Consider the following 51,503-nt stretch of genomic DNA (forward strand, 5'->3'; position numbering starts at 1 on the left):
ACCCCTCCCAGAGACCATTTGTCATGGGCTTTGGGATACTGCTGGACCCACGCTGCACTCAGAGTGACCTCCTCACCCAGTGCCAGCTGGAGAAAAGAAAAGGGTCCAGCCAACTCTCCTGTTACCAGCTGGGAACCACTGATCCCCCAAACAGGGGGAGGCCTCTGGGTTTGATGGGTATTAAATACATTTAGAGAGGAAAGTGGAAAATCAGAGGGATTTTATCTCAGTTGTTGATAGGAGGTAAAATCTGAGTGTTTCCCATCAGTATCTGATAACTGAATAGAGAGAAAATGGGCAACATTTGCCAACATTTTATATCCATGTTCAGGAATCTGAGAAAAGGTGTAAATCTGAGATTTTCTTAGTATTTTATAATTAAAGAGACAGGGAAAAATCTCAGGCCATAGTCATTTAGAAATAGACAATTAGAGAAAAAGTGGGGCTTAGGATAATTTTTAGATTTGCAGAGAATACATATCAGAAACTACGCAAGTGATAACATGAGAGGGGGGGAGGGATAGCTCAGTGGTTGGAGCACTGCCCTGCTAAACCCGGGGTTGTGAGTTCAATCCTTGAGGGGGCCATTTAGGGAACTGGGGTAAAAATCTGTTGGAGGATTTAGTGGGGGATGGTTCTTGCTTTGCGCAGGGGGTTGGACTAGATACCTCCTGAGGTCCCTTCCAACCCTGATAGTCTATGAACACCGCCGAGATCTGAGGGGATTTTATGTTGCTGTTAAATAACTAGAGGGAAAAGGGGGGCTGTTGGACTGGATTTTATATTACCGTCCAATACATATACAGAAAGTGATGGCTCCCCCCACCATTCCCATGGGCAGCAGGGAGCCCTGTGAGGAGCTGCTTTAAGAGGGCAAAGGGGGGGGGGGGAGCTGGCAGGTCTCTGGATGAGGGAAGGGGGCAGCAGTGGGGGATGGGCAGGTGGTAGTTGGGAGCAGTAACTGGGAAACCGGGGTCCGGGCAGCCCCCACGGGGGCACGTGCCCCTCCCGTCCCCGCCCTGGCAGAGAACCGGCATCACCCCCGCCAGGGGCAGCCACGTGCTGGGGACTGACCCAGGGCAGCAATTTCCCACCGAGACAAGGACAAATCGCTGCAGGTAAAACGAGGGGGAGACCGGGGGACAGGGGAGCCGAGAGAGCGGATCATGGGGAGGGCGCTGGGGCAGTGGGGAGGGGCAGGCTGGCAGCACAGGGCGGGGGCAGGGTGCATCCAGCAATGTTGGGTTTGTAACCAGTGCCCCTGTGCTGGGCTGAGCGGGGCCGCTCACTGCCCTGCGCGTCCTCGCCCCCAGCCGACCCCGCGCTCTGCAAACCGACCCCCCGCACAGGCTCCATTGCCCCAGGGGGGGCCCACAAATATGCCAGGGACACAAAAAGTTAATCTGCCCCCGGGGGGGGGGGGTCGAATCTCCCCGGATGTTACAGCCCGAGCGAGACCCCGAGAGAGAAACGGGGCAGAACCGGAGAGACTCTGTGCCGGGGGGGGCGAGAGGCGCCAACAGGGACAGGAGCCAATTCACTCCCCCCTCGCCCCCCCCGGGCTCCGCCCCCCCCATCCCAGCGGGGGAGGGGCGGATCCTGCAGCGGCTCCCGGGGCCGGGGCGGCTCCGAGGCTTCTCCCAGGTTCCCCGGGGCAGAGTCACGTGCCCGCCCCCGGGTCTCTCACTCACCGGCTCACACGGAGGCGGCAGCAGCAACTTTGTTCTCCCGCCCCCAGCGGGGCTCGCACGGAGCATGCGCAGTTCCAGCTGCTGACCCCTCCCTCACCCGGGCTGGGGAGGGCGGAAGCGCCCCCGGGGCAGGCTGGGAGATGTAGTTCCGGGCTCTCAGTGGAGCGGAAGTGACGTCGGAGAGGGAGCCGGAACGGGTTCGCGGACGCGCTGCGGGTCCGTCTGGCTCGTGTGGGGCTGTTGGAGCCTCTCCCGGGCCGGAGAAGGTTTGTGCCGCTGGGGCTCTGGGCATGCGCAGATCGCGGCGGGAGAGACCTTCATTAACCCCCCCGTGCCCGGCCCCTCCGTGGGAAAGGGGCGGGGGGGGGGAGCCGGTGACCCCCGAGGAGCGGGGAGAGAAAGGGGGGGGCTGAGACCCCCTCGGATTTACCGCTGCCCCCCCCGTGGGGACCCCTGCCCTCCCCTTTCTCCCTAGAGCCACGAGCAGCCCCCAGGGTGACCCCCCTCCCCCCACCCCGGAGACGTTCCCGGCCCCCCCCCGATTGTGCCCCATTTTCTCTCCCCTTCGCCAGTGTCCAGCTCTCCCTGGGGCTGGGGGGGCTCTGGGGGTGTCTGGGGCCCTGGCCAGGGGCTCTGGGGACTGGGGGCCAGGGAAGATCTGGCAGGACCCTGGCTGGGGCTGTGGGGGTGTCTGGGGCCCCGGCTGTGGGGTCTGGGCTCTGGGGGGTGTTGAAGGGCCTTAATGGAGAGAAAAGATTGGGTATTAAAGCAGAGAAAGGCCTAACAAGCCCCAATGGCTGGAAGGTGAAAAGAGACAAATTCATATTACAACTAAGGCACAAATATTCAACAGCGAAGATGATTCACCACAGGAACAAGCTACCAAGGAAAGTGGTGGATTCTCCATCTCCTGATGTCATTTAATGAAGACTAGATGCCTTTCTGGAATGTGTTTGCCCCAAAAGTAGCTATTGTGTCATACAGGAGGCCTGTGATATGCAGGGGGTCAGATTAGATGCTCTAATGATCTCTTCTGGCCATAAAGTCAACTAATTTCTGAAAAACTGAGTGTAGCATTGGGAGCAGCGTCTGATGTTTTCCTGTCTAGCCGGCTTGCTGCCTAGAACGAACGCTCCTTGAGTGGGGTGATCCCCAGGGAGTAGCTCAAACCTCCAAAGTGCCTGGGCAGGGGCAGGACATTAGCACAGCAAGGGAGGGGTGTGGCAGTGACATCACAAAGGCCTTTTGCAGGACCTCAGACTATTGGTCAAAGGTGGTGGGGAGGTGGTGACCTCACAGAGAGATGCTGACATCAGCCAGGCAGGACAGGAGCGAGGGGCCAGGGAAACCTCAGAGACCCTGTGGCTTTGCTTCAGCAAGTCTCCTTCTCCAGGTCTCTCTTTGAGGACTGAGAGAGTATTCGGGTTCACGGACGTGAGCGCCAGGAGGAACCTCTTTCGAGTTTTCTCCTTCCCTTTTAGGGAGTTTACTAGAGACCAGCCGTCCCTGTTTAGAAGGTAAGAGCCTCCTTGAGGTTTGAAACCTGTTCAGTCTGATCCATCTGGTGATGAAATCTAAGCCTGGAAAACACGAGCTTAAGGAGGCAGAATTTTATTCCGCACCAGGGATTTTGTCCCCTAGAATTACTGGAGACATTAGGGTTTATCCTTTGTGTTTCACCTTTTCCTCCATCCCTTCCTCCTTTCTCTTCTCTTGCTTCTTTTGTCCTTTCACCTGTTTCCCTCCCAACACCAAGAGCGGGGTGTGTGTATGTGTTATGGGAGTGTTTGGCAGCTCCCACTGTGGGAGCTCCACCCAAAAATGTGGGGCTGAAATAGTGCTTGGGCAGTGATCCCCACCAGTGACCTGAACCATCCTTTAGGCTCCCTGCTGAGAACCGTCAGCTTCCCGTCCTCAGTCTCTACCCTGATTGGCTCAGCAGGGGGTTATTGACAGGGAGGAGACTCAGGTCCTTGTTCTCTTTTAAGACCAAGGAAATAAGTCAGAACCAGTCATATGTTTGAATTTTGCTGCTTCTCTGCATTAATGGTCTCTGAGCAGGTCATGATTCTCTCTAACATTGCAGTTCTCCTCAAATACTTGCTGAATAATTACTGTGCACTGTTGTTGGTCTGGAGCTCATCTGAGAGCACTTTATTCAGGTCATTCAATGGATGAAATTCAAGATCCGATGGTTAGTTTGAAAATCAGGGCTCTTGGGTCCTATTCCCAGTTCTGCCACTGGCTGGCCGTGTGACCTAAGACAAGTCAATTCTCCTGTCTCAGCCTTAGCTTCTCGCTCTTTCAAGGAGGGATAATAATGATCCGCTCCTACCTACCTTACGGTATGTGGAGGCAGGGCTGGCTCTAGGTTTTTTGCCTCCCCAAGCAAAAAAAAAAATTGTCTGCCCTCCCATCCCCCTGCTGCCCGAGCCCTGGGTTCTCCCCTCCCTACACCTGCACCCACTGCCTCCCCAGCTCTGGGCCTCCCACCACTTTCACTCCCCTGCCAACCCAGCCCTGGGCTCTCCCCCACACACACCCTGTGCTGCCCCAGCTCTCGACTCTCCCCTTCCCCCCTACCAGTGCTCCCCCACCCACACACCCCCTGCTGCCCCAGCCCTGGGTTCCTCCCCACACTTGCACCTTCTTCCACCCCAGCCCTGGGTCACTGGTAACTTGCTCCCAGGTTAATAAAATAGAAAAAAGAGAGGATTGAATGTGTAACAGGGAGTTTGGTAAATCTTGGTTATTTTATTTTTTCAACAGGCTCCTGTCCACCTCCAGTAGAATTTTCAGTCCCAATGGCAACTTACTTACCAAATGTAATACAGACTAGTCCATGCTTCCCAAGTGGATGTGGTTCTTGTCCTTCTGCACATTGTAGCCCGTGGAGGCCAAGGACCTGCAAATGTGTCTTCATGTGCCTTTGTTTCATTGATGAAAACATAAACTAGACTCTTAGAGGATTGGAACTGATTTCAGCTGGGGGACATATTTGCTAGATTTTTATGCATTTGCACAGGAAAATGTTGAGTGTTTCCATTCATCCCTAGTCAGTGGAGCTCCTGAACATAATGGAAATGGATATGCAATTACTTTTTGTTGAAGGACCAGGCTTTTAAGGGGGCACTTGGATTTGAACCAAGGCCCGTTTGATCTGCAGTCAAACACTCTACCACTGAGCTATACCCCCTGACAATTACATTGGCAAGTCAGTGATCTTAAGTATCTTGAAACCTGAGAGTGGAGTTTGTTTCTTCCACACCAGTGTTGCTGTCTGTGCATTCCAGAGCTATGGGGTGAGTGGGAAATGCCCACAACTAGCTTGTCAGTATCAAGAAAGGAGCAGCCGACATCAGGACCAACGAGACGTGTTGGTGGCGCATCAGGAAGAACCCACACTCCCAGAGACTTCTCGGCGAGGGCACGGTACACAATGGGGGCTACCTACCCGCCACGTCCCATCAAGGGTCTTTCTAGTCCCACTTCAGTGTTACCCAATTTCTAATCAGGCTTTGGCCCAGATTCCCTCCCTGAGTGGCACCAGCACATACCTGAGCCCCCTGCTAGTGTTAAATCTGCCTTGAGCTGGGACCCAGCTTGGCAAAGAGCCTGCAGCCCCCTCTATGCTGGAGGAGTGAGAGCAGCCCTGGCACTGGGCAGGGCAGCCCTGAGGGAATGAACCCAATGTGCCCGTGAGGCCCTGATCCAGAACCTCTGCCAGGCAGCTTGTGCTGCTCGGGCGTCTCTAGTCTCCAGTGAGGATTCAAAGCTTCTCTGCTCCAGGGGAACCCCTGGGGGAGGGAGGCAGGGCTCCTGCAGGATAAATCTTCCTGCCGGCAGAGCCCCGGTCCCCTCCTCATGGGCACAGGGCATTGCACACGGCACCCACCACGTGCACACACCCCTTTGTGAGGAGAATCAGCTCTGGGATATTGGGGTCAAACCCTTCCCACCTCGTCCTGCAAACCTTCTCCTGGCTTCAGTGAGGGAATGGGGGCGGGAGGGGCTAGTGCGGTAACAGCAGCAGCGTGGTCGTGGGGCTTGGCCGGTGGCTGGGGCCAGTCGCCTGAGCATGAACCCAGCCGACCCCAGGAGATGAACCCGGGTCACCAGCCCAACCCACCACGCGGCTGCTGCCGCTGCCCCGTTAGTGCGCGAGCTCCCACAGACCACGCTGGGGAGAGCCCCCAGCTGCAGGGGAGACGCCCCTGAGTGCCTGGCAGGGCCCAGCTCCTGGCTGACCTGCACTGCTGGGGGTCAGGGGGCTGGGTGACAGGGAGGCGTTGGCTCTGGGGTGGGACTGTCACTTCCCCCCTGCCAAGCCAACAGGATCACAGCAAACGAAACCAGCTTGGCCGGCAGGGGAAGAGATCAGTCCAGGGCCTGGTGCATTCTGGGAGCAGGGGCGGTGCAGAGAAAGGGCAGATACGGGGCAGCTCTGAACACTCCGCGCAGAACTGCCTGTCCTGTCCCGCAGCCCCTGGTACAGGGGGCTTTTAGCCATAGTTATAATCAGGCCAATAAATTGAAACAAATCCCTGTTAAATCATTGCTCAGCCCGAGTCCTTCACCCACATTCCTTAGGGCATTGGGTGTTTCATTTCCTGCCTCCATTTCACACAGAGACACAATTTCCTTTGCACAGATCCATGAACAGCAAAACCTCCCTGTGTCTCTGGTCTGAGCCAGGGCGTTCGATTCCAGTGAAATCTTCTCTCCTGCAATGCGATGGTCAGACAGAGGACGTGGCACCTGCATCCCTGCCAGGGAGATATTGGCTCGGCTCTTTCTTTCTGCTGCTGTTGTTAGTCCATGAAACATCAAGGGTGGAATGCAAGGCTCAGTTCATGCACCAGCCCCCTGAAAACTTTCAGTGCCCCAGAGAAATCCTGCCCCCTGCTATTGGAACGATGTGCTGGAGATTTGACTAGGAAAGGGACTGTCTGAATTGTCAGAGTGGGGAATGAACAACAATCTACAGCAATGTCATTAACACAAACACACTCTCATCCTGCTCCAGCCGGAAGGGAAATGGGCAGGAATTCTCGCTGTTCACCCAAGGACACACTTACACTGATGCACAGCCATGAATGTGCTGGGGAAGCTGGTCTGAGCAAACAATTTGAAGAGACATTTCAGTGAGAACTGAATTATCGTGTAGTAAAACAATTATACATCAAGTAGTTGTGGCCGAGTGGTTAAGGCGATGGACTAGAAATCCATTGGGGTTGCCCCGCAGGTTCAAATCCTGCCAACTACGCAAGCACTGCACTGTTATTATGATTACTCTAGTTTTAGTGCCTGAGCATTCACAGTGCAAACTGGAGCTAAATCTAGTTTCACTCTATCTACACTAAAAATGCTGCTGTGGCACCTGCTATAGCACTCTGGAGTAGACAGTCAGTGGAGAGGTTTTCTCATCCCTGTAATAGCTGCATTGACAGAACAATTCTTCCTTTTCTTTAGCACTATCTAACCAGGGCTTAGGTCACTGTAACTATATGGGTGGACGGGGGGTTTCATACCCTGAGAGACGTCGCTCTGCCAGTGAAGTGCCCAACGTACACCAGCCCTTAGATCCCTTTTGGTATTTCAATGCAGGCACTGACCTGTGAGAGGAAAACATCAGCTCACAAACACAGAGACTGAATTCCCCACATTTAATCTCGCTGCACTTTCCAGAAAGTCACGAAATTCAATTCATTCTTGCTAGGACAGAGAAAAAATAAGTGACACTAAGTTTTTGTCTTGGTTAAATAAAATTAAGTGTTTAATTAATATAGTAAAAATCTGTCCTGATTCCTCTAACTAACACCACAGCGTGAAATAGGAACAGAGACAAAGCTTGTCAGTGATGACTAATTTTGCAAGTGATCTTTCCATTATTAATTTCCACGCTGCCCCCATTGGAGGTCTGGGCATCTCCAGTGTCATTGCTCTGCATTCACCTTCCCCTAGAATTGTTCTCGGACATTCGCCTTCCTCTGCAGCATGGGGCTCGGGTCACTTGCTGGAGGATTCCCTGCCCCTTGAGGTCTTTAAGCCATGATTTGAGGACTTCAATAACTCAGACATAGGTTAGGGGTTTGTTACAGGAGTGGGTGGGTGAGATTCTGTGGCCTGCGTTGCGCAGGAGGTCAGATTAGATGATCATAATGATCCCTTCTGACCTTAAGTCTATGACTCTATTAATCTATTCCCAAATTTGGAAAATTGTGCAGTTCAGAATGTGAATAGTGACCCCGTCTCCTTCCTGCACCTGCTCTACATTGCTCCACAGCAGCTTCTCCACCTGCAGTCACCCCAGCACTGCAGTGCAGCTGCCCAGGGTTCAGCAGGGGCCCCTGGCAAGGACTGTTGGTGCAGCTAACAGTCCGGTGTGCCTGGCCGTGAGGCAGCTGTAGAAAAGCAACCCGACCCCACAAGTACAGAGACTGAATTCCTCAACTTTAACATCATGACCCCCTGTAGAAAGCCACACGTGTCAGTTGTATTTTCACAGGGAGATGCAAAAACCAAGTGACACCAATTTTTAAGTTGAGTAAATAAAGTTGAGGAGATAGTTATTAACCTCCCAAAAATACACTAAAGATCCCTCAACATAACACCTGAAGGTGAAATATGAACAGAGACAAACCTTGTCAGCAAAGGCTCATTTCCCAAACGATCCTCAAAATGTTACTAATTCCCACCCCTCCTCCACAGGAGCTCTGTGCAGTGTAACTGTTCTGCAGGCAGCTTCCCATTAAATGCTGTTGTGGGACATTCCCAGGCCTGGAAATGTACCAACGACAGAAGTTGAAGAGCAAACCTGGCTCCTCGCCCCAGGCGGGATTTGAGTGTTTTGTCTTTGTCACTTAGTCTTTGTCAATAGTACAGATGCCAGGGGCAGGACTCCAGGCTCTGCTTGAGGGATCCTGGCACAGGGGCTGGTGGAGGAGAAAGGATTGTAGCTCCTGACCTGTGCTCTGGAGAGGAGAAAATAATTGAAGGGGGCATTATTAACTCTTCCCCTTCTCCGGCTCCACTGGGCTGGAATTCTACATTCCACAGGGCCAGATAAGGGGGTGATGCCACTTGGCTAATGAAAACTAGTGCTCCAGGTGAGGCTTGAACTCACAACCTCAGCATAGTTCCTCTCAGCACTGCCCTATAAGTACTGTGTACTAAGCAATTGTGCCACTGGAGCACCTCTTCATAGTGATTTTCTGAGACCCCCCTAGGTTGATACAGGCGAGGAGTGACCCCAAAACATTCTCAGTGGGGTTGAGAGCAGGTAGCGACAAGTGTTGTACTTGGTGGGGTGGATTCTTCTTAAGGGTTCCAGGCACCATCTGACCCTTTTGTTCTTCCCTGTGTAATAACAGAGCTGGTTAAGACTCAATGTAGAGTCTTGCTGCAGACCAACAGATCTGAAATCACTGGTAACCAGCTCTAAGCATTAGTCCTGCTTTGGGACAGTGTCTCTCATGCAAGAAACTGCCCAGTCTGTGCTAGCCGTGAGGCTCCCTCACTACCAGCTGCAATCAGGGAGAGCTGTGTGAAGTGCAGGGTCCCAGGGGGGCCTGGACAGGGGGGAACAACACCCCAGGGCTTTTAAAAATGGGAGGGCTCTGCCTTGCCACTTTGTAATGACCATAAGGGTGGGTGAGGGTGGGGAAGGGACGGAGAACAGTGAGCGGGAGGAGGGGCCTGGTGGGAAGAGGCATTGTAGGAGTGGGGTCTTGGGGAGAGGGGTGGGGCAGGGGTGTGGCGTTGAGTGGAAGGGGTGGGGATACTGTTCGGGCTCTGGGCGGCCCTGCTTTTAGGGAGCCTGTTCCGCTCCTGGTGGGACCACAAGACGTCCCAGAGCAGAGAGGGTGGCCAGCAGAGCAGTGACAGGGGGGAACGGCAAGTGACCGGCAATGTGGCCAGACAGCGGAGGGAGAAAGGGGCTTTCCCCCCAGGAGGTGAGAGGTGAACTCTGGGTTTTCACTGTCCCAGGACAGCAGCTGTGGGTGAGGTGCAGTGAAGGGAGGGGCACATCCACAGAGCTTCTGGGGTCTGGATTTAAGAGCCTTAGGCAAAAGGCCACTGCCCAGCGCACTGTGGGTGGGTGTTTTGCTCATACTGTTGTGTTATGAATCCTGATTGTGGTGTTTTCCCAAGTTAATACAAGGTGATTTTCCTCCTTTTTATTAAAGTTTCTTTTCTACACTCAGTGCGTGTGAGTGGGGAAAGTATCGCCTCTTAGAGGCACCCAGTGGCCAGGGCTAGTTTCCCCAGGTTACTGGGTGGGGGCTTAAGCAGATTGTGTGTTGTATTGTTGAAGAGGAGCCCCAAGCACCCAAACAGGGAACTGTAACTTCAACCTTCAGAGTAAGAGCCAGAGGTGCTGCCAGCTGAGCTAGCCAGGCGGCCTAAACGTATTAACCCCTTTCACCGCAAGAACAAACACCGGGTACTTCTGTGCTTCTCAGCATCTGGGAAAAAGCCTCTTGGGGGGAAATATCTCCTGCCCCACTGCCAAAAGGAGCCCCTTGAGTGGGAACGGTCAGAGGTCCCACCTGCTTTCCAACCACCTTGTGATGCTGGCCGGCCGCAGAACGAATGCTGGTCTGTGGGTGGCCTTCAGTGGGGGTTCGGCATGGCAGGGAGCAGGGAGCAGGCTGGCCGGGTGTCTCTGTGGCTGTCTGCTGGCCACTCATAGGCATGGTTCTCCCCTCCTCTTGCCCTGCCCTTGGTTGCTCTGTGGCTTTTAAGCCTTCCCTTGGAGCTATCAGCACCAGCTGCCTCTGCTCCAGGTGCCCAGAGGAGGAGAGGTGCTGGGCTCCAGCCTGGGACTCTTCCTCCCTCCTGCCTAGCCCTGACTATGAAGCCTGACCCTGGCCCTCCTTCCTTTAAATGCCATGTGGGCAAGAGGAAGAGTGTGGCAGCTGCAGGGACCAAAGGTGGAGCAGTGAGAAACCACCATATGGTCAACCCACAGGAATCTCTAGCTGGACTGTTATGTTCTAGGACCCCAACCTATAGCCGCCAGCCCATTGAACCAGCCAGACCAAAGACCTATCTCCAGTGGGCATCAGTCACCCAGCAGGAGGGAAAAACCTCACTCTAGTTCACCCTGAGAGAAGGTAGCCAAACACATTGAGCTCCAGGGCTTTGTAGCAAAGCAACATATCTCCACGAGGTCCCACTGAGATTTGAAATCAGATTTGAGGATTCAAAGTCCTGAGTGCTGCCCATTACACCATGGGACCTGCTGCTATTTCATTTTCTAGATCCCTGTGACTCTTGGCTGGTTTGCACTCTGCACTTATTGCTTCCCACCATCAGCTTCCTCTCGCAGGACTCTCTCTCCTCCTCCAGCGACTGTGGTCCTGCTCTACCAGATCTGTGGGTCCTGCCCTGAGTCCCCACATCCCCCTGCTTTGTCTCCATTCCCTGCAGGCTGCAAAAATGTCAGGGGAGGCCGCCCCTCCCTTCACTCAGTGCTCCTGCTCATATCGGCCAGCTGCAGCCTCATCTCCTGGAACTCGGGCAGCTGTCGCTTGATCCGGTCGTACAGTCACACGCTGACTGGCTCCCCTGCCTGGATGCTCTTGTGGAAATCCCACAGGTGACGCTGCAGGACTTGGCACTGTTGGTTTCTTTAATGTGGTGGTGTTTGCCCGACTGCTGGAACAAAGCCACCAACTCCTCCCTCACCGACTCCCACCAATCCCCTGGTTGCCATAGAACCCTCTGATGCTTTCCCGTTCTGCCAGCACCTCCAGGCCTCGCCCCCCTGCTCCTTTATCTTGCAAGCTCTGGATGTTCAGCTTCCAGTATCCTCTGCCCTGGGTCAGGGACAGGGGCGGCTCCAGGCACCAGCGCAGCAAGCGCGTGCCTGGGGCGGCAAGCCACGGGGGGTGGTCTGCTGGTTGCTGTGAGGGTGGCAGTCAGGCTGCATTTGGCAGCATGCTTGAAGGAGGTCCTCTGGTAATGTGGATTAGGCGGCATGCCTGCGGGAGCTCTGCCAGTCCCGCTGCTTCAACGGCAATTCAGCGGCGGGTACGATGAAGGCACGGGATCGGCAGACCTCCCGCAGGCATGCCGCCGAATCCACCTTACCAGAGGTCCTACCGCAGGCATGCCGCCGAATCCACCTTACCAGAGGTCCTCCCGCAGGCATGCCGCCGAATCCACCTTACCAGAGGTCCTCCCGCAGGCATGCCGCCGAATCCACCTTACCAGAGGACCTCCCGCAGGCATGCCGCCGAATCCACCTTACCAGAGGACCTTCCGCAGGCATGCCGCCGAATCCACCTTACCAGAGGACCTCCGGCAGGTGTTGGGATAGATCTGTATTACATTATACACTAATGTTAGATGTGTAGAAAGTGTGACTAGAAAGGAGCAGTGTGACGGTGCTGCCCGTGGGAGCCAGCTGAGGTCACTCAATCAGGGTGAACTGCAAACAAAACGGAGCAGACAAACCCCAAATGCTGGTCATTATTCCAATACTTAGATTTACCAACCAGCACAAAACAGCTTCTGTAGCATCTCACTGGTCACTTAGAATTCCAAACAACGCAGTTCCCTTAAAGTGCCCAGCCTCAGGCCTCCGTCCAGACACACACGACAGATATGATGATGATTCCTGAAAATCTGATCTCATCATATAAAAGAAAAGGTTCTTCCAATCCCAAAGGATCAGCCACACACCCAGGTTCAATTATAACTTAGATCGTACCCAAAATACACGCTACAGCCAATTCTTATTAACTAAGCTAAAATTTATTAAAAAAGAAAAGAGAGAGGGAGAGAGTTGGTTAAAAGATCAATATACAGACAGACTTGAATTCAATTCTTGAGGTTCAGATGCATAGCAGACGTGAGCTTGTAGTTGCCAAAAGTCCTTTTAGAAATAGTCCAGAGGTTATAGTCCAATGTCCATATTCAGGGTGGCTCCAGTCAGTGACTCGGGATCTCAATCCTTATGGCTTAAGATTTCCCCATCTTGAAACCCAAAGCAGATCTGAGATGAAGCAAGATCATGTCCCAGGCTTCTTATATATTTCCAGCAGCCTTTCAGCCTGAGAAAACAACAGGCTTAACTTCTTCTCCCAAACATCCTGGCAATTAGCACAGGGTAATTTACCCATTAAACAGTTCCGATCCAGGTTAGCACAACCTTCAAAGAGACACAGAGACAATAATACTATTTCACTCAAGTATCATCATAAATGTTAATATTCCTTTTTTTGATCTTTGAATTAAAACTACAGCAATAGACAAGACTTGTTTGCTGACATCACAAGCCCTGAGCAAACATCTCCCCTTCTACCTCTAACAATGCAGACTTGCATTTCAAAGCTCTATTCATTTACAGAGTTCTTAAGGTTCACCCATGGGTCAGGTCAGTGGGTGAGGTGAGTTAATTAACACTTTCTGGCCCTGTCACCTTTCAATGAAATACTATATTACACTCATAACGTCAGGGGAGGTCAGGACTGGTATGGCAGGGGCTGCAGATCAGGAGTGAGGGGCACTGTCAGAACTGGAGCGAGAGCAGGGGGCTGCGGGTTGGGAGTGAGGGGCACCAGCAGAGCTGTGAGTCTGGAGGTCAGGACTGGGATGGCAGGGGCTGCGGGTCGGGAGTGCGGGGCACCGTCAGAGCTGGAGGGAGCGCAGGGGGCTGCGGGTCGGGAGTGAGGGGCACCAGCAGAGCTGTGAATCTAGAGGTCAGGACTGGGATAGCAGGGGCTGCGGGTCAGGAGTGAGGGCCACCGTCAGAGCTGGAGGGAGCACAGGGGGCTGCGGGTCGGGAGTGAGGGGCACCCTCAGAGCTGTGAGTCTGGAGATCAGGACTGGGATAGCAGGGGCTGCGGGTCGGGAGTGAGGGGCACCAGCAGAGCTGTGAGTCTGGAGGTCAGGACTGGGATGGCAGGGGCTGCGGGTCAGGAGTGAGGGGCACCATCAGAGCTGTGAATCTGGAGGTCAGGACTGGGATAGCAGGGGCTGCGGGTCGGGAGTGAGGGGCACCACTAGAGCTGGGGGGAACCATGGGGGCTGCAGGTCGGGAGTGAGGGGCACCAGCAGAGCTGTGAGTATGGAGGTCAGGACTGGGATAGCAGGGGCTGTGGGTCGGGAGTGAGGGGCACCGTCAGAGCTGAAGGGAGTGCAGGGGGCTGCGGGTTGGGAGTGAGGGGCACCAGCAGAGCTGTGAGTCTGGAGGTCAGGACTGGGATAGCAGGGGCTGCGGGTCGGGAGTGAGGGGCACCACTAGAGCAGGGGGGAACCCAGGGGGCTGCAGGTCGGGAGTGAGGGGCACCATCAGAGCTGTGAGTCTGGAGGTCAGGACTGGATAGCATGGGCTACGGGTCGCGACTGAGGGGCACCACTAGAGCTGGGGGGAGCGCAGGGGGCTGCAGGTCGGGAGTGAGGGGCACCAGCAGAGCTGTGAGTCTGGATGTCAGGACTGGGATAGCAGGGGCTGCGGGTCGGGAGTGAGGGGCACCCACAGAGCTGTGAGTCTGGAGGTCAGGACTGGGATAGCAGGGGCTGCGGGTCGGGAGTGAGGGGCACCCACAGAGCTGTGAGTCTGGAGGTCAGGACTGGGATAGCAGGGGCTGCGGGTTGGGAGTGAGGGGCACCAGCAGAGCTGTGAGTCTGGAGGTCAGGATTGGGATAGCAGGGGCTACGGGTCAGGAGTGAGGGGTGTCACGGAGTCCCTGGGCGATGCTCTGGAACTGCTCCCCACAAAGCCACGCAGGACTCTGGGGAGCCTCCTCTCCCTTGGAGCAGACTGTCTTCAGGGCAAAAAGCTCACACAGCTTCACCTCCTGGGTCTCTCCTTGGAGCATTCAGCATCCTCTGCCCCTCCGTGCACTTCCCACAGCGAGTCCGCCCAGGTGGGGTCCTGGGGGGGCCAGAGGGTCCTGCCCCCCCACTTCGCAGTCAGATTTGACTCTCAGCCAGCCAGTAACACAGAGGTTTATTTAGATGACAGGAACACAGTCCAAAATAGGTCTTGCCAGTACAGACAACAGGACACCCTTTAGTTAGGTCCATCTGGGGCCCCAGGGAGGCCACAGGCTCATTGGGAGGCCCAAGCCCCATGGGGGCTCCCCTCCATTTCCCAGCCAGAAAACTGCCAACCCCTCTCCAGCTCCTCCTCTCTGGGCTCTGTCTCCTTCCCAGGCCAGGAGGTCACCTGATCTCTTTGTTCTCCCACACCTTTAGCATCCCCCTGCAGAGGGGACGGGCCTGGCCATTAGTTGCCATGGAGACTTCGTCACATGACCCACTCTAGACGAAGTGAGGCAGAGTTTTGGCCAACGTCAGTTTGGAACAGCCCGACTGAGCCCGGCAGTTTTCTCAAAGTATCTGCTGTTGTAAACCGCATGTAGTGTGGACGCACGAACCCCAAAGGTATCAAACATGAAAGACACATAAGGCCAGTTACGGGAGGTTTCATGGCCAGGCCTGAGGGTTAAGCAGCTGGGCTCTAACAGCTGCCTCCTCAAAAGGAAAAGGGACCTCAGCACCCATAAAAATAACTGGTTGCAAAATCAATCATCCTGCATCCATCACCACTTTAAATTCTGACCTCTCCTGCCCGATGTGTCTTTGTTTAGCAAACAAGTGAACTGGGGAACTCTGTGGCTGTTACCCTCTAACTCAGGAGAAGGTTACACATCTTGACTCAAGCAATTTTCCTCTTCACAGAATATTTATTTTAAAGTTTATCAAAATAAATTCCATTTGAAATAGAAATATTTACAGTCTACACTGGGGCTCTATTTTCATACATGCTATTTCGCTCCCATGTTCCCCCACTCTAATTCCTTTGGAGTGAGGTTTTACTTTTCAAGATTAGCCACCATTTCCGATATAGGAGGAGGAGCAGCGAGAGAACTAGAAGAAAACCTGAATTATATTGTAACACTGAAAGTTATCACATAATCAGCCTCTTACTTTACACTAATTAACTTCATGTTTAATTTCATTGTCGCTGGTAACAATTTATTCAAAGATTATAAAATATAAACCTATAGGGCAGTTTTCTCTTAATTCCCATTTCCACCCAGTGAGCTTTGTGTGAAGTCACATTCTGCAATAACCTAGGAGCCTTCCATTTCTGTGAGTTCATTTCACCCTGGGTCTTCTCCCAAAAGTGTGGGTAGAAGGGCTCTCATGCTAGTGGGTAGGCTGCATCATGAGAAAACCACCTGTGCTCTATTTCCACACTTTCTAATCTTTCAAAGTAGCAGGAGGTGGAGAAGTGATACAAATGCTTAAGACTTAATAGCAAAACTAAGAGACCAAACCACAGAGTCAGGACTCAGCATTCATGTATCCTGCGGTCTGAACTTGGAATCTGATACATTCCCTCATTGGCTACCATCATTTGCCCAGCATGGAAGTGCTTCTTGTCCGACAAGGCAGCCAGATTGGGACCCATAGGCATGGAATGGCTCTGAAGGAATCAGCTGTTTCTCTCTGTGCTTCATGAAACTTTGGATCCAAATGGTAAAAGACAGTTGTGCTCAATTTAATCATGGCGTCCTTTAGGAGTGACCAATGCCACTTAACTAGGGAGCAGCGTTCTAAAAATAGTTTACCTGGGCCACAGGTCACCATAGCTTCCATCTCTAGGGTGAAAATAAATATCTGCAGTTTCTCCCCGAGTTCTTGTCGAATCTTTGAACTTTCTTGGAGTAATTTTACACATCTCTGGTATAGAATTCGTCACCAACCACACAACGTATCAATAGTGATAGTGAGGTACAACTCCCCCAACTATGCCCTTTCATTTCTTTAATCTGGTGGCACAGATTTAAATTAGGGACTAAATTCAGGTGTGGCTTAGAATCCTTGTAAAACACCAAATGTCAGGTAGGTATGGAAAATAGGTCTCTTTCTGCAGCTATATCACATTCAACACGGATTTCATGAGCTGAACAGAAACATCACTTCCATTTTCCCCCCTCCCTACCTAGCTAGGAATTGCATTTCCCAAATAATAGGCAACACGCACCTGATTAGGAAGGCGATATCTTCAGGAGTCACCTCCTGCAGGGCCCAGGCCACAACTGCTTTGGGGGCCAAATGCAGGGGTATCGTGCTTCGTTCCAAGCCATTTACTAGGGACTCATCTTCCCAGCCCTTTAGAAAAAATACTGACCTAACCAACTGAACAACAGGGGGATTGGGATGCTGATGGGAAATAAGGGAATCCCTCTGACTTACCCTATCTTCTTCTGTTCTTATAGCCAGTGAAATGACATTTCTCCCTATCCCTGCCCTGTTCCTGCTCTTCGTTATAGTTCAATATATTTTAAGTGAGGAAAATGGTAGGAAAAATATCTGCTCTCCAGCAAAACCTGAAGCAACAGGGAATGAAACAATTTGTTCCGGGGGGGGGGGGGAACTTGATGACTAACAATTGCTTTGAAATGGGGGAACAGTATAACCGTGCTGCTCAGGGTTTGTTTAGACTAGGAAAAGTGTTGGAGTTTAGGTCAGGTCCAGGGGAAAGCTAATGCCAACCACTGCCCCTGGGCTGCACCTGCTCTACAACTATAACTGTCTTTTTACACCAAGATCACTAACTTGAGCAGCCAACGCCATGTGCAGCCCTAGTGGATGTAAGGCACAGGTAGCTTTTCCCTCAGTGTTGCTTGTTGGGAATCAAACCTCTCCCACACCTGGAGCTGATGAACATTCCTGGCTGGAGGGAGACACACTCCTACGAGTCAAAAGGAAAGGAGTTGATAGAAAAGATCACAGGACTGACCCCAAAGTGGTGTGAGCTGCAAAAGGCAGAAGCAGGCAACTCATCTAGGGGAGCTGAGAGAACACGGTGAAGATGGTGCAAAGATCACTATATTAGAATTAGCAAATGTGATTTTTTAAAAAACAAATCTTTGGCCAGCCCTAATCAAGGCATTTCTTACAGTTCTCTCTTGTGTGGATTTTCTGATGTCTAGTAAGGATTGAGCTCTGACTGAAACTTTTCCCGCACTCAGCGCATGTGTAGGGTTTCTCTCTTGTGTGGATTCTACGATGTTTGATCAGGTCAGAGCTCTGATAGAAGCTGTTCCCACACTCAGAGCATGTGTAAGGTCTCACTCCTGTGTGGATTTTCTGATGTGAGATGAGGGCTGAAGTATGAATGAAGCATTTCCCACACTCAGAGCATCCATAAGGTTTCTCACCTGTGTGGATTTCCCTATGTCTGATAAGATTTGAGCTCTGATTGAAACTTTTCCCACACTCAGCGCATGTGTAGGGTTTCTCTCCAGTGTGGGTTCTCCAATGTCTGATAAGGGTATAGCTCTGATTGAAGCTTTTCCCGCACTCAGAGCATGTGTAGGGTCTCTCTCCTCTGTGGATTATTTGATGTGTGAAAAGGTCTGAGCTCCCACTGAAGGTTTTCCCACACTCATGGCATGTGTAGCGTGTCTCTTCCAAGTTGATTCTCTCACTTGTAATAAGGTCTAAGTGGCTCCTCATGTTTTCCTCTGGCCTCTGCTGAGTCTCACAGGCTTTTGCTTTTTCTGGGAGTGCACAACTCCCGGAAACATTCCCTTTGGATCTTTCTGATAACGTCCCATGTGGTTCTACTTGCTCAGCATCTTCCTGCTGAGGTGTCTCCTCGTTCTCACTTGCCATCCCATCACCTGATGGGAGAGAGAGAGAATCCAGACACAGGTCACTCCCTGTGCCAGAGAGAAAGGAAATATCAGAGACAGGAATAGAAAAAGAGATGAACAAACCAAGATATGTGCAGGAGACATCAAACCTATGAGGAACTGATTTTCCCCAAACCCTTCCCCAGAGGAGAGAGGAAAGGATCAGTTTTGGTCTGCATCTCACGAGAACACTCAGGGGAAATTGAGATCGGGGAGCGACCTGCTGCCAGTTGTCAGTCAGAATAGGAGGGAAGCCATGAGTGACATCTGCCTAATGATTCCACATCTGCAGGGAACAATCCTGAACTTGGAGAGTTCACAGGGTCTTTGTAGGGCATCCCAAATGTTTCCTCTGTTCACAGACAGTTTCTGAGTTGGTTTAACCAATCCCTCACCTGTGCAGGCAGCTCTCAGGAGCACTTCTTTCTCAGAGCCCTGGTGGTCTGGGACCCACGGCTCTTCCCCTCGTTCCAACTGTTGTACTTAAAGTACAGCACAGGATCTTTTCAGGGTGGACAAGGCAAAGTGCCACATTTCTTGGCAATACATGTATCGATTAACACTGTATCACATGCATGTGATATATATTACACTCATGCGCTCACACACACCCACAAGCACAATCCATCTTGTTGTTGTTACCAACTAGTTGCTCTCCTTAACTTCACTGGCCAGGTGAGTTAGATGGGGGAGGGGTGGAGCCGGGCTTCTGTTGATCCGGATCAATGTGCCCATGTGGGGGAAGGCTAGCTCAGTGGTTTGAGCACTGGCCTGCTAAACCCAGGGTTATGATTCAATCCTTGAGGGGACCATTTGGGGATTGGTCCTGCTTTGAGCAGGGGGTTGGACTAGATGATCTCTTGAGGTCCCTTCCAACCCTATGATTCTATGTTGACAAGACCTGGGGTCCTCTACAAGACACTTCACATTTATAGCAGCTTCCTTCTCATGCAAATCTGTACCAGATTCAAAGTCTGTGGCACCTCCTTCTGGGGGTTAACTTAATGCTGCCACATTTATTTTCAAAGAGGGTGTTTTCAATAGAAGGTGCTTGCTTCTAACTCCCAAGCCCATCAATATGTCTGATGTTCTTTAATGAGACCACTTGACAAGTTTTATTGCTCTTGAGTCTGGCTTCCATCCCCCTCCAACTGTTGCAGCTGTCTGGAGGTGCTGCCTTCCATGCCTTGCTCATTCACACCTCATTCATTCAACGGGGCACTTGATTAAAGGGGAGGGGGAGGTCTTATTCTACTCCTAGCAAAAAGATATTTTTCTTCTACCTTAACTATCCTTACGAGCTATAACATTATACCAAGGCTCAATACAAAGTTTCTATATAAGGATTGGATACAAAGTTCCCATATCAAAGGACTTGACACAAAGTTGCATGAAAACAGAGGTCACACATGGGTAGCCCCAATACAAGGTTATGTGAAGAGGCATAATACAAAGTCATATGAAAGTTATGCAAAGATGCTTAATGCAGAGATTTATCTACACAGCTGGAAGCTCACATCAGGTTTGGAAACTGGAAACCTTACTCCAGGAAAAGAAAACAAGGGAGGTCAGTGGAATTTGTGGGATACTTGTCACAAAGAATATTCCATGATTTTAACCCCAGCTCATTTTTAAGCAGTAACAGCCCAAGATCAGCTTCCTTGGCTTAGAGTGGCAGGAGAGTTATTATTATAAATCAGATTCATTACCTTAGTGCCTAAGGACTATCAGTGGGTCCCCATTGTGCTAGGCACAGTACAAATAACAATAGCCCTGAAGAATTTACAATCTAAATAGACAAGACAGACACAGAATGGGGGAAGGGGTAGAACCCACTGTTAGAATATATCAGAGGGGTAGCCTTGTTAGTCTGGATTTGTAAAAGCAGCAAAGAGTCCTGTGGCACCTTATAGACTAACAGACGTATTGGAGCATGAGCTTTCGTGGGTGAATACCCACTTGGTCATACACATGTGGCGGAAATGTGCAGGGGCAGGTATAAATATGCAGGCAAGAATCAGTCTAGAGATAACGAGGTTAGTTCAATCAGGGAGGATGGGGCCCTCTTCTAGCAGTTGAGGTGTGAACACCAAGGGAGGAGAAACTGCTTTTGTAGTTGGCTAGCCATTCACAGTCTTTGTTTAATCCTGAGCTGATGGTGTCAAATTTGCAGATGAACTGAAGCTCAGCAGTTTCTCTTTGGAGTCTGGTCCTGAAGTTTTTTTGCTGCAGGATGCCTACTTTTAAATCTGCTATTGTGTGTCCAGGGAGGTTGAAGTGTTCTCCTATAGGTTTTTGTATATTGCCATTCCTAATATCTGACTTGTGTCCATTTATCCTTTTATGTAGGGATGGTCCAGTTTGGCCGATGTACATAACAGAAGGGCATTGCTGGCATATGATGGCGTATATTACATTGGTGGACATGCAGGTGAATGAACTGGTGATGGTGTGGCTGATCTGGTTAGGTCCTGTGATGGTGTTGCTGGTGTAGATATGTGGGCAGAGTTGGCATCGAGGTTTGTTGCATGGATTGTTTCCTGAGTTAGAGTTACTATGGTGTGGTGTGTGGTTGCTGGTGACAATATGCTTAAGGTTGGCGGGTTGTCTGTGGGTGAGGACTGGCCTGCCTCCCAAGGCCTGTGAAAGCGAGGGATCGCTGTCCAGGATGGGCTGTATATCAGTGATGATGTGTTGGAGAGGTTTGAGCTGGGGACTGTATGTGATGGCCAGTGGAGTTCTGTTGGTTTCTTTGTTGGGCTTCTCTTGCAGTAGGAGGCTTCTGGGTACACGTCTGGCCCTGTTGATCTGTTTCCTTATTGCTGCTTCTTAGCACTAATCCTGCACGCACCCTCCCCATGTCCTGGCACCCCAGAATTATTTACTCCCCCCGTTCTCCTCCTCTCACATGGCTCTGTTCTCCCTTCACCCATGGGCTCCTGAATGGCAACATTATACACTCTCCTATTAAAAGAGGAGCTCATCTGACTGTCACACAAGCCATGCATGAGTCATACACCTATTTACTCAATTTAGAATTCTACAGGAGGCATATTTTCCTCCTAAAATGAGGAAACGGCATGAAAGCGACAGTTATTAATGTAGTTATTAAGGTATCCTATAAGGATACATTAAATGCAATTTTAAAATGACTGACAGCACCAAAAAGGCACATGTCCAAAAATTATTCTAGTGGGTGGGAGATAAGGCAAAAATATGGGGGCAAGGAAACTTGTCAACACTTGTATGACAAATAAAGTTATTACTGCTCAGGTTCTTCAGAGACCCCACAGCTTCTAATAACTGAGGGGACAGGACTCCTTACCCAGCGAGGTCACAGTCTCATAGTTCTCCTGCATGACGTCTCTGCAGAGGGCTCTCTGAGTGGGGTCCAGCAGAGCCCCCTCTTCCCTGGTGAAATACACAGCCACCTCCTCGAAGGTCACCGGCCCCTGAAAGAGCAAGAGTCCAACACTCAGTACCTGCTGCCCCACTCACAGCCCCACTATTCATGGGGGAGAGGAACCAATCAAATGGAAGCTCTGAGACAGAGACAGTCGGCAGAGTCCTATCCCCACACTGCTGAGAGCAGCCAGGGGGCATCACGGTAAAAGAACAAAGAGAGACCCCTTGTCTCTGCCAGCGGATCCATCACATGGCTACGAGCCAGAGGCTGATACAACCCCATGTAGGGAATCCAACACCCTCTCCACTGCCAGCAGCTGGATGTGAGGAGCTGGGACATCTTCCCTTCACCTTCCTACCTTTCCATGTCACACTAGCCTCTGGCTAGCAGGTTGAGGGTTCAGCATCTGCTAGCCAGAGGCTAGACCAGAAGTCTGGTCAGTTTTCCCCGCCCTGCCCAGGGGGTTTGTGTCTCTATTTCCTGTTTTAAAATTAGGGAATTTTCTCCCCCAACATCCAAGCCTTTGTTCTGAGGATCTAGGCCCACGTTAAACAAGTCCCAGCAGGTTTGTCACACTCTGTCCCCCTCCCTTTCTTCACCCAGGGTATTCCCTGCCCCCTCCAGACGTAAGTCTCCTGAAGTTGCCACCTCTTCAGTATTTACAGCCCCTCTCCCTCCAGTAGGAACCCACCAGCAGCCCCCCAATAACCCCTACCTGAGCTGGCTCCACAGCAGCCATTTCTCTCCCTGTCCCATGGGAGGATGGGATGAACCGGAGCGAGACGTGGGCGTCATTCTGCAGCCTGGCAGGATGAGAAGGGCAGTTGTGGATGTTTCAGAACTGGCTTTAGTTCATTTCACATCACGATTCCCCCAGGCCCTTTCCCTGCAGACAGACATCCTAGACTCTGCCTTGCTGGGAAATGCTTGATCTCTTTATTACAGTGCAGACCTGACCCCTCCTGCCAGGGCTAAATCCACAGACATTTTTCAGCCTCTGCAGTAATAAAGTCTCTGAACAAAATGCTAGAAAGGAGCAGAACCAAAGGGGCTGGGCAGGCTCCATAGGGGACACTGGTTCCTCCTTCCCCACCGGTGCCCCAGCCATGCCCTGTGGCTGGCAGAGAACGGCCACCCCATCTCCACCCCAGAGGGAGCTGTGTCTCAGGGCTCCCCCAAACAGCACCCAGGAACCCCCATCCCTTTTGGGGAATGACTCAGGGCAACAATTTCCCACCCAAACAAGGACGAATTGCTGCAGATGAAATGGGGGGTGGGGGGAAGCCCCCCCCCAAATATGAGGAGAATTTAAATTGACATTTGAGAATTATGGAGAAAATTGGGAAAAAGAAGAGACTAGAGAGTCAATAATTTTAGGAAAAACGAGGGAATCTCCTTGGGTTTGATAGTCCTGTGTGGTGAGTGGAGAGAAAAGGGGGAGAACCAGAGAGACTTGTTACCAGTGCTGGGGAGGGAAGTGGCACAGACAGGAGAAGGATGCAGGTATCTCCCCCCCGACTCACACACACTCTCCCGCTGGACTTTCCCGGTTGCACAGAGACCGTTCAACCCCCACCTGCCCCACTGCCCTTCCCCCGCCTGCAGCTCCCGCTTCTCCCCTCCCGCCCCCGCCAGCCACACCCAGGGGAACCCCCGGGCCCCAGGCTCTGTCCCCACCTGGATCCCAGCGGGGCCGGGGGCAGATCCTGCTGCAGCGGAGAACAGCGGCTCCGCTCCGGCCCGGGCGGCTCCAGCGCTGCTGGCAGCACTTGGCCACCAGGGAGCAGCTGCTGAGCCCGGGCTCCCGCGTCACAATGTGCCAGAGCCCCGCCCCCAGGAGCTGCCCCGCCCCCGGGCTGTGCCAGAGCCCCGCCCCCAGGAGCTGCCCCGCCCCCGGGCTGCGTCAGCCCCCCGCCCCGCGGAGCTACCCCGCCCCCGGGCTGTGCCAGAGCCCCGCCCCCAGGAGCTCCCCCGCCCCGTCTGTGCCAGAGCCCCGCACCCAGGAGCTGCCCAATGTCCCATCTCTGGGCTTTGTTCTCCTGCCTCCTTGTTCCCAGCACCCACCGCTCCCAGCTGCTCCCTTCCTGTGTCTGCAAACACCTCCCCGCACCCGGGCCGGCTGCAGCGCTCGCTGGGGCTTTCTCCAGCGGCTGAAGTTGCCTCCATCTCTGCTTTACCTGGGGGGGGGGAGGGGACAAAGAGAGGAGATGGTCCCAGGGTGTGAAAGCAGAATTAGGGGGCAGGGAAAGAAGGACTGTTTGGAAAGGTGGGTTTTTTGCGAGGGGAGGGGAGGTCATTCCTGTATGGGACCAACTGCCGGTGGGGGGGAGCGAGAGAGAGAAGCGACACGCAAGCTGCGCTCTTTCCCCAGCAGCAGGTGGGCCACGTGGTCTCTCTGCTGGCCTGGCTTCCCGGGACGGGACCCGGCTACCCCTACAGGGCAGGCAAGAGCGGCGGCCCGGGCGGGCAGGGGGCGGGGCCTGAGCGGAGGGGCGGAGCCGCGGGAGCGGGTATGCAGATCTGTGTGCGAGCAGAGCATTGTGGGAGCGGACGCAGGCTGCCAGGCAGGGCCCGACTTTGGCACCGGGAGCTCGGCGTGGGGAAGGGACGGTCTCCCGGGGCCGCGTCGGGGCAGCTGTCGGCAGTGGGGGCCGGTGTGGGCGAGGCCGGCGGTGGGGGCGCGGCGGTCCGCCCCGTGTCTTATAAGTGCGGGGCGAGCGAGGGCGGGCGGCGGCCGGGCAGCAGGAACTCATACTTACCTGGTAGGGGAGATACCATGATCACGAAGGTGGTTTTCCCAGGGTGAGGGTCATCCATTGCACTGCGGGTGTGCTGACTCCTGCGATTTCCCCAAATGTGGGAAACTCGACTGCATAATTTGTGGTAGTGGGGGACTGCGTTCGCGCTCTGCCCTGGTGATTGGTTTGAACAACTGACAGTGGGCTGTTTAGGCTTAGTGCACTGCAAAGCAGATTCTTCAGAAAGCAGTTGTTATTCTGGGTCTTTGGGAGTGCTCTTTTCCACAGGCCCTGTACTTCTAGATATCTTTGTTGCTCCTCCTTGTAAGTAAAGCTCAGCTCTTAAACTTTACTTGGGTCTTATAAGGCTCTGTATGTTCTTGGTTTTCCTTGCTCTTTTCAGCTGGTCTGCTGTCCAGTCTGCTTTTGGGGGGGCTTGGACCTTCTTACCCGGTCCTCCTTCTCAGGCTCTTCCTCCTTTGACGGGAGGACGGCCTGTCCAAAACGCCTGTCCTACCTGGTCCTCTCGTCCAACAGGCAGCCTCGCCCCCTGCCCTGGGGCTGCTTTGGCTTTCGCTGTCTGTTCCTGTCTCTTGGTGGCCACCCTGTCTGTGCTACGGAGACTAGGCTGTCACAACCCCATGCTGGAGGAAGGCTTTCCGTTGCTTTAGGCCCACCCACCGCCTCCCCGAATGCCCTTTAGCTACGCTGCGGGTTAGGGCGGCGTGGCCGTGTCGCCCAGCAGCGGGTTTTCCCTTTTGCACACCTCTGACGGACGGAGCTGTTTTGACTTAACTGTTCAGCACGCACCGACCCTCGGGCCTGGTCTGCACGGGGAACGTAAATCGGCGCGGCTACGTCAGTCCGCGCCTTGGTCGGAAGAATTCTTCCGTCGACCTAGCTCCCGCCTTTCGGGGAGGTGGATGGCCGGCACCAACGAGGAAAACCCTCTCCAGGACCCTTCTCCGGGAACAGTGCCCTTCCGTTTGGGGAGATTATGCTGCTTTAAAAAAGAGAAATTGTTTAGCTGCCTTTCTCTGAGGCAAGGTTGACTTTGTATTGCTTCCCTCGTGGCTCCTTATAGCAGTTGTGTTCTGAAATCTTTAGGGTTTGACTTCATTTATGATGAAATCTTGCTGTAACTTTATTCTAATTTTCAATGAGTAACTAGACCTGAGCTGTTTGGTGTGTTAGTGGAGGATTGTTTAAAAACCTGGGATTCCACTTTCGGCTGCCTTTCCATTCCATTTCCTCTGAAAGCCACCGAAAGCCTCCACTTCCCACATAACTCTCTCAAACCTGCAGTCATCAGGCATACAGAAGATGCTTACAGTTTCACTCCATACGAGTCCAGTTCCTTGCTGTTTCCTGTCTAACCACTGCACACATATGGTATCCCCTCCCTACCCGGAGCTGCTTCCTGGCTTTTCCGCTCAGGACAGGAAAACGAGAATGGAGAGGTAAGCTGTGCAGGGAACTCTTCCTCAGCTCGCACTCCACCCCCCAAGGGCCTTTTGAGGTCTTCTACGGACTTCAGGTTTCATTTGATTTCCAAGGTTTATGGGCTCATTAATTAGCCATCTCTCCTAATACAGGGATCCCACGGGTCAGACCAAAGATCGATGGCCCAAAAGAGCTAAGAAACAGAAATAAAGGTGAGCGCTAGGCGTTACATTCAGATGAGCATCCAGAATCTGACTGTACCCTGGCATGTTCAACGCTGCCGAAAAGAAGGAGCTCGTCAGGTCCCTCTGCTAGCACCCAAAGCTGGTGGCTAGTCGGTCTGCTGGGAAATAAGGAAAAGGAAAAGAATTAAAGGAGTCAGGCAATAACAAGGAAATGAAGAGTTGTGTCGAACGGGTTCTGTCTGATTTACCGTCTTCCCAGCTACCCGTCCAAGTTAAAGACCTAGCCCAGTATCCTGTCTGCTGACAGGAGCCAATGCCACGTGCCCCCTACTATACTTTTTTCCTACTATAGAAAAGCTTCAGCCAGTGACACCAGCTCAGGGAGCACTCTTCTGTTTTTCTCACAACAGGCAACAGCCTTGCCAAAGCAAAGCCTTAAAAAATTGGGTACAAACTCATAAACATTCCTCTCCACGGAAATCTTTAGTAAAAGGCGAAAGATTTATACGAACTGAAGAGAAAGCAGAGTATGTAGAACACGCGGCAGAGGCGCTGCCGGGGCAACCGCCTACGCTCCCAAAAGTCAGGGTGACTACTCTCCCAGCCCGTGTCAAGGCCTTTTGGGGCTGATGTCATTTGCATGGTTACACCCACCCCGGATTGCATGATGGGAGTGCTTGTCCAAACGGTCATTTCAGCTGCTGCGATATCCCCAGTCTCTTTGTTATTGGGGCAGGAGTAATCCAGTGTATTTTCCTGTTGATTTTGGATCAAGGACAGAGTAACTGTACCTGGCATTTGAGGCCTGAGAGCGTCACCCTCTCCTGAAAAGTACTCATCATTAAGGGGTATGTGTTCCTAACGACCACTTGTGGTGACAAGTAGGAATGGATGTTTGTTGGTGTCTTGCAGGTGGTGCTGATGTCTTTTCTGCTGTTCCTGGTGTGGAAAAACAGAGACGGTTTTGAATCTTTTAAAATTGTTGTTAGTGCTGCAGTTGCTCACCCTAAGATTATGCCGTTAAATCTTTTTCACGGTGTATTTTGGTCCTGAGACGTAAAAGGTGTGTTGTTATGCAGTGAGGTAGCAAACGTCAGTTGCAGAGGTGGTGCATCTGCCCCCCCCATCCCAAAGTCTAGAATTTGCATAAACGCACCCATTGTCCTCTGACTAGCAATCTCGCTCTGCTAACTCTTCCAGCAAAGCAGGCCAAAGAAAGTGTATGCGAGCGCTGTACCACAGCCCCGGTGCTCTTTTCGGTTCTTTCCCACAGAACTTTTGCTCCATACCAGTCCAGTGCCTTGCTGTTGCTTGTCTAACCACTGCATGCATGTGCTATACCGTACCCTGAGCTGATTCCCGGCTTTTGTGCTCAATACAGCCTTGCCCCTCCGTGTCTCTGTGGCGCAATGGGTCAGCGCGTTCGGCTGTTAACCGAAAGGATGGTGGTTTGAGCCCACCCAGGCACGACGCTAAGCCTGTGCTGCTTCCTTGCTTCCCCGAGGCCTGTGGGGGAGCCTCAAAGGTCCCATTTTGCTGCCTCTTGGCCTCAGTGCTTTCAGCTGGTGGTCCAAAGAGCAGGCTGGATGCCATTCAGAAACCCATCTGCCAGCAGCCGTGCTGGAGGCCCAGGCTTAATCCTCAAGGCCGAGCACAAAAACTTTCAGCCGGGAACATTTCGCTCCCTTCCCGCCTCCGCCCAAGCGGCAAGGGAGAAGCGGAGGAGACAGGCCGGCTCAAAGACGCCTCCCTCCCACTTCCCTGTACGCTGTGCAAAGCTCTTGGCCTGCCTCATGCCTCGTCAGGAAAGCGCGGCCATGCGGCCCAAGCCTGAGTCACGTCCGCAGCCTGGCCCGCCCCGGCTGACGGCCGCGCAGAGCCACGCGAGTCAATGGCAGGTCGAGTCGGGAGCCTCGGCTCTTTCCCCTGACAGCCACACACACAGCGCTGCCTAGCGCCCCCAGAGCCTCCCTCGTGTTCTCCCGCAGCAGCCGCCTGCCGGGGTGCGTGGGAAAAGGGGACCAGGAAGCACTGCAGCCTCATTCCAGGACAGGAGGCCCTCGCCACGCCCAGGCCTGCCTCTTGCCTTCAGCCCAGGCAGCCAGAGGTGCCGGGGAGCTCCCTGGCAGGCCGCTTCGCCTCAGCCACCTCTTGCTTCATGGCCTAGGCTCTTGGTGCTCTGCTGGTCACCGGCTTGCTTGAAGGCCCAGAGGGAAAAGAAACAAGCGCACGTGTAGCAGAGGATGGTTTCGATCCATCGACCTCTGGGTTATGGGCCCAGCACGCTCCCGCTGCGCCACTCTGCTGCTTCTTCATACCCTCCCCCTGCCACCTAGCTGCCACTATCCGGATTAGTGCCTTACGCTCTCGTGCTGGCAGGCAGATGCGCAGGCTACTAGGCAGCTGCCCTGGTTACAGGATTTTACAGCTAGCTTCTACAGGGTAAAAAGGATCTATTTGGGGTTTGGACCCCATTGGGAGCTGGGTAGCTGAGTGCCGGAGACGGGAGCACTTCTTAAACAGTTTTCAGTTAAGCTTTCAAGCTTGTGGGGGACGAGGTTCAGCCTTGGATCTGTGTCTGCAGCAGGCAAGCGCATCTGGCTCAATCGCCCCCCCGCTGTATTAGCAGACTAAAACCCGGAGCAAACGCACATGCCTTGCAAAGGAACAGGAGCCGGGATCTCAAACAAAAGTCAACTTTTTATTAAGATGACGTTCAAAGAAAAAAAAAGTGTACAGTACAGAGCTTCGGCATAGAAGTTTCTGGTGCTCAGGGAACAACGTACAGCTTACCCAAGGGATGCAAAATTCAGTTTAAGATCGGGTGGCATAAAGAATACATAATCTACAATAGCCCTGACTGGGGGGTAAAAGGTTAACGTACAGATACTGAGTTAGGAGGGTATGTTGTCCATATGAGGGCTACGTTCGGGTGTGGAATATAACGAGCGGTTACGACGATGAGGATGGATTGACCCGCGTTTGGTGAGTTTTAACGTTCGGTGTTTTGGAATCTTTGCCACAATCTAGTTGAAGCAGGGTCAGTATGAAGTCTGCCCTGCCATCTGTTGGTGATGTGTTGTCAAGGCCTTTTGGGGCTGATGTCATTTGCATGGTTACACCCACCCCGGATTGCATGATGGGAGTGCTTGTCCAAACGGTCATTTCAGCTGCTGCGATATCCCCAGTCTCTTTGTTATTGGAGCAGGAGTAATCCAGTGTATTTTCCTGTTGATTTTGGATCAAGGACAGAGTAACTGTACCTGGCATTTGAGGCCTGAGAGCATCACCCTCTCCTGAAAAGTACTCACCATTTAGGGGTATGGGTTCCTAACGGCTGCTCGTGGAGGGAGGTGGAAATGGATGTTTGTTGGTGTCTTGCAGGTGTTGCTGATGTAGTGCTGCAGTTGCTCACCCTAAGCTTATGCCGTTAGATCTCTTTCACGGTGTATTTTAGTCCTGAGGTAAAAGGTGTGTTGTTAGGGAGTGAGGTAGCAAACGTTAGTTGCAGAGGTGGTGCATGTGCCACAGAAGTCTTGTGCCCCCCCTGCCCCTGCTCCAGTCCAAGAGTCCAGTATTTCCATAAACCCACCCACTGACCTGTGACTAACAATCTCGCTCTGCTAACTCTTCCAGCAAAACTTTTCTACCAGGTTCTTATGCAGCAGTATATTTCTACCAACTTTAGCTTTTAAGTACCATCAAAGACAACCTGTTTAAGTATAACTAAAATTCCTGCTTCTGCATTGAAGATTTTCAGTGTATGCTATAACACATTATTTAAAAAAGAATAATAATTAATTCTATTTTTAAACTAAAGAGACGAAAACTATAAAATATGTGTTTGGAGATTGCTAAAGAATCCCATGGTGCAAAACACAAATATTGATTTTCAATCTCTTTTAACTTGCTATTGTTTGGAACCCATGTGTCTTGTCTAAAGATTTTTATGTTGGTTTGGGTGAGTTCTGAAATCAAGAACTGCTAAGTACCGTTCTACTGTTCTTGATTCATATCACCAGTATTACTACACTTAATTACTCTTGCCCTAATAAGAAAGAGTTTGGAGATCCCACAGCAGCCAAAATCACCATTTGGACAAGCACCCCCATCATGCAATGCGGGGTGGGTGTGACCATGCACATCAGCAACTAAATGCCTTTGCATCACATCACCAACAGATGGCAGGGTAGAGTTCATTCTGACCCTGCTTACACCCTCCCCCCCAGCCAAGAATTGGTGATCCTGATACATCACACTCCCTGTTATACCAACTCATTGGTATTGAATGCTGAAGTTATGGCTAGCAAAAGTAGCCACCCATCTCTGCCCTGTAGCATCCAGCTTAGTCCTTGTTAACACAGAAGTCAGTGGATTGTTCTCTGTCCATAGCTGAAACTGAGCACCGGACAAGTAGTCTGGAAATTTCTCAGTGATGGCCCATTTCAAGGCCAAGAACTGCAGCTGGTGGATGGGATAGCGAGTTTCGCTATCAGACAGTCCTCAGCTGGCAAAGGCCACAGATTTACATTTACCTTCCACTTCCTGGTAGGCGAGTGCTCCCAGACCCTCCAAACTGGCATCAGCATGCATGATAAACCGTTCGTTTGGGTCAGCAAGGACTAGGACTGGCACATGAATCAGGCAAATAATGATTTCCCGTAAAGCCCTGTCACATCTCTCATCCCGCCATGTCCCCAATGGAGAGGAGAGGAGCCCCTCCCCTGTCCCAGGCCAGGCACACCAGATCTGTGCAGGGAGGTGTCCATGGCCCAGCCCAGGCGTGATGGAGCTGCTGGGGAGAGAAGATCCTTCCTCAGCCCGAGCCCACCAGAGTTGATGTTGCAGTGGGGGAGAGGTATCTCTCATCTGGTTTTTAGATGCTCTGATGAGAGGGAGCAGGAGAAAGATTTTTCTTCTCCTTGCATTTCAAACCCTTCACACACACACCCCCAACCACTTTCTGCTCTAGCCTGATCTCTCTCTCTCATGTCTCCAGGGCCGTCATTAGCCATAGGCAGCTGCCTAGGGCACCACTAGGTCTGGGGTCACTGCTCTGCTGGGAGCCAGGACAGACGGGAAGCAGTGGAGCATGTAAGAGCAGGGCTGCTGGGTCCTAGAGAGAGCTGAATGCAGCACAGTCTGAGGGGGGGGGGATTGGTTGCTGGGGTCTCTGGGAAGGGGAGGGGTTGGGGAGGGAGCTCACCTGTGAGTGTGACTCTTTCCCCCGGCTGAGGTGAGGTGAGTCAGGCTCTGCGGCTCTGGAACCAGTATCCTTTGTTGTCCCCCATAACATCCATTCTTCCTCCGCCCTGCCCCATGGAGCACCCCCTCCTTTCTCCCTCCTCCCCAGGAGCATCCCTCTCTCTCCTCCCTCCCCTCCATCAGGGCTGGGTTGGGTGAGGTGCTGGGGGGTAGGTGGGCAGGAGGAGGCTGGCTGGCTGCCAGCTGAGGAATGAAAGGGAAAGTAACTCACTTCCTGGGCAGTGAGCCAGGATTGGAATGTCACACGGGGCTGGGCTGGGGTTAGCCAGATGTGTGAAAACTCAGGACAGGGGGTTGGGGTAGGGTGAGCAGATATCCCTATTTTATAGGGCCAGGCCCAATTTTTGGGTCTTTTTCTTATATAGGCTCCTTCCCCCCCCCCCCCCCCCGTCCTGATTTTTCACACTTGCTGTCTGGTCACTCTAGGTGGGGGTAATTGGTGCCTATCTAAGACAAAGCCCCAAATATCGGGACTGGCCCTATAAAATCAGGACATCTGGATCTGGTCACCCTAGCTGGGGAGCGCCTCTCCCCCGGGCTTGCAGCTGCCAGCGATCCATCTCATCCTGGGGGAACTGCACAGGGCAGGATGAGCTGCTGTGGCTCCATGGGTGACCTGTCCCTGAGATCAGATGCTGGGATAACTTCACCATGGTCGTAAGGCTGGTGGTGGTGCCCGTTGGCGTGTGATTGGACCTGAGGGTTTGCTGCTGCTGTTGCCACTCTGCACCCCAAGAGGTGGATTTTGGGGTCTACTGCAGCTGTTGGACCAGCAGGCTAGGGGGTGAGCCAAGCATGAAAGCAGTACTGTGTTGCCATTTAGATTGTCATTTAACAACTTTGTTTGCCAAAAATTCTTGCTAACAATCCTGAATCCAATTTCAACATTTTGTTTTAAAAAAAATCAATATCTTAGCCAAAAACAGAAAATTAAGTTGTTGACAATTATTAGTGACAGGTTTGGTTTGGGGCAGGGAGTGGGCCAGTTTTCATCAGAGAAACAAAAAATGTCGACTGACTTTCCCATAGCCTATTACTCCTGATAAGAGCCCTCCAGCAGCTGTAATATGCTCATCTCCTTACTAGTGTATAAAGCAGGGGTCGGCAACCTACGGCACACGCACCAAAGGTGGCAGGTGAGCTGATTTTTGGTGGTACGCAGCGGCAGGCTGAGCGGCTCAGCCCATCACTGCTCTGGGGTTCCGGCTGCTGCCCTATTGCCAGCTGGGATACCGGCCGCCGGCCCCACTCTGCACCTGCTGCTGGCCTGGGGACCCCCAAGGAACCCCAGGCTGGCAGCGGGCTGAGCAGGCCGGCTGAACCACCCAACCTGCTGTCAGCCTGGGGTTCCATTCACTCAGCCGGCAGCGGGCTGAGTGGGCTGGTGGCGGGCTGAGCAGGGCCGGTGGGGGGTTGAGTGGCTCAGTCTGCTGCCAGTCTGGGGTGCCGGCAGCACTCAGCCTGCTGCTACTCCGGGGTTCCGGCTGCCGGCCCCTTGCCAGTCAGGAGCCCACCCGCCGGCCCCACTCTGCCTCCTGCCAACCTGGGTGAGCAGAATCCCAGGTTGGTAGCGGGCTGAGGGGGGTTGGCGGCCGGGATCCTGGCTGGCAGGAGTTGGTGGTCAGAACCCCAGACCAGCAGCGGGCTGAGCAGGGCCTGGGATCCTTGTCTAGGGTTCCAGCCACCAGTCCCGCTCAGCCCACTGCTGGTCTGGGGTTTCATTTACTCAGCTGGCAGGGGGCTGAGCAGGACCGGTGTCCGGGGCCCCAGATAATAATAGTTTATTTATATAATATAGACATAGAGAGAGACCGTCTACAAACGTTAAAGTGTATTACTGGCACGAGAAACCTTAAATTACAGTGAACTTGGCACACCACTTCTGAAAGGTTGCCGACCCCTGGTATAGACTGACCATATGTTGTACTAAGATTCTCCTGCTTTTTTTTTTCCTGTGAGTCAGTATAGCTTTTGCCAGCCCAGAAGTTGGGCAGCCAATGTTTTACATTTTCAATGTTTTCTCCAACTTTCATAAAGTAAATACATAGTTAATATGAGTTAAAAAGGCCACGGACACTTCCTTGTGAAGAATCTGTACAGCAGATCATGCTAGAGCTGTGAAAATGTCAGTTTTTGATGGAACTTTAGAGACAGTGATTTATCATGTATTTTATCATGTGAATGTGCTGCTATTGCCAATGTCTTTCCAAACAAAAATAAGGCACAATAGGACTTCTGTAACATTTCTGTGCTACCTTAATCTAGATGAGATGATTCTGTGCTGACTTCATTTTGGTCACTTTGTGCTTTACCTAGCAGTAAAACTAGGGTTATATTTTCCCACTGTTTGGAAACCCAGCTTATTAAACTGATTTTGCAGCCAAAAAAGCCAGAAAGATTGCTTTTAATTAAAAACAAATCTTTGTTTCAATACCTCTTCATAGAAATTTCCAATACAATTTTGACAAATTAAAAAAATTATATTATTTGCATCATTCTGTCAAATCAGAATTTTTTCTATAGTGCCACTTCTTCAGTGCTAGTGCATCAGCATTACAGTTTGCTTCATTAAGTTAAACTGGTTTAATAACGTGAATGTGGCAAGTTTTCCAATACTGTAAGCTTATATTTGTTTTGCTAAGAGCAGATCAGGCACAGGGGCACCAGTTTCATAATCTCGCCTAGGGCACCATAAATCCTAAGGACGGCCCTGCATGCCTCAAGTCTCTTTTTCCTGGCCTTGTTCCAGAGCCCTCACAGCCCAATTCTCTGCCCTAACATTGAGCCCTCTACTGCACCCTGAACCTCTCATTCCAACCCCACCCCAAAGCCTGCACCCCCAGAGCCAGTGCTCTCATCCCCCTGCACTCCAACTCTCTGTCCCATGTAGCCTGATTTAGGGTGTACTAATAATATTAATTTGGAAAATATGATGAACATTTAATTTATTAGCTTACATTTTATTTAATTTAATTGAGTTATAAAGTTACAGTTGCATTACTGCTATTCAAAAGATACATATGGCATTATATGCAACAAAGGTTTGGTTAATATACTCACACCCTTCCTTGATAACCTGGTGGTAAGAGACACAGGACCAGCCTTGCAGTTCAGGTTTCTCAATTCTTGAGTGAAAGATGCAGTGCTTAGAAAAAGCTAATGTTACTTTGGGTTTACTTGAATAAGTTAAACTTAAAATCAAAACCTAATAAACAAAGAATAAAAACTTAGGGAAACCGAGCTTAGCCGAGTTACTTTGAAACTTAAAGTTTAAGAACAAGTACAGCCTACTGATAGTAGATAGAGAATGGAGGAAGTAAGTCAGAATGATAGAGCGATGTGCTCTAGTGAGGTGGGTTACCTCTTTTATAGGGCACAAGCGCCGGAAATCCTTCCTCCTATGCCCAAATTTCATTCCTTACCCACAAAACGTTAGGGTACGCTTACTTCATAGGCTAGTATGTTTGTGCGTGTTGATGACGTGTACATATGCACATAAGTTCCCTTGTGGTGTACCTGTTAAATCTGTGGGTACAACACTGAAAAACCCCCTATGCCATTCTCCATTGTCGATTGGTCTAGGTAAAGGCCTTAGACAGGCGTGGGTACTTCTCTCTTTAAGTAACAAGATAAAGGTCAATTTTCCTTTCTGAGTAAAAGGTCACACTATAGAGATGCTCACTTTGCCTTAGCTTAACATACAGGATATGACCTGTAGGTCCTCGTAAGTCATGTGCTCCAGCCCCCTAATCATTTTTATTGCCCGCCACTGGACTCTCTCCAGGTTCTCCACTTCCCTTCTCATGTGGGTCCCAACCCCAAAAGTACTCACATTTCACCCCAATGGCCCCCAAATGCCGGCTTTTAATATGTAAATAGGGTGCTGCCATGGTCAAGTCACTCCCGAGTTCTCCAGTGGAGCCTGCTGGCGGACAACAAGGTGAAAATTAGCCAGGACGTCGCTCAGTCAATTCCCTCTGCTCCCAGCAGGTGGTATCGGAAAGCTCCAAGATGGCTCACTTCCCTTTCTCTCATCAGCTTCAGGCCCCAGGGTTACAAATGCACAAACCAGTTGGGATTCTCCCCTGGGCTCAGGGGGTGGGACTGCTCTGAGGGGATGGACTTGCACACTTGGGATATTAGTGCAAAGATACAATTTCAATTTCTCTTAGAGAAATTTGAGGGCAATTTATATTTGGAAAAAATCTTATTTAGTGAAAGGAAAGCTGCAGTGACAGCTTGGTTACTGGGGTGCAAAACACTTTCCTCCTGGGAGAAACAAGAAGTTAGAATTAGAAATTTACATCGTTTGTTCCAATGTTGGCACAGGTTTAATTTTGCTTCTGTGTAGGCTTGTTTCAGGCTGTGACTGTTTTGGTTTATTGGGTTGTTTTGTTTTTTTAAGTTGGACTGGAGCTTTTAATTGACATTTGCTGGATTCGAATGGCTGACCTACAACACCAGTTATGACATAGTTCTGCATATTTTATACAGATTTGGCCAGTATTCAAGGATCCAAATCCTTTATAGAAGGTTTTAGTGGTCAGGCTTATTTATTTTATGTTATTTTATCATCCTGCTGTAGCACACCTTTTGGATAAAATGTTGAAATTATTAATTTATGGTATTTGTTAATTTTTATTTTTGAAAACAACGTTTTTCTTAGTGTTTGGATTTTAAATTAAGCATTATTTTTGGTTTCAATTTTTTATTTTGGCTTTGGTTATTGATGGGATCTTTAAGAACTTTGGATTTAATACTAAAATTTGGACAGATTTAGATTATTTAAAGTAAACCCTGTTTACTATTTTATTTTAATAAAGGTTGTATTGCTCTAAACCCTGGCCAGGGGGAGAGGAGATGAGCCTGGCCTTTAACTGAGAAGGAGCAGAGGCATGGGAGGCATGGCCCCCGTGAAGGGTGGGGCCAGATGATGGGGAGCACAGCCCCCCCGATTTTTTTTGTCTAGCCCACCTCAGTCACCCACCAAACGAGAAGAGTCTGATGCCACCTGCTGGTCACTGGGTGTCACTGCTGCTCCATGGGAAACATGCTCTGTGTGTTATCTTGACTGGTCCGTGGGTGTCACTGCTCCTAGAAGGCAGCTACACGCTGTGCATTACGCCACCTGGCCACTGGGTGTCACTGCTGCTCCAAGGAAAACACCTTCTGTGCATTACCCTGATTGGCCACTGGGTGTCACTGCTGCGCCAAGGGAGACATAAGAACGGCCAGACTGGGTCAGACGCAAAGTCCATCTAGCCCAGTATCCTCCTGTCTTCTGCCAGCGGCCAGTGCCAGGTGCCCCAGAGGGAATGAACAGAGCAGGGAATCATCCAGTGATCCATCCCCTGCCGCCCATTCCCAGCTTCTGGCAAACAGAGGCTACAGGCACCATCCCTGCCCACCCTGGCTAATAGCCCTTGATGGACCTGTCCTCTGTTCATTTATCTAGTTCTTTTTTTTAACCCTGTTATAGTCTTGGCCTTCACAACATCCTCTGGCAAGGAGTTCCACAGGTTAACTATGCAACTGCCCTGAGTCCCCCCCCCCTGGGTTGTATATGGAAAAGAGGATGAGGATGAGGAGAGCCATGATGTGTCTGTCACTGGCTGGTGCCTCAGTTTCCTCTAGGCAGCAGTGCTGCAGGCTCCTTTGGTCAGTGCCCATGCAGCTGTGTCGGGGGAAGGGGGAGTAGAGGCTCATGCTCCCCAGCCCCACGCCCCTCCCCCAGCAGCTGGGGAATCCAGGCCAAATGTAACCCTGGTAGCTGGGCCGGGATTAGCCTGGGACGGAGTAGGGCTGGGGAGGAATTGCAGGGGAGACAGATGCACCCGCTGTGAGGGGAGATCCTCCCATTCTCTGCCAACCCCCCTCACTCCTTGCAGCACGGCGCACCCTAGCATTTCTTACTCTGTCGTGGGGGTGTCTGCTGCCTGCTTCTCCCTTAGCATCATCTCTCCCCCGGGGCACTGGTGTTGCCCGTCCAGCGCCCTGGTGTGCCCCATTGCGCTGCCCTGCAATTGGGGGGCAGCTGGTGGATGGAATATGGGGGTGGGCAAGGCTGGGGACCAGGACTCCTGGGTTCTCCCCCCAACTCTGGGAGGAGAGGGGAGGAGGTTTAGTGGGTAGAGTGAGGGAGGGGCAGGGCTGGGATCCAGGGCTCCTGCTTTTTCTGGTTTTCTCCACCTCCTGCAGCTGCCTCAGTCCTTTCAGTGCATTTCCTGTTCCAAATTCATTTGCTGACTTGTGCAACCCACCCCAGAGGTGGCTGCATCTCAGTGTTGGGTGAGGCACCCTTGGCTGCCTCACCTCCTAACCGCGTCTCTCTCTCCCTGCAGGTGACCCTGCAGCTCTCGGCAAACATCCGCAAGATCGTGGGGCGCTTTGAGCATTGGGCAGGCAGGGGCCAGATGCCCAACCCCCGCCCTGAGAATGGGACCCAGCCCCCCCTACTTTTTACAGGGATTAAAGTGGGGGAAAGGGGGGTAAATCCGAGGCGGGGGTGGCCAGGGTCTGAGCAGGGGGTGGAAATTGACTCGTCGGGGGGTCAAGCAGCTGGAGGCAGAGTTAGGAGAGGGGCTGAAGGGCAAAGTCAGGGAGGGGGGAAGGAGCCGGAGTTAAGCCCAGGGGGAGGCGCTGCCAGAGGGTTAAACCCCGGCACAGGCAGGGGCAGAGGGGTAACAGTTACCCGGGGGCTGAGACTCCAGTGTTTGCAAAAACAGGGTCGGGGAGCAGAGGGCTTTTCTATTTCCCCTCCCACAGGCAGCACCTCTCAGCATGGGCTTCCCAGGGCTGGGCTCTTAAAGGCACAGGCATCCCACTGCCTAGACACTGCAGCTCCTCTCTGATGTGACCTACTGAGGTGCTGCAGTAGGAGACTCAATTCAGTGAAACCGGCATTCCCTATACGCCCCCCAGCCAGGGGGCTGTGCACCCATTCCCCGAATTTCCCCAACACCCCCCTAGTGGTCAGGTAGTTACATGCAGCGCTGCCAATGTTGTCACTGTTTGCAAATCTGAATGGAAATTGAAACGTTAACACTCACTTTAAAAGCAGATCCAACATATGAAAAATACCTGTACCTGAGAAAGTAAAATAGGTTTGAAAAGTCTGGACAAAGCCGGGTTCCTCACCCAGCTGTTGTGTTTGCTGACAATGTCGGTGCATTGGCTTCGGCAATGTTGGCCAACCTCAGAATTTCAAATGATGATTTGGAAGCAAGGTGTGAATGACTCTCCCGTGACAGCTAGTGATGAGCCAGGGTTGGGGGAGGCTTTGGGACCAGACTGTGCAGGAGGGAGGGAGGAAGAGCCCCAGGCTGGAGCCCGTCCCTCCTCTGGGCACCTAGAGCAGAGGCAGCACAGCTCTGTCTGCTGGACACCTCCGCAGAGTAGGTGAGTTCATGTAAATACAATCCGGGGTGCATGGTGGGGAGGCTGGTACTGCAGGGGCAGGGAGTCCTGCAGCCCTCGCAGGGGAGAAGGGGCTGATTCCCTGGCTTGACTGCTGGCGGTGGCGGGGTGGGGGGCACTGGTGGATTGGGGTCTCCCCCCAGCGGGGCTGGAGATGGAGCACGGCCTGCTGGGAGCTGACGTCTCCTCTGTACATCGGAGGGTGACACTAGGCCAAATTGTGTGACCCCCTATCTCCCCCCGGGACAAGGGAGGGGCCTCTCAGCCTTGCCCCCTCGTCTCTCTTTCCCCAGGACCTGCCCAGCCCAGCCCTGCCCAGCCCCACCTTCCTCAGCGCCAGCAGCTTCCCATTGTGGGGAGTGGAGCGGCCGGGGGGGTGGGGGCTTCTCAAGCCCCCCCGGGGAGCAGGGCCGGGCACTGGAGGGGAGGGGAAGCGATGGGGGAGGTGGGTTGGAGAGATGTCGGGGGGTGAAGCTGGGACTCAGGGGATGGGGCAGGCTGCAGGGAGGAAGTGTGGGGCGGGGTCACGGTGGGGCTGGGAAGCTGCGGGGGTGACACAGCCGGGGGGGGGGACTGGGGACACCACAAGGGGCAGGGGTGGGGGCAGGGCGGGAGCTTGTACAGGGGTTGGGGTGTGAATGGCACCAGGCTGCAGGGAACATCCTGCTGGGGGGAGGGGTCTGGTCACTGCCAGCAGCCCTCAACCACGCACTCCAACCCGGGGGGGGGGAAGGTTTCTTCTTGCGCTCCCATTGGTCAGGGCTCTGCCTCCTCTTCCTACTGGCTGTGTCGAGAGGGGCGGAGCTTCCGAGGGGGCGTCACGTGGCGCCCAACCCCCTCTGCTGCTCCCTCCTCCAATCCTCCCGAGCTCCCCCTCCCCCGAGGCCGCCCCTCCCCCTCTTCTGCCCCTGCCCCTCCCCAAATGCCTTAAACCTACCCTTCTACCCCCTCGCAAAATACCTCCCACCTCCTTCTACCCCCTGCCCCCAAATATCACCTGCCCCCAAATACCTCCCCCTCTACACCTCGCCCCCAAATAACCCCTGCCCCTCTCCAAATGCCTCCCACCCCCTTTTCTACACCCCACCCCCAAATACCCCTCTCCCCCTCCCAAATGTCTTAAACCTACCCTTCTACCCCTTGCACCTCCAAATACCCCGTGCCCCTTCCCAAATATCTCCCACCCCTCTTCTAGCCCCCCCCCCAAATACCTCCCACCCCAAATACCTCCCAACCTCCCTCCTCTTGTACCCCTGCCCCAATACCTCCCAACCCCTACTCTTCTACCCCTGCCCCAAATACCTCCCCCTTTTGAACCCCACCTCCCAAATACCTCCTGCCTCCCTTCTTTCCCCACCCCCAAATACCTCCCACCCTTCCTCTTCTAGCCTCCCAGCACCAAATACCTCCCACCCTTCCAGCCCTCCCGCAAATACCTCCCATCCTCCCTCCTTCTTTCCCCTTGCCCCAATAGCTCCCACCCCTCGTCTAGACCTCCTCTTCACAAATACCTCCCATCCTCCTTTTCTTCAGGCTCCTCTCCCCACAGTTTCTCCCCAATCTTCTAGCTCCTGCCTCCAAATACCTCCCACCCCCTCCTTTTTAGGCCCTGCCCCCCAAATCCCCCCTTCTAGCCCCACCCCCCAAATACCCTCCACCCCTTCCTCTTCTAGCTCCCCTCCCCCAATCCCTCCCACCTCCTCCCTCCCTAGCCCCTGCCCCAGATACCTCCCACCCCTCCTCCTCTGGCAGCTGTGCATTGAGTGGAGCTTTTCATTGCTTTGTCTGCAGCCCCCTGCAGATCCCTTTGGTGAGTTGTGTAGCCGCTAATGGGTTCTGCTGCCATCGCTGGGTGTAATGCATGTTCAGTAGGGGTTTCTCCCTGCTGCCCTGTTTGTATTTCCTCTCCCTACTAGTGTTGGGGTGTCCTTCTCCTGTCAGTCAGTGTATTGGTGATCTCATCTTGGGGGCATGTGTGTCAGGTCGGTGCCAGGACACCCCTGTGGTCAGACATCTGAGGATGTTCTGTCCGAAGGCGGTGTCGGCTCCTGTTCCTCTGGTCGGCTGGTGTCTTTACGGACGAAATTCCCCTTAGACACACTATTTCCAGTTCCCCAAACCTCAGGGGTGACCCTTAGGCTAGTGATCTGTGCCACAGTTCATAGACCTCAAGCCTTCTGCTAACTGCCGCTGCCAGTGTCCTACAGGAGACAGGCCCGTGGGTTCCTTGCATTACTGCAGCATAAAAGAAATGCTCAAGCTAGCTACATTGGCTCCAGGTGGTAGTTAATTTACCCCCCAGGGGAGTTTGTGAGTAGCCCTAGTTTTTCTCTCCAATCTGCCTTGCTTTGCAGTTAGAAAGATGAGGTGAGTGAGGTAATATCTTTTATTGGACCCACTTCAGGTGGTGAGAGAGACATTTCTGAGCTACACACAGATCTCTTCTTCAAGAGACTATCCGAAAAATGTGCCCTCCTTTCTCTCTGGTTACCTATTTCTAATTTCATAGTTCCTGAGATTTTTTCCAGGGTTCACTAATAATAAAATATTCACATAAAATATCTCAAAGATAATGACCTGTGGCTCTGCAATCACACCCGCCAACTCCTTTAGCACCCTCGGATGCAGCGCATCCGGCCCCATGGATTTGTGCTCATCCAGCTTTTCTAAATAGTCCCGAAGCACTTCTTTCTCCACAGAGGGCTGGTCACCTCCTCTCCATGCTGTGCTGCCCAGAGCAGCAGTCTAGGAGCTGATTTTGTTCGTGAAGACAAAATCACGAAGGGGGAGGGTGGGGAAGCATTGAGTACATTAGCTTTTTCCACATCCTCTGTCACAAGGTCGCCTCCCTCATTCTGTAAGGGGCCCACACTTTCCTTGACTTTCTTCTTGTTGCTAACATCCCTGAAGAAACCCTTCTTGTTGTTACTCTTAACATCTCTTGCTAGCTGCAACTCCAAGCGTGAGTTGCCCTTCCTGATTTCACTCCTGCGTGCCTGAGCAATATTTTTATACTCCTCCCTGGTCATTTGTCCAATCTTCCACTTCTTCAAACGGCGCTGCCTGCCAGTGCACTCAGCCTCACTTGGCAGGTAACAAAGGGATCGAGTGGCCGTCCAGTTTCTGGAGAGTGGCTGACAACACCCGACCTTCTGCCCTGAGGAGAAACTGACGTGAGACAAGGCAGGGAGGTCATTCTTGTATTGGACCAACTTCCGGTGGGAGAGAGCGAGAGAGAAGCGAAATGCAAGCTGCACTCTTTCCCTAGCAGCAGGTGGGCCACGTCGTCTCTGATGGCCTGGCTTCCCGGGACGGGACCGCTTCAACTTAGATAATTTTTTACCTCAAGGTTCCCAAGACACAGACAAGGTTTTCATCTCGAGGCCAAAAGACCAAAAACATCAAGACACTTGATCACGGCCTTGGATAGGCCAAGATTTAAAAGTTTATTAGAAAATATTTGAAAATGAACGATACAGAGAGTTGAAACGTCAGATATTGGTCATCGGGGGTGACATACAGAGTATAGGGCAATTTTAGTTTTAAATGTTTATTAGAAAATGTTTAAGAATAGATAATACAGAGAGTTTGTAACATCAGTTACTGGTCATCAGGGGTGACATACAGAGTATAGGGGGATGCTAGCACTTTAGGGTATTGGACAGCACATAACTTTTATACAGTGTGCAATGTCCCCAATGTGGGGTATACTGTGGGTGAGTTCAAGATACCTTCAGCAAGCAGTGAGGGTACATCACGCATACAAGAGTTAAAGACAGTCATAGGTATAAATAAGCAAGCCAGGTAATGGGGCTAGAATGACCCTCACATGGCAAAGTTAAGGTCTGTCGCACTCGATCTGAGCACTACACCCCATCTGAGCTCAAAGAGCTGAGCACGCAAGAGCGGCGGCCCGGGCGGGCAGGGGGAGGGGCCCGAGCGGAGGGGCGGAGCCACGTGAGCAGGTATGCAGATCTGTGTGCGAGCAGAGAATCGTGGGAGCGGACGCAGGCTGCCACGCAGGGCCCGACTTTGGCACCGGGAGCTCGGGGTGGGGAAGGGACGGTCTCCGGGGGCCGCGTCGGGGCAGCTGTCGGCAGTGGGGGCCGGTGTGGGCGAGGCCGGCGGTGGGGCGCGGTCCGCCCGTGTGTTATAAGTGCGGGGCGAGCGAGGGCGGGCGGCGGCCGGGCAGCAGGAACTCATACTTACCTGGCAGGGGAGATACCATGATCATGAAGGTGGTTTTCCCAGGGTGAGGATCATCCATTGCACTGCGGGTGTGCTGACCTCTGCGATTTCCCCAAATGCGGGAAACTCGACTGCATAATTTGTGGTAGTGGGGGACTGCGTTCGCGCTCTCCCCTGCTGATTGGTTTGAACAACAGACAACTGACAGTGGGCTGTTTAGGCTTAGTGCACTGGAAAGCAGTTGTTATTCTGGGCCTTTGGGAGTGCTCTTTTCCACAGGCTCTGTACTTCTAGGTATCTTTGTCACACGTTCCTCCTTGTAAGCAAAGCTCAGCTCTGAAACTTTACTTGGGTCTCTCTGTGTTCTTGGCTTTCCCTGGTCTTTTGCAGCTGATCTGCTCTCTAGTCTGCTTTTGGGGGGCTTGAACCGGTGCCTTCCTTGGCTCTAAGGGGACCTGCCTGCCTGCTCTGCTCCTTTCCCTGCTTGTAGCTTCTTACCCGGCCCTTCTTCTCGGGCTCTTCCTCCTTTGACGGGAGGACGGCCTGTCCAAAAGGCCTGTCCCACCAGGTCTCCTCGTCCAACAGGCAGCCTCGCCCCCTGCCCTGGGGCCGCTTTGGCTTTCGCTGTCTGTTCTTGTCTCTTGGTGGCCACCCTGTCTGTGCTACGGAGACTGGGCTGTCACAACCCCATGCTGGAGGAGGGCTTTCCGTCGCTTGAGGCCCACCCACCGCCTCCCCGAATGCCCTTTAGCTACGCTGCGGGTTAGGGCGGCGTGGCCGTGTCGCCCAGGAGCGGGTTTTCCCTTTTGCACACCTCTGACGGACGGAGCTGTTTTGACTTAACTGTTCAGCACGCACCGACCCTCGGGCCTGGGCTGCACGGGAGCGTCGTCGGGCGGCTACATCAGTCCGCGCCTTGGTCGGAAGAATTCGTCCGTCGACCTAGCTCCCGCCTTTCGGGGAGGTGGATGGCCGGCACCAACGAGGAAAACCCTCTCCAGGACCCTTCTCCGGGAACAGTGCCCTTCCGTTTGGGGAGATTATGCTGCTTTAAAAAAGAGAAATTGTTTAACTGCCTTTCTCTGAGGCAAGGTTGACTTTGTATTGCTTCCCTCGTGGCTCCTTATAGCAGTTGTGTTCTGAAATCTTTAGGGTTTGACTTCATTTATGATGAAATCTTGCTGTAACTTTATTCTAATTTTCAATGAGTAACTAGACCTGAGCTGTTTGGCGTGTTAGTGGAGGATTGTTTAAAAACCTGGGATTCCACTTTCGGCTGCCTTTCCATTACATTTCCTCTGAAAGCCCACCGAAAGCCTCCACTTCCCACATAACTCTCTCAAACCTGCAGTCATCAGGCATACAGAAGATGCTTACAGTTTCACTCCATACGAGTCCAGTTCCTTGCTGTTTCCTGTCTAACCACTGCACACATATGGTATCCCCTCCCTACCCGGAGCTGCTTCCTGGCTTTTCCGCTCAGGACAGGAAAACGAGAATGGAGAGGTAAGCTGTGCAGGGAACTCTTCCTCAGCTCGCACTCCACCCCCAAGGGCCTTTCGAGGTCTTCTACGGACTTCAGGTTTCATTTGATTTCCAAGGTTTATGGGCTCATTAATTAGCCATCTCTCCTAATGCAGGGATCCTACGGGTCAGACCAAAGATCGATGGCCCAAAAGAGCTAAGAAACAGAAATAAAGGTGAGAGCTAGGCGTTACATTCAGATGAGAATCCAGAATCTGACTGTGCCCTAGCATGTTCAACGCTGCCGAAAAGAAGGAGCTCGTCAGGTCCCTCTGCTAGCACCCAAAGCTGGTGGCTAGTCGGTCTGCTGGGAAATAAGGAAAAGGAAAAGAATTAAAGGAGTCAGGCAATAACAAGGAAATGAAAAGGTTTGTTGAACGGGTTCTCTCTGATTGACTGTCTTCCCAGCTACCTGTCCAAGTTAAAAACCTAGCCCAGTATCCTGTCTGCTGACAGCAACCAATGCCAGGTACCCCTTACTATACTTTTTTCATACTATAGAAAAGCTTCAGCCAGTGACACCAGCTCAGGGAGCACTCTTCTGTTTTTCTCACAGCAGGCAACAGCCTTGCCAAAGCAAAGCCTTAAAAAATTGGCTACAAACTCATCAACATTCCTCTCCACGGAAATCTTTAGTAAAAGGCGAAAGATTTATACGAACTGAAGAGAAAGCAGAGTACGTAGAACTCGTGGCAGAGGCGCTGCCGGGGCAAGCGCCTACGCTCCCAAAAGTCAGGGTGACTACTCTCCCAGCCCGCTACACCGCTAGCTTTCAGAGGAAATGGAATTGAACCGATTGGCAGCCCGAGTTGGATCATCGAAACCGGGGACACAGGGAGCAAAACCAGCCCCTCGACCAGGGACTCGCTTCGCTGCACGCAATGCACTGTGGCTATGCAAATAAGATGCTCCGGCCGTCTCCGGCGCTCAAAGGAGTCTTTTCTCCGGGCTGCCTCTGCTCCTTCCCCGGCTGGGCGGAGATTGGGATGGGGCAGCTGCTCTCCTGAGACAGTCCCGCTGATGCCCAGGCGCATGGAGGACGGAGCCGGACGAGAAGCCAGAGGGCACTTGGCCCACAGCTAAAACCCGGAGCAAACGCACACACTTTGCAAAGGAACAGGAGCCGGGATCTCGCACATGAGATTCTATCTGCCGGCCGGGGTGCGACCCCGCGTTGTACCTGCCGCTTGGTCTGCCTCTGCTGCAAAGTAGCTCGCCTCGCTCAGATCCTTGGGGTTCGCTGAGCTGCAGCTCACCTTGATACACGGGAACAGCTTCAAATCATGGAATATCAGGGTTGGAAGGGACCTCAGGAGGTCATCTAGTCCAACCCAATCCCCAACTAAATCATCCCAGCCAGGGCTTTGTCAAGGCTGACCTTAAAAACCTCTCAGGAAGGAGATTCCACCACCTCCCTAAGGAACCCATTCCAGTGCTTCACCACCCTCCTAGTGAAAAAGGGTTTTCCTAAGATCCAACCTAAACCTTCCCCACCGCAACTTGGGACCATTGCTCCTCGTTCTGTCATCTGGTGCCCCTGAGAACAGTCTAGATCCATCCTCTTTGGAACCCCCTTTCAGGTAGTTGAAAGCAGCGATCAACTCCCCCCTCATTCTTCTCTTCTGCAGACTAAACAATCCCAGTTCCCTCAGCCTCTCCTCATAAATCATGTCTTCCAGCCCCCTAATCACTTTTGTTGCCCTATGCTGGACTCTTTTCAGTTTTCCACATCCTTCTTGCAGTGTGGGGCCCAAAACCGGACACGGTACTCCAGATGAGGCCTCACCAACGTCGAAGAGAAGGAACGACCACATCCCTCGATCTGCTGGCAATGCCCCTACGTATACAGTCCAAAATGCCGTTAGCCTTCTTGGCAACAAGGGCACGCTGTCGACTCATATCCAGCTTCTCGTCCACTGTAACCCCTAGGTCCTTTTCTGCAGAACTGCTGCCTAGCCATTCGGTCCCTAGTCTGGAGCAGTGCACGGGATTCTTCCGTCCTAAGTGCAGGACCGGGCACTTGTCCTTGTTGAACCTCATCAGGTTTCTTTCAGCCCAATCCTCCAATTTGTCTAGGTCCCTCTGTAGCCTATCCGTACCCTCCAGCGTATCGACCGCTCCTCCCAGTTTAGCGTCATCTGCAAACTTGCTGAGAGTGCAGTCCACACCATCCTCCAGATCCTTAAGGAAGATATTGTACACAACCGGCCCCAGGACCGAGCCTTGGGGCACGCCGCTTGAGACCGGCTGCCAATTAGACGTGGAGCCATTGATCACTACCCGTTGAGCCGAGGACCTAGCCAGCTTATAGTCCACCTTATAGTCCATTCATCCAGCCCAAACTTCTTGAACTTGCCGACAAGAATACTGTGGGAGACCGTATCAAAAACTTTGCTAAAGTCAAGGAAGAACACATCCATTGCTTTTCCCTCATCCACAGACCCAGTTCTCTCCTCACAGAAGGCAATTAGGTTAGTCAGGCGTGACTTGCCCTTGCTGAATCCATGCTGACCGCTCCTGATCACTTGCCTCTCCTCTAAGTGCTTCAGAATTGATTCCTTGAGGACCTGCTCCATGATTTTCCAGGGACTGAAGTGAGGCTGACTGGCCTGTAGTTCCCGGATCCTCCTTCTTTCTTCCCTCTTTTAAAGATGGGCACTACATTAGCCTTTTCCCAGTCATTTGGGACCTCCCCCAATGGCCATGAATTTTCAAAGATAATGACCTGTGGCTCTGCAATCACACCCGCCAACTCCTTTAGCACCCTCGGATGCAGCGCATCCGGCCCCATGGATTTGTGCTCATCCAGCTTTTCTAAATAGTCCCGAAGCACTTCTTTCTCCACAGAGGGCTGGTCACCTCCTCTCCATGCTGTGCTGCCCAGAGCAGCAGTCTGGGAGCTGATTTTGTTCGTGAAGACAAAATCACGAAGGGGGAGGGTGGGGAAGCATTGAGTACATTAGCTTTTTCCACATCCTCTGTCACAAGGTCGCCTCCCTCATTCTGTAAGGGGCCCACACTTTCCTTGACTTTCTTCTTGTTGCTAACATCCCTGAAGAAACCCTTCTTGTTGTTACTCTTAACATCTCTTGCTAGCTGCAACTCCAAGCGTGAGTTGCCCTTCCTGATTTCACTCCTGCGTGCCTGAGCAATATTTTTATACTCCTCCCTGGTCATTTGTCCAATCTTCCACTTCTTCAAACGGCGCTGCCTGCCAGTGCACTCAGCCTCACTTGGCAGGTAACAAAAGGGATCGAGTGGCCGTCCAGTTTCTGGAGAGTGGCTGACAACACCTGACCTTCTGCCCTGAGGAGAAACTGACGTGAGACAAGGCAGGGGAGGTCATTCTTGTATTGGACCAACTTCCGGTGGGGAGAGAGCGAGAGAGAAGCGAAATGCAAGCTGCACTCTTTCCCTAGCAGCAGGTGGGCCACGTCGTCTCTCCGATGGCCTGGCTTCCCGGGACGGGACCCGCTTCAACTTAGATAATTTTTTACCTCAAGGTTCCCAAGACACAGACAAGGTTTTCATCTCGAGGCCAAAAGACCAAAAACATCAAGACACTTGATCACGGCCTTGGATAGGCCAAGATTTAAAAGTTTATTAGAAAATATTTGAAAATGAATGATACAGAGAGTTGAAACATCAGATATTGGTCATCGGGGGTGACATACAGAGTATAGGGCAATTTTAGTTTTAAATGTTTATTAGAAAATGTTTAAGAATAGATAATACAGAGAGTTTGTAACATCAGTTACTGGTCATCAGGGGTGACATACAGAGTATAGGGGGATGCTAGCACTTTAGGGTATTGGACAGCACATAACTTTTATACAGTGTGCAATGTCCCCAATGTGGGGTATACTGTGGGTGAGTTCAAGATACCTTCAGCAAGCAGTGAGGGTACATCACGCATACAAGAGTTAAAGACAGTCATAGGTATAAATAAGCAAGCCAGGTAATGGGGCTAGAATGACCCTCACATGGCAAAGTTAAGGTCTGTCGCACTCGATCTGAGCACTACACCCCATCTGAGCTCAAAGAGCTGAGCACGCAAGAGCGGCGGCCCGGGCGGGCAGGGGGAGGGGCCCGAGCGGAGGGGCGGAGCCACGTGAGCAGGTATGCAGATCTGTGTGCGAGCAGAGAATCGTGGGAGCGGACGCAGGCTGCCACGCAGGGCCCGACTTTGGCACCGGGAGCTCGGGGTGGGGAAGGGACGGTCTCCGGGGGCCGCGTCGGGGCAGCTGTCGGCAGTGGGGGCCGGTGTGGGCGAGGCCGGCGGTGGGGCGCGCGTCCGCCCGTGTGTTATAAGTGCGGGGCGAGCGAGGCGGGCGGCGGGGCAGCAGGAACTCATACTTACCTGGCAGGGGAGATACCATGATCATGAAGGTGGTTTTCCCAGGGTGAGGATCATCCATTGCACTGCGGGTGTGCTGACCTCTGCGATTTCCCCAAATGCGGGAAACTCGACTGCATAATTTGTGGTAGTGGGGGACTGCGTTCGCGCTCTCCCTGCTGATTGGTTTGAACAACAGACAACTGACAGTGGGCTGTTTAGGCTTAGTGCACTGGAAAGCAGTTGTTATTCTGGGCCTTTGGGAGTGCTCTTTTCCACAGGCTCTGTACTTCTAGGTATCTTTGTCACACGTTCCTCCTTGTAAGCAAAGCTCAGCTCTGAAACTTTACTTGGGTCTCTCTGTGTTCTTGGCTTTCCCTGGTCTTTTGCAGCTGATCTGCTCTCTAGTCTGCTTTTGGGGGGCTTGAACCGGTGCCTTCCTTGGCTCTAAGGGGACCTGCCTGCCTGCTCTGCTCCTTTCCCTGCTTGTAGCTTCTTACCCGGCCCTTCTTCTCGGGCTCTTCCTCCTTTGACGGGAGGACGGCCTGTCCAAAAGGCCTGTCCCACCAGGTCTCCTCGTCCAACAGGCAGCCTCGCCCCCTGCCCTGGGGCCGCTTTGGCTTTCGCTGTCTGTTCTTGTCTCTTGGTGGCCACCCTGTCTGTGCTACGGAGACTGGGCTGTCACAACCCCATGCTGGAGGAGGGCTTTCCGTCGCTTGAGGCCCACCCACCGCCTGCCCGAATGCCCTTTAGCTACGCTGCGGGTTAGGGCGGCGTGGCCGTGTCGCCCAGGAGCGGGTTTTCCCTTTTGCACACCTCTGACGGACGGAGCTGTTTTGACTTAACTGTTCAGCACGCACCGACCCTCGGGCCTGGGCTGCACGGGGAACGTAAATCGGCGCGGCTACATCAGTCCGCGCCTTGGTCGGAAGAATTCGTCCGTCGACCTAGCTCCCGCCTTTCGGGGAGGTGGATGGCCGGCACCAACGAGGAAAACCCTCTCCAGGACCCTTCTCCGGGAACAGTGCCCTTCCGTTTGGGGAGATTATGCTGCTTTAAAAAAGAGAAATTGTTTAACTGCCTTTCTCTGAGGCAAGGTTGACTTTGTATTGCTTCCCTCGTGGCTCCTTATAGCAGTTGTGTTCTGAAATCTTTAGGGTTTGACTTCATTGATGATGAAATCTTGCTGTAACTTTATTCTAATTTTCAATGAGTAACTAGACCTGAGCTGTTTGGCGTGTTAGTGGAGGATTGTTTAAAAACCTGGGATTCCACTTTCGGCTGCCTTTCCATTACATTTCCTCTGAAAGCCCACGAAAGCCTCCACTTCCCACATAACTCTCTCAAACCTGCAGTCATCAGGCATACAGAAGATGCTTACAGTTTCACTCCATACGAGTCCAGTTCCTTGCTGTTTCCTGTCTAACCACTGCACACATATGGTATCCCCTCCCTACCCGGAGCTGCTTCCTGGCTTTTCCGCTCAGGACAGGAAAACGAGAATGGAGAGGTAAGCTGTGCAGGGAACTCTTCCTCAGCTCGCACTCCACCCCCCAAGGGCCTTTCGAGGTCTTCTACGGACTTCAGGTTTCATTTGATTTCCAAGGTTTATGGGCTCATTAATTAGCCATCTCTCCTAATGCAGGGATCCTACGGGTCAGACCAAAGATCGATGGCCCAAAAGAGCTAAGAAACAGAAATAAAGGTGAGAGCTAGGCGTTACATTCAGATGAGAATCCAGAATCTGACTGTGCCCTAGCATGTTCAACGCTGCCGAAAAGAAGGAGCTCGTCAGGTCCCTCTGCTAGCACCCAAAGCTGGTGGCTAGTCGGTCTGCTGGGAAATAAGGAAAAGGAAAAGAATTAAAGGAGTCAGGCAATAACAAGGAAATGAAAAGGTTTGTTGAACGGGTTCTCTCTGATTGACTGTCTTCCCAGCTACCTGTCCAAGTTAAAAACCTAGCCCAGTATCCTGTCTGCTGACAGCAACCAATGCCAGGTACCCCTTACTATACTTTTTTCATACTATAGAAAAGCTTCAGCCAGTGACACCAGCTCAGGGAGCACTCTTCTGTTTTTCTCACAGCAGGCAACAGCCTTGCCAAAGCAAAGCCTTAAAAAATTGGCTACAAACTCATCAACATTCCTCTCCACGGAAATCTTTAGTAAAAGGCGAAAGATTTATACGAACTGAAGAGAAAGCAGAGTACGTAGAACTCGTGGCAGAGGCGCTGCCGGGGCAAGCGCCTACGCTCCCAAAAGTCAGGGTGACTACTCTCCCAGCCCGCTACACCGCTAGCTTTCAGAGGAAATGGAATTGAACCGATTGGCAGCCCGAGTTGGATCATCGAAACCGGGGACACAGGGAGCAAAACCAGCCCCTCGACCAGGGACTCGCTTCGCTGCACGCAATGCACTGTGGCTATGCAAATAAGATGCTCCGGCCGTCTCCGGCGCTCAAAGAGTCTTTTCTCCGGGCTGCCTCTGCTCCTTCCCCGGCTGGGCGGAGATTGGGATGGGGCAGCTGCTCTCCTGAGACAGTCCCGCTGATGCCCAGGCGCATGGAGGACGGAGCCCGGACGAGAAGCCAGAGGGCACTTGGCCCACAGCTAAAACCCGGAGCAAACGCACACACTTTGCAAAGG

At 52.4% G+C, this 51,503-nt stretch overlaps 10 non-coding genes across 10 annotated transcripts; 5 read left to right on the forward strand and 5 right to left on the reverse strand.

Moving 5' to 3' along the window:
• Nucleotides 1–4,815: 4,815 nt before the first annotated feature.
• Nucleotides 4,816–4,887, reverse strand: TRNAC-GCA. Its single transcript has one exon. It is a non-coding gene; the product is annotated as a tRNA-Cys (tRNA).
• A 1,990-nt stretch (nucleotides 4,888–6,877) lies between these two features.
• Nucleotides 6,878–6,957, forward strand: TRNAS-AGA. The gene has a single exon. It is a non-coding gene; the product is annotated as a tRNA-Ser (tRNA).
• A 17,558-nt stretch (nucleotides 6,958–24,515) lies between these two features.
• LOC120376199 lies at nucleotides 24,516–24,679 on the forward strand. The gene has a single exon (XR_005587106.1). It is a non-coding gene; the product is annotated as a U1 spliceosomal RNA (small nuclear RNA).
• A 1,866-nt stretch (nucleotides 24,680–26,545) lies between these two features.
• Nucleotides 26,546–26,661, reverse strand: LOC120375958. The gene has a single exon (XR_005586889.1). It is a non-coding gene; the product is annotated as a U5 spliceosomal RNA (small nuclear RNA).
• Nucleotides 26,662–27,525: 864 nt separating this feature from the next.
• TRNAN-GUU lies at nucleotides 27,526–27,599 on the forward strand. Its single transcript has one exon. It is a non-coding gene; the product is annotated as a tRNA-Asn (tRNA).
• A 765-nt stretch (nucleotides 27,600–28,364) lies between these two features.
• Nucleotides 28,365–28,436, reverse strand: TRNAM-CAU. The gene has a single exon. It is a non-coding gene; the product is annotated as a tRNA-Met (tRNA).
• Nucleotides 28,437–43,012: 14,576 nt separating this feature from the next.
• On the forward strand, nucleotides 43,013–43,176 carry LOC120376151. The gene has a single exon (XR_005587059.1). It is a non-coding gene; the product is annotated as a U1 spliceosomal RNA (small nuclear RNA).
• A 1,911-nt stretch (nucleotides 43,177–45,087) lies between these two features.
• Nucleotides 45,088–45,203, reverse strand: LOC120375994. Its single transcript, XR_005586921.1, has one exon. It is a non-coding gene; the product is annotated as a U5 spliceosomal RNA (small nuclear RNA).
• A 3,672-nt stretch (nucleotides 45,204–48,875) lies between these two features.
• LOC120376168 lies at nucleotides 48,876–49,039 on the forward strand. The gene has a single exon (XR_005587075.1). It is a non-coding gene; the product is annotated as a U1 spliceosomal RNA (small nuclear RNA).
• Nucleotides 49,040–50,952: 1,913 nt separating this feature from the next.
• Nucleotides 50,953–51,068, reverse strand: LOC120375995. The gene has a single exon (XR_005586922.1). It is a non-coding gene; the product is annotated as a U5 spliceosomal RNA (small nuclear RNA).
• Nucleotides 51,069–51,503: the final 435 nt, after the last annotated feature.

Source organism: Mauremys reevesii, linkage group 12 (assembly GCF_016161935.1).
Source record: "Mauremys reevesii isolate NIE-2019 linkage group 12, ASM1616193v1, whole genome shotgun sequence".
In the NCBI taxonomy this organism is placed as follows: domain Eukaryota; kingdom Metazoa; phylum Chordata; order Testudines; family Geoemydidae; genus Mauremys; species Mauremys reevesii.